At 47.9% G+C, this 71,521-nt stretch overlaps 3 protein-coding genes across 3 annotated transcripts; 2 read left to right on the plus strand and 1 right to left on the minus strand.

Moving 5' to 3' along the window:
- The first annotated feature begins 122 nt into the window (after nt 1-122).
- LOC127311607 (uncharacterized) lies at nt 123-3,470 on the plus strand. Its single transcript, XM_071823483.1, has 6 exons — nt 123-1,043; nt 1,137-1,372; nt 1,782-1,792; nt 2,069-2,106; nt 3,082-3,172; nt 3,271-3,470. Exons 1-6 carry the CDS (start codon nt 477-479, stop codon nt 3,468-3,470), a joined length of 1,143 nt encoding a protein of 380 aa, XP_071679584.1. The 5' UTR covers nt 123-476.
- Nucleotides 3,471-14,231: 10,761 nt separating this feature from the next.
- LOC139833257 (uncharacterized) lies at nt 14,232-33,344 on the plus strand. The gene is made up of 5 exons (XM_071823484.1): nt 14,232-14,459; nt 14,567-14,705; nt 14,799-15,095; nt 15,333-15,618; nt 33,329-33,344. Exons 1-5 carry the CDS (start codon nt 14,295-14,297, stop codon nt 33,342-33,344), a joined length of 903 nt encoding a protein of 300 aa, XP_071679585.1. The 5' UTR covers nt 14,232-14,294.
- Nucleotides 33,345-40,100: 6,756 nt separating this feature from the next.
- LOC139833260 (uncharacterized) lies at nt 40,101-41,156 on the minus strand. The gene has a single exon (XM_071823485.1). It carries the CDS (start codon nt 41,154-41,156, stop codon nt 40,101-40,103), a length of 1,056 nt encoding a protein of 351 aa, XP_071679586.1.
- Nucleotides 41,157-71,521: the final 30,365 nt, after the last annotated feature.

The raw sequence follows: 71,521 nt of genomic DNA on the forward strand, positions 1-71,521 counted from the left end.
CCTCTTGATGCTCTCTTTTTGCTTCAAATACTATTTCTTGCGAGTGCATCATTAAAACTGCTGAGCCCATCTTAATTACTTCTATAAATGTTCCTAGACTACCCTCTCAACCAGGGGTCTGAAAGGGGCAAAACGATCTCGTTCGTCCGTTTCACAGCACAGTAAAGTTCTGAAACCCGCTTTTCACCTCAGCCGTTGGATGTAGTAAGTTTTTCTGTACCGGCCGCTGCTTGTTCTAGGTGCATGACGGCTGGGCCCGTGCATGAGTGGGGCCGTTTGTTTGAGACAGCAAGCATCCGTGCTCGCGTGGCTCAGAAAAACAAAGAGGTGAAAACCCTAACCAATTCCGTGCGTCCCGTCCTCCCCCAATCCCCGCCTTCCTCTCACCTCCTCCTCCTCCTCCCCTAGAGACAGCGGCGGCTCGGCCTACCCTCTCACTCAGTGTGGCTGCGCTGCCTCCTCTCCTCTCTGCTCCCATGCTTGCTCGCGGCGACAGGGTGCTCCAGTGCCGGGTACGACACGGCCGGCGGCGGTGCGGCAGCAGCTTCGAGGAGCCGGGGTTGCGGCGGCCAGGACGCCCGCCCAAGCGACCCCCGCCGCCGGCCACACATGAGCTTGGTCGAGAAGGGCGTCCACACCCGCCGGTGCTCGAGATCTGGCGGATGGAGGGCTGCAGCGGCGGCGGGATCGATCTTGGTCGTCACTCCAACCTGCAGAGCTCCGTGATCGCGGAGAACCGATCCATGGGGGCGTCGGGGAAGTGGATCAAGACGCTGGTGGGGCTCAAGCCGGCGACCGCAGCGGAGAAGCACGGCAAGGGGCGCAAGTGGAGCCGGCTGTGGCGGAGCTCCTCCGGCGGGCAGGGCCAGCGGGGCGCCGCGTCGGCGGCGGCCTCCGAGGTCTCCGAGACCTCGTCCTCCGCCGCCGCCGACGCGCTCAGCTCCGTCGTCGCGGCCGTCGTGCGCGCCATGCCCAGGGACTTCCGCGTCATCCGCCACGAGTGGGCCGCGCTCCGCATCCAGACCGCCTTCCGAGGATTCCTGGTACGCACACGCCGATGCCTTCGCCGCGTCCCCCTCCCTCAAAATCCCAGCTTCTTCAGAGTTTAACCTTGTTCGATCTCTCTCTGCGCGCAGGCCAGGCGGGCGCTGAGGGCGCTGCGCGGGATAGTGCGGCTGCAGGCGCTCGTGCGCGGCCGCGTCGTGCGAAAGCAGCTCGCAGTCACAGTCAAGTGCATGCAGGCGCTCGTGAGGGTGCAGGCGCGGGCCAGGGACAGGCGCACGCGCCTCTCCGCGGACGGCCGAGACTCCTCACAGGGCGGCGACGCGCTCGACGAACGCGCCACACACGCGATCCGCCCAAGGACGCAGAGGTATGTACTACTACTCGTTCCAGGATACCGTTGCAGTTGCTTGGTTCATGATGAATGAGTTACCTTGCATGATAATGCTTGCTACGCGAATTATTATGTTCAAGTGCTTGTGCAAATAAACAAAGAATTATACTTCTCTTCCTCTCTCGCTGTTGGCCACGCCGGCCATGGCCCACGAATCCGACGCCTGCATCTACCGGACACATGTACCTCTCAATTCCGTATTGTTGATTATCATCTCTCTTTCTTAGATTTACTGGTTATCTAAATGCTTGAGCAAGGTTGATAGTATAGGTAGCATGTATGAGATTGGGTTATTGTCATTCTAATACAGTTTGTGTTATGCTTAGATATTTTGCATATATGTTTTTAAGATAAAACTCTAACAATTGTTTTTCCCTCTTTGCAGCCGCTATTCCAGTAAAGGATTTGATGTGCTAAAACAATAATGTGGAGATAAGTCATATGTCTGATGGAAAATATAGCTATAGCTATTTTTTGTTTGTTTTATCAGTATCATTTTAGGCTTCAGTTAGCTGAAAAAGATAATACAACGAGCAATTTTCTACCATGTGATTATAGCATTGATGTCATAATGAGCAGGATGTCTCTTGTGTACTATGAAGAATGCTACTTATATACTTGATTTCTTCGATTTTGTGGTGGTATGCTTATCATTTCTCCTTATCATTTCAGGCTTCGGCAACGACGAGCATGGCCAAGCTAGACACCAGGTGAGCTCCTCCCAGCCCTTCTCTCTCATTTTGTGTTCTCTCTGCCCTCAATCACATCTTCTAGCAAGCACCCAAAATATATTAATACATGACAAGGTCGTATCAGTACATTTAGTTCCGTAATAGTTTCATAGTGGTCAATTGTTTTTCTGTCCTGGACAATATGTTTTGTGTTTGAGCCACTGTTACAGCTCTTCTTCTCAAGCTATGGCTTCATAGACTGAAATTTTGGCTAATTAATTTGTTTGCTTGGTTCCTACATTTGATGTATTATTTAAAAGCGGGCATGTTTTAAGTTCTTCTACTTTTTTGTAGAAGAGTATTGCATACTCAGCTACTCCAATCGTTTGGGTCTTTGGGGATGGTGGACTCGATTGCTGAATCAATGGTGCCATGTCATGCCCCCTATATTACCTTTGCCCAAATCAAAGTGCATATATTTCCACGAGGTTTGTTGTAATACAATACAAGACTTTTGGGCTACGCTGCATTCCTAGAAGATGCTACTTTGATATATTTTGCAGCATTTAGATATTTTTTTCATTGAATAAAATCGTTCAAGATCTATATATCTTGTATGGTTTTTCTTTTTTGTGGTTATTATTAGTTTTTCTTATCGTGCCTTTTACTTACTGCAATTTGTTATATAGTTATAGGGGGCATGGCTGGGACGGTGATGGAGGAGCAGTGACGAGCCAAATGGCCATGGCGCCGCTCGCTGGAGCACATCAACATCTCGTCGCTCGTCAATATTACTTATCCATGTAAGCTCTTTATTCTCGTTCTTCCTCCTACTTTAATTCATTTTTCGCATGGCCATGATGGTGGATCTGCTTAGCCACGCATGGGTACAGAGAAAATTATAGCCATCTCTTCCGTTTATTGGCTTTTTTATTGTTGGAGGTGATGCTAATTCGGTTCACACCGGCGATTATTCTTGTGCTGCATTTGGTCGTTTGCTGCACTTGGATTCAGATAGAAGAGATCCAGTTGCATTGGGATCTTTTTGTGAGAATCAACTTGGTGAAAAAAGGCGTATCATTTGTTTGTTCACTCAATGGACCAGGTGATGACATGCCCTCGCTCGCTAATCTGGAGCTTCAACCATCTCATGGAGGACGCCGTCTGGTAGATGTCCTGCGAAGCCCGCTATGCCACCTCCAGCACTAGGAGATGAGGCGGCCCAGAGGTCCGGCCTCCTCATATCCCTCGTCACCATCTGCGCACTCGTGGCGGCGCACATCGCCCACCAGAAGGACTGCAGGCCCGTCGACTTTGTGCGTGGCGTCATCCTCGTCAAACACAATGCCCGCAACCTGCTACTGTCGCCGAGGTTTCTTCTTATGTTTCTTGGCAGCTTGTAGCCTTTGAGGTTTTCCTATGGATTTGAATATCTCAGTCATCGGGTGTTCATTTGGGCTTATTGGCTGTACTCATTTTGGTTGGTTCCCTTTTGTTTTTGCTGCAGAGAGTGTATGTTTCATAGTGGTGTGAAAGGGTTGAGCAACGAATGAGGTTTTTTTAGTCCTAGGTCAGGACTAAGATTCTAGAATTTTCTTTTCATAATACTGCATGATTTTAATACTTCAAGGACATATGAATAGTATGGTTTCTCTCTCTCCCAGATTTCTTACTACCGAGAATGCTTTTGATTGCATTGTCATTTGTTTTATTGAGCTCTAAATTAAAATAATATTGTATTAAACTATTCGTTGCATAGCATTAGCCCACCCTTTGTTCATACCTTGTATAAAGGTTGGTTCTGTGCTTTTTTGTGTTCATGCCAACATTTTGCACGCCTTACCACCTTGGACAAAGTAGTTATTGTCTGCTTACCTTTAGATTTTTTGTTTCATAGAGAATTAAGTGCAACCTGTTTTTGGACTTTACTCCACGGAAATTGCAGTCAATTATCTTGATAATATATCTCAATTCCTATGTCCTAACTATTCCTTCTGTAGGAATTTGAGAAGATTTGTCCAAATTGGTGATGAAATCCAAGCTGCTCGATTTCTTCTCGGACATGGATGAGCCCCTCAGGTATGACAGATCTCTCAGAGGATCTCTGCCAGCATGAAAAGTTCATGTTCCAGTGAGGAGGCTCACCATCACCTACGTCATGTTACTTAGGTATAAATTGTATGATGGAATTTCTGAGTAATAGGCACAATTATTATCTGAAAAGTAGATGCCATGCTTTGTTGAAGACAGCGTAGTCCAGTAATTATATGTCTATCCAGACATTTCATATTTATATGCATTTGGCCTGAAAAATAGGGTGGGAAGGCAACTACCACCGGCGGTTGTCCTGCTTGTGGGTGCATCCAGGTTGCCATTTTACAACATTAGAGATTAGAGAATGTACTGTTATGTCCACATCTCGTATTGTTAGTAATTTTGAATCGATCCTTTTTCATGCATTGACGGTCGTTTCCTTGTTTTAATCTATTTGAAACATGTTTCCTGGTGGCAGTGACGCATAGGTACCATGCGGTTTACTCGTCTTATTTGTCTCCTCTTTTATCATGTATATTTTGGTGAATGTTCAGCAGCTTATGTGCTATTTTTTCCCCTACTAAACAGAATTTTCTCTATGTAGGAATTATATACTGAGTTTGATTGTGTTTCAAGATATTGAGTGTCCGTAAGAATTTGAAACAGGCTACAGATCAATTTACTTTGGTAATCTATGTTCAGTTGCATTTCCAAATAAATGTTTCACTTATCCCGCAAAAAATCCTCTATAGTTCAGTTGCATGACTTTAAAAAATCCAGTTATAGGACTGAACAGTTAGGGATTTCTACATACATATTTGATGTTGTGATCTGTGGCACAACAAGAATTCTTATGTGTTACTAACTGTAGAATGGTGTTTATCATTGGTATTGGTTCTAGGCTAAAACTTATTGTGCTTACTTCAGCAAAGTTGACAACATATTTATCCTAAATCGTTCAGCTAGCTCCTAGATATTTTACTATTCCATTTATTCATAGTACACTAGCGCAGTATGCTGATTTTGTAATTACCTAGGTTTACTGTCATTTTTCAATTAATATGAATCGGAGGGACTACTGTCATTTTTCAATTCGCTAGGTGTCCCTTTTTTTTACTTTAATTTTCTTAGGGGTAGATTACCAACTACTAATTTAGTTTCTGAAAATGGAAATCGGAAGGCAACCTCTTTTTCAGAAAACCAAACAACTGTGGAATATAGAAGGGGAATATAGATTCATATGTATTTGATTCATGACTTCATTGCAAGTTCTCAGTCCTGAACCCACATTATTCTACCAGCAAACCCTGTATAAGCATGTAGGTTGCTTGATTTTAGTGAAGAAAGAAAACATATTTGAAACTCCATATTCCGGCCAATAAATATTTCACAATTTTCTATAGAGGCCACATTTTGCGGCTATGATTTCCTGAAATTGCACCATTTTCTACAGGCCTGTTCAAGGGAACACGTTTAGGATGTGGCAAGTAACTTAGTTTCTACACTTGTATGGCGACGAGAGGTCATGGTGATTTATTATTTTGCATTCTCATGAGTTTTTTACTATTTAGCATATATATATAGTATTTTCCAGTATTATGGTTATCTAACCAAGAAGGTTTACATTGCCTTTCAAGTAGTTGCATTGTCATGATAACTTGTTGTGAGTCAAGTCTCTGCTTTTCTTTTTCAGTAAAATCTCTTGCTCGGTAATGCATTTAAGAAGAAAATAGGAAATACCCCTCTACAATTACTCTCATAATAACTAATAGCCACTACCCTGTGAAACATGCATCAGCTCGGGCAATGAATTATCTTTTCGAGAATATAGGCAATGAATTATCATGCAGTCCCGTGCATCTTTCTTAATTCCCGTGCATCTTTCTTAATTCCAGTTTCAAAACATCTTTCTTAATTGTAGAGGGGAAATACCCCTCTACAATTACTCTCATAATAATTAATAGCCACTACCCTGTGAAACATGCATCAGCTCGGGCAATGAATTATCTTTTCGAGAATATAGGCAATGAATTATCATGCAGTCCCGTGCATCTTTATTAATTCCAGTTTCAAAACATTTTTCAGATTCATGTATGGTTTTTCTCATCAAATATCAAGCAGGGCAATCGCAAAGAGAACAGAAACCCATCTCCACGGCATGAAGACTGGTGTGTTGGGAAATGCTCCATGTTGAAATTGAAACTTTTCATTCCCGGTTCTGATACACCCACTTAGGAGCTGAGCTTGGAGTGATGCGATGTCTTTCATTGTTGATTATTTTCAAGGTGTTCATTTTGCCTCACAGCTGGCTGCGCAGTTTATATGCAAATACCTATGGGAGCCAACAGCTTGAGAGCGTTGTCGACTCAGCTATCGGGCATGTGGTTAATGGAATTGTAGTTGTTCTGTACAAAAATTCTGTAAAAAAGCGGGAAATTAACTATAACCAATATGTGATTTGTTTCATTCTTGAAGTTGTATTTGGGCTATGTATCATTTAGTGTTCAATGGTTTCATATCCAACTTGCGGTAATGTGTTAGTGCAGATGGTCACCACACATCTGGATGCTAACAAGGTGTTTGGTTTATGATTTTGTAACCTGATTATGGCTTTTGTTCGGTTAAACTTGCCTATAATTAGGTTCTGTGACCGACACCATAAAAGAAGCCTCCCCGTGCATCGGATATATTATACTATTACACATGGCTTGAATATTGCCTTTTGCCATTTGTGCCGGGGAGCAACAGGTCGAAGGGTCTCAAAGACCTAACATTAGCCGATTAAAACTTATGGTTATGTGCGATCTTGCTTTTGCCCATGAAGGACCATGCTACGGAGGAGATGAAAGCCGATAAGGCGAAGATGGCAGCTTTGAGTGATGCTTTGAAGGTAGTGGCCATCGAGATGGAAGAGTTGGAGTCGAGTGTGAAGAATAATACACAAGCTATGCATCATATAGTGAATGCACCACTATCAACAATATGTGCACGACTTCAGTAACATATTTTGTTTCTGTTTTGAGAACAACTTCGGGGACATTTTTCTTTTCGTTTGAGTAGAGATCGTGGGGGAAGGAAAGAAAATAAGCCGGACTAATTCAAAACAAATAAATGCGCACATAATAGATAACTCCTTTTGCATGTCCGGCTTCACCAGTGAGACCTTGCCGGACGCTTGGCCCGCCGTCTCGATGACGCTGCGCTGTGCGATGGTGGATGCTCCCGCATCGCCTTCGCCTCCTACTGTAGCCGAGTCAATTGCTGCTAGATCCGCCGATTCCTCGACGACCAAGCTGATGCCGGTTGACCCGATGACTGCTGGGCTGACGACGGAGGATCCACGCTGATGGACCTCAAAGCGCCTGCGCTCATGGTGGACTCTCCAACAACACCTTCGCCTCCAACGACCTCCTCCGCTTCAGCAACATCAGTGACATTGCGGTTCCTCTCATCTTCCACGCAACCTACTCTTCCCCCAACTTCCATCGCCGCCTATTCTACTGGAGCCGCGCGAGAAGAAACCTACACTAGCGGCGGAGTGAGCGAGATGGAGAGAATTTTGTTTGCGATTTTGGGAGTGGTGGCCGGGGAAGGGGGGAATGGATGCGGCCGTCGAGGGCATTTCCTCCAACGAAACACGCCGAATATTACTATAACTCACCATGGATGGCCATTTCACCTAATACTCCCCCTTTGCTACTGCGATGATGATGGCTGTCGAAAGAGCTACACTTCGCGCTCCCGAGCCTCCGGTATTGAAATAAACCAAGACTTATGGTGAGTAAACGCAGTAACCAGAGAAGAGCTCGAACACACCCCGTCGGATACTACTATAGCTCAAACTGGATGCCCATTTAACCCTAATACCCCCTTTACTCGGTGGAAGAGCTCCGCTACAACCTCCGGTCCTAAAATAAGCCAAACCTTATGGTTAGCCTCCGCCATTTGCGCGATAGCGCAACCGGTCATCTAGTGGCTATAAAGAAAGAACTTCTTGGGAGATAACCCATGTGTTTATTTGCTACAGTACTTTTATTTTATATTTGAGTCTTGGAAGTTGTTACTACTGTAGCAAACTCTCCTTATCTTAGTTTTGTTGCATTGTTGTGCCAAGTAAAGTCTTTGATAGTAAGGTTCATACTAGATTTGGATTACTGCGCAGAAACAGATTTCTTGCTGTCACGAATCTGGGCTGAATTCTCTGTAGGTAACACAGAAAATTCTGCCAATTTACGTGAGTGATCCTCAGATATGTACGCAACTTTCATTCAATTTGAGCATTTTCATTTGAGCAAGTCTGGTGCCTCTTAGAAATTCGTCTTTCGGACTGTTCTATTTTGACAGATTCTGCCTTTTATTTCGCATTGCTTCTTTTGCTATGTGGGATGGATTTCTTTGTTCCATTGACTTCCAGTAGCCTTGAGCAATGTCCAGAAGTGTTAAGAATGATTGTGTCACCTCTGAACATGTGAATTTTGATTATGCACTAACCCTCTAATGAGTTTGTTTCGAGTTTGGTGTGGAGAAAGTTTTCAAGGGTCAAGAGAGGAGGATGATACAATATGATCAAGAAGAGTGAAAGCTCTAAGCTTGGGGATGTCCCGGTGGTTCATCCGTGCATATTTCAAGAAGACTCAAGCATCTAAGCTTGGGGAGCCCAAGGCATCCCCTTCTTCATCAACAATTTATCAGGTTCCTCACTTGAAACTATATTTTTATTCGGTCACATCTTATGTACTTTACTTGGAGCGTTTGTATGTTTTTGTTTTTGTTTTTCTTTGAATAAATGCTTGTGTGGGAGAGAGACACGCTCCGCTGGTTCGAATGAACACATGTGTTCTTAGCTTTTAATGTTCATGGCGAAGGTTGAAACTGCTTCGTTAATTGTTATATGGTTGGAAACGGAAAATGCTACATATAGTAATTGGTAGAATGTCTTGGATAATTTGATACTTGGCAATTGTTGTGCTCATGTTTAAGCTCTTGCATCATATACTTTGCACCTATTAATGAAGAAATACATAGAGCTTGCTAAAATTTGGTTTGCATAATTGGTTTCTCTAAGGTCTAGATAATTTCTAGTATTGAGTTTGAACAACAAGGAAGACGGTGTAGAGTCTTATAATGTTTACAATATGTCTTTTATGTGAGTTTTGCTGCACCGGTTCATCCTTGTTTTTGTTTCAAATAACCTTGCTAGCCTAAACCTTGTATCGAGAGGGATTACTTCTCGTGCATCCAAAATCCTTGAGCCAACCACTATGCCATTTGTGTCCACCATACCTACCTACTACATGGTATTTCTCTGCCATTCCAAAGTAAATTGCTTGAGTGCTACCTTTAAACAATTCAAAATTTATCACCTCTGATTTGTGTCAATGTTTTATAGCTCATGAGGAAGTATGTGGTGTTTATCTTTCAATCTTGTTGGGCAACTTTCACCAATGGACTAGTGGCTTCATCCGCTTATCCAATAATTTTGCAAAAAGAGCTGGCAATGGGATTCCCAGTCCCAAATTAATTAACAAAAAAAGGCACTCCTCCATGGTATGTGATTGTTGGACGGCACCCGAAGGATTCGGTTAGCCATGGCTTGAGAAAGCAAAGGTGGGGAGGAGTGTCATCATAATAAAACTAAAATAAAAAGGCACTCCTTCATGGTATGAGATTGTTGGCAGGCACCCGAGGATTCGGTTAGCCATGGTTTGTGAAAGAAAGGTTGGAAGGTGTGCCACACAAAAATAAAATAAAATGGGAGCCACTCTTTGAAGGTTTGTCTGGCAAGGGGGTTAGAGTGCCCACTACCATTCGTTGACAACAACAAACACCTCTCAAAACTTTACTTTTAATGCTCTCTTTATGTTTTCAAAACCAAAGCTCTAGCACAAATATAGCAATCAATGCTTCCCTCTGCGAAGGGCCATTCTTTTACTTTTATGTTGAGTCAGTTCACCTATTTCTCTCCACCTCAAGAAGCAAACACTTGTGTGAACTGTGCATTGATTCCTACATACTTGCATATTGCACTTGTTATATTACTTTGCATTAACAACTATCCATGAGATATACATGTTATAAGTTGAAAGCAACCGCTGAAACTTCATCTTCCTTTATGTTGCTTCAATACCTTTACTTTGAATTATTGCTTTATGAGTTAACTCTTATGCAAGACTTATTGATGCTTGTCTTGAAGTACTATTCATGAAAAGTCTTTGCTATATGATTCATTTGTTTACTCATGTCATTTACATTGTTTGGATCGCTGCATTCATTACATATGCTTACAATAGTATGATCAAGGTTATGATGGCATGTCACTCCAGAAATTATCTTTGTTATCGTTTACCTGCTCGGGACGAGCAGAAACTAAGCTTGGGGATGCTGATATGTCGTGGTATCGTCACGGCATATGCCATAGGGTGGCTAATCGAAGTGGTTCCTGAGGGATCTCACGGCGGTATCCGGAAGCGGGTATGGGCACGAGCGACACGGCGACGTACCCAGGTTCGAGGCCCTCCGGTGGAGGTAAAACCTCTACTCCTGCTATGAGTGTATATGATGATCACACAGTACAGTGGTGCTCCTAGAGCTGTGTCCGGCTGGCCCTGAGAGGCTAAGGAAGACGATGGTCTCTCTCACAGGGCAGCTCTGTAGGTAGGTGAAAGCAATAAATGATCGATCCCCTGCACGAGAGGGGGTAGTGCGGCTTATATAGGCACCGGCACTTTACATATAAGACCCTATAGTTTACTGGCCGGCTGGGCCGGCTTCGGCTTCCGCTCCTTCCCGAGGCGGTGACGTCAGGAGTGGTTGAGGCATCGTGGCCTGTCCCATCCGGCTGCCACGGTCAGCGGTATGGAGGAGGAGGTGTCCACTGTCGCCGTCGGCCCAGCAGAGCCGGTACGGATCGTCGTAAGCCCTGACGGCCTGTCCATCGCGCGGCACTATTGCTCCACAGTGCCCCGCGTTTTACGGAAGATGGAGTCAGCGTGGACTTTAGGAACCCGGATCACCAACCCGGTTCCTTCCAGTGCAAGACTCGCCAGCCTCGAGTCGGTCTGAGGTACAAACCCCAGTCGGATATGGCTTGTAGAAGCCGGCCCAGCTACAGCATTGGTGGCCGTAGCCAGGCCGACTAGGACCTAGAGCCAGCCGGCTTCCGGACCAGCCGGCCACGGCGCCAGCCGGCTGCACCTCAGCCGGCCTTTGCCGCGAGCCGGCCAGTGGCCAGCCGGCTGCTCCGCGTCCATTGCCCTACCCGGGGTCTTCCCCCCGACATTAGCCCCCGAAGCTGGCAAGGTCCTGCGCCCAGAAGGACCTAGGCAGGTTTTCCTGGCTTCTCGAGTATATTAGACGGCACTTGGAGGGGCCGACTGAGAATTTCCATTCAGCCGGCTGCGCCCTCATCCGGCTCGTTCCTGCCGGCTGCTTCTAGCCGGCCGCTTTTTACACTTGTGCAGTTTTTTGCTTTCTCGCAAGATCTGATGGCGCCTCCGCCTTGCTGATGAATTTGGCTTGAGTGGAACTTTTGGTCCGGCTCCGGCTTGCGGCGCGCCGGAGTCTCCGCCGCCTCGGGTCCTGCGCCCGACTTGACGGGTCTGACGCCTGGCCCGGTGGTCGGTTCGTCTGGTCACATCAATGTTCCCCCGGATCCGGTGCGGTAGTGGGCGACGTGGTGTGGCCGTTTTCGGTAACCGTCGTGGACGTGGGAGGAGTTACGGCGCAGTTATGGCGCAGTAAATCCGGCGACGTGGGAGGAGTTACGGCCCACGACCGCCACTTGGAGGCCAACCGCCCGCGTCGGGTGGCTATAAATGCCGCGGGGGGGGCGCCCCGAGGCGGCCACTTGCCATTTCTTCTTCCTCGCACTCTTGCTCCCATCGCCATCCTCTGCGCGCTCGAGCTCACTGCTGCTCCGGCGAACATCTTCCGCTGGCGAACTCCGGCGGGCGAATCTCCACCGATCCGCCGCCGCCACCCCACCAATCCGGCGCCACGGGGCCGCGCGTCTCGACGGAGCGTCCTCAGCCGCCGCTGTCGCCGCCGCGATCGCAAGGTTCTTCCTCGCCGTTCAGCCTCTCCTGGTCATCTTCTTCCTCGACCTCGTCAATGGCGTCCCCCAGTGGATCGTGGAGGGGCTCCTACATGCGGGAGGACGACATCGAGCGCCTGGTGCGCCTCCGGCGAGTCCCGCAGTCGGTCATCACGCGGGTGCCCGGCGAGGAGGTGGAGCCTGAGCCGCGGCCCGGCGAGCGCGTCGTCTTCGGCGCGCACCTCGACCGCGGGCTGGGTCTGCCGGCTTCGCCGTTCTTCCGGCAATTCCTCGACCACTTCGGCCTTCAGCCGCACCACCTGCCGGCCAACGCGTGCGTCCTCCTGAGCTGCTTCGTAGCGTTCATGGAGAGCTTACGCCGGCTTGTGGCCCGACATCGACTTACGGAGCCGGCTCTTCTTCTTGAAGGCGCAGACCAACGACGGCCGCTGCGAGCTGCGGCGCCGCCTCGATCTACACCCGGCCTGGTACGCCTTTCCCCAAGATCCCCACCGTCGACTCGGTGAAGAAGCGGCAAATGTCATTCTTCTACGTGCGCAACGAGGGGGAGCTCGTCGACCGGATCAACCTGCCGGAGTTCAATCCGGCTCCTCCAGTCGGCCGGATCAACTGGAGCCACAACGCCCGCTCGACGGATCCGGACGCGGAGGTGAACCTGCTCTGGGATCTCCTGGCGACAGCCACCGCTGGCGGGCTGACTGCCGAAGATCTTCTCTGCACCATCGCCGAGCGCCGGGTGCTGCCGCTCCAGATGCGCACCCACAAGATTGGGCACATGTCCGGCCGGTTCGATCCGAACCGGACGTCCAAGGTGCCGCTCACCAAGGCCCAGGTGGCCAGCCGGGTGAACCACATCACCAAGGCGAACCTGGCGGAGGACTGGAGCTACGGGCTGGTGCCCTGCGACAGGAACCATCCACCGGCGCGGGTAAGCTTCGTGTCTTTGCCATTTTCCGGCTTGCGGCTGCGAGGCCGACTTCCTTTTTCTTCTGCCGACTTCCGGCTATGTTCATGTTTTTCTGTCTTTCTAGGTTTTTGAGCGCCAGAACGCCGAGGACGGCGACCTGGCGACGAAGAGGTGGATGCCGGATCTCGTCGATCCGGCTGACCAAGCCGGCGACCATGCCGGCGACGACGACCTGCCGCAGGCGCCTGATCCTAGGCGGCCGGGGGAGCACAATCCGCCCCTTCACCAGAGCACCAGGAGGAGGAGGAGCCGGCGACGTCCGGCACGGGGCCAATCCCCGCCGTGCCTCTGCGCACGAGGCCGCCAAGCGCCACGGCGACTTCGGCGCCCAAGGGCACGAAGAGAGCCGGCTCCACCGCCGCCGCGGAGTCGAGGGCGAAGAAACAGCGCCGGCATCAGCCGAAGAAGGTCCCGGAGCAAGCCGGGTGAGTTCTCTCTCTCTTTTTCTTGTTTGATTCCTTTTCTTTCCTTACTTTTATGCTTATTATCTTTCTGTTTATCCGGCTAGGGCCCCTATCAAGTTTGCCCAGGGCGGCGGCTCCCGGCAAGCTCCGCGCGTTGTGTCGCCGCTTCCGCGCCAGAGGAGGGAGCAGACGCCGCAGCCTTCCTCGCGCGCACCTACGCCGCCGCCGCCTGCGACAGGGGCTTCTTCCTTTGCCGTGCCGCTGGCCTCCGCGCCAGATCGCGGCACGCGGGTCGAGCCAACGCGGCAGCCGACGCTGGACGACATGTTCCCGCGCCGGACACCTCTTCTGGACCCAGCCGCTGGGGCCGGGCGGGGCATGCCGCCTTCAGCCGGGGCCGGAGCCGGCGGGGCTGCTCCTAGGACTGGCGCTGGCAGGGCCGCGCCGCCTGCGGCCGGAGCCGGCAGCAGGCCCACCGTGGTGGAGTTGGACGAGAGTCCGGAGGGCGCCCTGTGCGCCGGAGACAATCGGGCCGGCTGGGCCATCCGCTGCGCCCGGAGCGACGCCGCCGCCGCGCAGCCGACGAGGGACGAGCCGACCAGGCAGGAGCCGGCGAGGGACGAGCCGGCGCGCACGGAGGGCGCCGACTCGCGCGCTGGTGAGGACGGAGGGCGCAGCGGGCCCGTCTGAGGGCCTTCACGTGGCCAAGGGTGCCCGGCTGGTGGCTGTGCCGTCCGCCTCCGACTCCAGCTTCGGCTCGGCAGGAACCATGGAGAGGGCATGGCATCAGGCGAACTCCTGCGAGGTACTCAGCCGGGAGGGGCAGCCTGGCACGGCGCCCATGAAGATGCTTTTCTCCGGCTATCGGGCCAGCCTCAAGACCAAGGCCGCCGAGACCCTTGCCCAGCTGGCGACGCTGGAGGATGCTGAGAAGGTGTGTTTTCTTTTCTTTTGCAATTTTCTTGTCCTGGTAGCCCTCCGAGACGTGGGCCGGCTGCCTGAAGCCAGTCCAGGTTTCGTCTAAGCAACTGATTCTTTCAGACGGTTGAGGAGCGGCGCACCTTCTTGTACAACCAGGTGGTGACCAGCTACCACAAGGCTAAGATCGAGCGAGCCGGCTTGGCTCGCGAGCTGGAGGCTGTCAAGGGTAAGCTCTATGCTTCTTTCGACTTCCTGCCTTGTTTCTTTTTTAATCTTGGTTGGCTGACATTTCTTTCCGGCCGCCCCGCAGCTGAAGCCGCCAAAGTCCCGCAGCTGGAGTCGGATCTCCGAGCCGCTCGCGCGCAGTGCGCCGAGAGCGAGGAGGCGGGCCGATCCGCCACCGGCAAGCTCAAGCTGGCTGAGCAGGAGCTGACACGGCTGCGCCTGCTGGAGAAGAACCACATCACCGAGCTCAACTCCCTCAGGACGGCGGAGAAGGAGAAGGTGGATGATCTGAGCCGGCGGCTGTCGGAGGTGGAGAAGCAGCGGCTTGCGCTGCAGGAGGAGGTCACTGCCAAGTCCACGGAGCTGACGGCTACCGCCAAGCGTTGGACCGACGATTTCAGCGCGCTTGATCGCGGCTTGGCGGGTGAGTGCATCTTTATGTTCCTTCCCATTGCCGGCTTTCGGCTGTCGGCTGCCGATTTTCGTTGGTAGCCGGCAGCAGAAACTTCTTATTTCTTCGCTACCCTCATCTTCGGGCTGGCGGCAGTCGGTTCTTGCCGGCTGCCGCCAGGCTTTTCCTTTTGGTTTAGGACTTCGAAAATTTGCATTTTTCAGCTTATTTCGGCTTTGATGGTTTCTGACTTGCTTCTTCTTCTTGCAGCGGCCTTCCCGGAGACGCAGGAGGCGGCTTTGGCAGCCGTTGGCGTCGCGCGCGATTCCAGGAGGCGGGAAACCGGCGAGGGCAGCTCGGAGTACTTCTCCATGGAGGACCATCTGGCGTCCATGGCTGCCCGCATCGAGCCCGTCACCAAGCTCGGCTGGGAGCTGCGGAAGGCGGCCGAAGAGCTGGTGCCCATGCTGTGGCCTGGGGAGGCGGCGCCGCAAGATATCTCCGGCCTCATCTCCGCGATGGAGCGGGCGCCGGACCGCTTCCTCGACTGGAAGGAGTCGGCCACGCGCGCCGGTGCCGACATGGCGATGTCCTTCGTCCTCTCCTGGTACAACGAGGTGGACCTGGGGCAGCTTGAGTTCCGGCGAGCCGGCGTGGAGGACAAGCTCCCGGCTGAGCTCAAGGCCGCCCGCCTTGCTCGAGCCAGCACCATCGCCGGCTTCGTCGACAAGGCCCTCTTCGTCGCGGACCCGAACCCTCCTCCATCCGATGAAGAATACATGGATGATGAGGAGGCGGAAGACGTGCCTGAGGACGACCCGGCCGCCGGCTCCACTGATGCCCCTCCGGCTTAGATTTCCTGCTTTTCAGTTGTTCTTTTGCAAGACAGTTTATTAAATCCCCGGGATGCCGGGTGCAGATGTAAGACAATATTATCGCCTTTTAATTATGCCACACTTTAATGTGTTTGTTAACCAATTATGTGCCGAGTTGCTTTCTTTCGACTCGTTCGCTTTTTCCCATCCGCCCCACTCTTTGGCTGTGCCCTTGCCGGTCGTACGTCCGACTTGCGGTCCGTCGCCGGATCAAGAGCGGGCCGCTGGGTGAGGCCGATAGTATTTCAGTCGAACGGGCTGAATTCGGCAATCCGGCACTTATATGAAAAGTTGCAAGTCAACTCGCTTTTACTCTTTCCCTTAGTCGCTTTTCGCGTGCCGGCTCCCTAGGCCTTACTCCCGCCAGCCGGACAGCCGGGTTGCGGTCTGTAGCTGGTCGGAAGCCGGCTGTCGGAAACCGGATCACGTTACTGAGCCGACCGCGTGAGAGGGTTTAAGCCAATTGGCGAAACAAGGTAAAGTATGCGAAAAACTTGTCGGAAACGGCGCTCTTGGCGCAAGCTTTTTCATAACTCACAAAGGGGATACAAGGGATACATACATTCCTGCTCTCATGCGTAAAATGGGCGGAGTAACCTGACATTCCAGGGACGTTTAGTCTCCTCGTCAGCCTTGTCCGGCTTGTTTTTCTTAGCCTCTTGGGCATCTATGAGATAGTAGGAATCATTGCCTACTGCCTTGCTCACGATGAAGGGACCCTCCCATGGGGATGACAGTTTATGCTGTCCGGCTGTCCGCTGGATCAGCCGGAGCACTAGGTCTCCTTCTCGGAATGCTAAGGGCTGGACCTTCCGGCTGTGATAGCGTCGGAGGCTTTGCTGGTAGATGGTAGATCTAGACTCAGCCAGCAGCCGGGCCTCTTCGACCAGGTCGACTCCATCTTCGCGAGCTTCTTTGGCTTCGGCTTCTGTGTAGAGCTTGATCCTTGGTGCGTCGTGCTCGATATCAGTCGGCAGGACGGCTTCGGCCCCGTATACGAGGAAAAATGGTGTGAAGCCGACTGAGCGATTTGTCGTTGTGCGCAGGCTCCACAGCACATTGGGCAGTTCTTCAATCCAGCAGCCGGCTGTTCGCTCGAGCGGCTCCACCAGCCGGGGCCGGATGCCGGCTAGGACTAAGCCGTTAGCCTTTTCCACTTGTCCGTTGGACTCTGGGTGTGCCACAGAAGATAGGGCCATCCGGATTCCCATTTCCCCGCAATAGCGAGAGAAGATGCCTTGGGAGAAGTTGGTGCCGTTGTCGGTGATGATGGTGTGGGGGTAGCCGAATCTCACAATGATTTCCTTGAGGAATGTGACGGCTGTGGACCCGTCCAGTTTCTTGATTGGCTTGGCTTCGATCCACTTGGTGAATTTATCAATCATCACTAAGAGATGTGTCATGCCGCCTCGCGCTGTTCTGAATGGGCCCACCATATCCAAGCCCCATACGGCAAATGGCCATGTGATGGGGATGGTTTTCAAGGCGGAAGCCGGCTGGTGTCTTTGCTTTGCGAAGCGCTGACAGCCGTTGCACTTCTTCACCAAATCTTCTGCGTCTCTGAGCGCAGTCGGCCAGTAAAAGCCGTGCCGGAAGGCTTTGGCCACTATGGCTCTGGATGAGGCGTGATGTCCGCACTCTCCTTGATGGATTTCCCGTAGGAGTTCAATCCCTTCAGCCGGCTCGACGCACCGCTGGAACACCCCACTTACGCTGCGTTTGTACAGCTGGTGGTTGATGATGGTGTAGGCCTTGGCCCTTCTCTCAATCTGCCTGGCCTGGACTCTATCATCAGGCAGCACACCGTCGGTGAGGTAGGAGAGGAATTCTTGTGCCCATGAAGGTACGCATCTTATCTCGAATACGCTGATCAACAGGGCCTCCTGCGTGGGAGCTTCCGGATTCGACTGCATGGTCGCCGGGTCCGGCTTGCTAGCCGGCGGGTTCGGCTTGCTAGCCCCCGAGTTTGGCGATGAAGCCCCCGGGTTGGACTGAGAAGTCCCCGGGTTGGACTGAGAAGTCCCCGGGTTGGACTGAGAAGTCCCCGGGTTCGGCATGCTAGCCGGCGGGTTTGGCTTGTTAGCCCCCGACTTGGGCGATGAAGCCCCCGGGTTCGGCTGAGCAGCCCCCGGGTCAGCCGGCACGAATATTGAATCCGAGTCCGGTGACGGTATGATGGACGGCTTCTTGAGAACCGCCAAGGCGACACCCGGCGGGATGGCTTGCCGGGTTGAGCCAATCTTGGATAAGGCATCAGCCGCCTCGTTGTTTGCTCGTGGCACGTGGTGGAATTCGCAGCCGTCGAAGAAGCCGGATAGCTGCTGGACATGGAAACGGTACGAGGCCATATTGGCGTCCTTCGCGTCCCAGTCGCCAGATGCTTGCTGTATGACCAAGTCGGAGTCGCCGAAGCAAAGTATGCGACGCACGCCAATCTCCTTGGCCAGCTTCAGCCCATGAATGAGCGCTTCATATTCCGCCACATTGTTGGATGCGGCGAAGTGGATCTGCAGGACGTAGTCCAGCCGGTCTCCCTTGGGAGAGGTGATGACGATGCCGGCTCCCAAGCCGTTGCGCATCTTCGAGCCGTCGAAGTGCATCTTCCAATGTGTGGAATCTGGCACAGGCGGCAGGTACTGCATCTCAGCCCAGTCGATGAAGAAGTCCGCGAGGATCTGCGACTTGATGGCTGTGCGTGGCTCGTAGAGGATAGTGTGGGCGGCTAGCTCCAGGGCCCACTTGGCAACCCGGCCGTTGGCATCCTTGCTGCCGATGATTTCCGCCAAAGGCGCTGTGGCAACCACCCTGATGGGATGTTCTTGAAAGTAATGCTTGAGCTTCTTGGCCGCCATGTAGACGCCGTAGGTGACCTTCTGGTAGTGGGGGTAATTTTGCTTCGACTGGGAGAGCACTTCGCTAAGGTAATAGACTGGGCGCTGAACCAGCTGCTCCCTGTTGCCGGCTTCTCTGCGCTCCACCACCAGGACAACGCTAACCACCCGGTTGGTGGCTGCGATGTACAACAGCATCGGCTCCATTGGAGCCGGCGTTGCAAGGATTGGCGCGGTTGATAGCACGCGCTTCAAGTCACGGAAGGCCTCATCCGCCTGCGGTGACCAGACGAACTTGTCCGCCTTCTTCATTAGTTGATACAGGGGCAGTGCCTTCTCCCCCAGCCGGCTGACGAAGCGACTCAAGGAGGCCAGGCAGCCAGCAAACTTCTGGACGTCCTTGAGGCACTGCGGCAGTTCCATCTTCTCCAGGGCGCTGATCTTGTCCGGGTTGGCTTCGATCCCTCGCTGAGAGACGAGGTAGCCAAGGAGCTGGCCAGACGGCACGCCGAATGTGCACTTGGCCGGGTTGAGCTTCATCCGGAATCTTCTCAAATTGGTGAAGGTTTCTCTCAGGTCATCAAGGAGGGTAGTCGTCTCCTTGGTCTTGACAACGACGTCATCCACGTACGCGTGAACGTTTCTGCCGATTTGATCCTGCAAACACTTTTGCATGCACCTTTGGTAGGTGGCGCCTGCGTTTTTCAAGCCGAATGGCATAGTCGTGTAGCAGTAAGCCCCGTACGGGGTAATGAACGAAGTCTTTATTTGATCAGCCGGATTCAAAGGAATCTGGTGGTAGCCTGAATAGGCGTCTAAGAAAGACAACAGTTCACAGCCGGCAGTCGAGTCTATGACTTGATCTATGCGCGGCAGGGGGAAGGGGTCCTTCGGGCACGCCTTGTTCAGGCTGGTGTAGTCGATACACATGCGCCAGGAGCCGTTCTTCTTCAAAACCAGGACCGGGTTCGCCAACCAGTCCGGGTGCAGCACTTCCATGATGAAGCCGGCAGCTAGGAGCCGGGCGATTTCTTCACCGATGGCCTTCCTTCGTTCTTCGGCGAAGCGCCTGAGAGGCTGCTTCACCGGCTTGGCTTCAGGCCGGACGTGGAGGTGGTGCTCAGCCAACTCCCTCGGCACACCCGGCATGTCTCTTGGAGTCCATGCGAAGATGTCCCGATTCTCACGGAGGAAGCTGGTGAGCTCGCTTTCCTATTTCTTGTTCAAGCCGGCACCGATGGTGACGAACTTGTCCGGCTGCGCCGGGTCCAGGAGGATCTTCTTGGTGTGGTCGGCCGGCTGGAAGTGAGTCGTCCCAGCCGGGTTGCCTGCAGCCGGCATGTCTGTCTGCGCGGCTTTGGCGAGGGCAACGGCGTCGTGGATGAGCTGCTTCTCGGTGGCGATGACCAGCGTCTGGGCCATCTTGGAGCTCTGCGTGGCGCAGTCCATGGAGCGGCGATAGTCGCCGGCTACGGTGATGACCCCCTTGGGGCCAGGCAGCTTCATCTTCAGGTACCCATAGTGGGGCACCGCCATGAACTTGGTCAGGGCCGGCCTGCCCAGGAGCGCGTGGTAGGGACTCACGAGGTCCACCACCTCGAACTCGACTTTCTCGGTGCGGAAGTGGTCCGGCTTCCCGAACATCACCTCCAGCGTGATCCGACCGATCGGCTGGCAGCAATGGCCTGGCACGATGCCGTGGAAGACGGTGGGGGTGGGGCGCAACTCGGCCTCCTGGATGCCCAGCTTGCGGGCGGTGTCGCGGTAGAGGATGTTGATGCTGCTGCCGCCGTCGATGAGGACGCGCGAAAAACGCACGCTGCGCCGGGTTGTGCCGATGGTGGGGTCGAGGACCATGGCGTAGCTGCCCGGCTTCGGCAGGACAGCCGGTGTGTCACGGCGATCGAAAGTGATGGCCTGCTCTGACCAGTTTAGGTACTGGGGGACCGGCGGTATGACCGCGTTGACCTCGAGGGAACGGCGCTCTTGGCTCGTCCTGTCCTCGGGCTCGGAGGTGAAGATGATGTAGGTGGCGTCTTCGGCCAAATATCGGCCGGCATGGTGCACTTGGTTAGCCTCGTGGTGCTCGAGGTTGGCGTTCTCTGCGCCGGCTTGGCCACCCGGCCCGCCGGCTGGTGGAGGCGGGGGTGGAGGCGGTAGAGGTTCACCGCTTGTCAGCCGCTTCATGAAGTGGCAGTCGCGGGTGGTGTGGTTGGAGGGGTTCTTGCCGCTGTGGTACTTGCACGGCGAGTCGAGCATTTGTTCAAAGGTGTACTTCGGCTTCCACTGCCGGTCTTGCTTCTGGCGGCGGCTGCCGCCTGCCGCGTTGTCTGCCACGGCGGCTACGTGGGCGGAGCCGTACCGGCGGTCCGGCTGGTCGCTGTGACGCTTGCCGCGGTAGTTGTCCCGCCGGCTGCCATGCGAACCGCCCTCGGCCGGCTTGTGCTCAGCCGGCCTGTTGTTGTCCCGCCTTGCTGGAGCCGGTGAAATGTCAGCCGGCGCCTTGCCGGCTTCCTCTGCCAGCGCGTACTTGTCGGCGATGGCCATCAAGGCGGCCATCGACTTGGGGTCACTGCGGCGCAACTTGTGCCACAGCATGGTGTTGGGCCGACAGCCTCCCATGAAGAAGCTGATGGCCTGGATCTCGTGCACGCCCTCGCAGGAGTTGCGCATCTCGCACCAACGCGTCAGGTACGCGCGATCCGTCTCGTCGGGGCCCTGCTTGCACATCTCGAGCTGCTGGGGGCGACCCGGCCGGCGATAGGTGCCGGTGAAGTTGCTGATGAAGGCCGCTTCGAAGTCAAGCCAGCCGTTTATGCTGCCGGCTGGCAGGTTGTTGAGCCATGTGCGGGCGGAGCCGACCAGCATCAGGGGGGAGTAGCGCACGGCCCAGCGCTTGTTGCCTTTGGCGATGCCGACTGCGGTGGAGTAGTCCTGCAGCCAGTCCTCCGGCTTGGCGGTGCCGTCGTACTTGGGGGTGTCGCGGGGGAGCGTGAAGCCTTCGAGCGTGGGCTCGTTGGCGATGCGGGGCCCGAAGCACTTTGGGCCGGCTGGAGCTTCTTCTTCCGCAATGCGGGATTCGACCAGCCGGTCGAGGCGATCTCGGGCGTCGGCGGGCTCGATGCGCGGGCCCAGCCGGGAGTGTGCTGGCTGGCGCGCGCCGCTTGCTTCTGGAGCCGCTCGGTGATGACGGCGGGGCTCGGAGTCTTGCTCCTGGTTCCGGCTTGGAGGGGGCCGGCTGCGGCTGCTGCCGCTCGGCTGCTGGCTTGGCCGGCCCGAGCTGTGCGTGGCCCGGGAGTCATGGCGCCGGCTTGGTCCTGGGGAGGCGGACTCGGCCGTGTCCCTGGCGCCTTCCCTGTCGTTGCCTGCAGCTCCACGAGCGTGAGAAGCTCTGGGGGCATTGACATACCTGGGGTCGGCGATCTGCCTGTTGGCTGCGTTAAGCAGCTCAGTCACCCGCCTGGTCTGACGGCGTAACTCTTCGCCTTCAAGGCGGTTCAGCTCTTCTGCGGCGGCTTCTGCCGCGCGCATGTTCTTGTCGGGGGTGTTGTAGACGGGTAGCTCCGCGGACGGAGCCGGCGAAGGAGCGCCGTCGCGGGCGATCTCAGCGCCAAGGTCGCGGCCCCTGCGGCGGATGTGGCCAGCTCGGCTTGGCTCGTCGCCGCCTGGAGTGAGGCCGTGGGCGCGGTTGTACTCGCGCTGGGTGATCTCCATCTGGCGCTTAGCAGCAGCCAGTTCTTCGGTTTGCTTGAGGAGGAGCTGGCGGTGCGCCTCCAAGTCCGCCTCGACGGCGGTGGGATCTCCGCCAGGCGTGAGCGGGGTGCTCAGTTTTGCCCGGACTGCATCCAGCCGGGACGGTGGTGGTGGCGCTTTCGGGCCCGAGCCGGAGGCGTTGGGGTCGATGTTGCGCTCCAAGCCGGGGCCGCGGGTGCGCGGGTTCTTCTCGGGGAGCTCCTCGCCAGCCATCATGACTTGCACGACGGCGGGGCTGGCGGGAGCGCTGCTGCCGGCTCGCGGAGGAGGGCTAGCGCAGCGCAGCACCTGCCGCGGGTAGCGCGGCGGTGCGACGGTGGCGACGTAAACGTCGAAGCCGCCGAAGGAGATGACGCTGCCGCCGGCCGGGAAGGGCCGGTCAGCGAAGCAGCCAGCGTTGTCGCTGACGCAGTTGAGGGAGCCGAATCTCCAGATCAAGCCTGAAGCGACTCGCTCGCCGGTGGTGATGGTGAGGCCCGTCCGGATGAAGACACCGGCCGAGGATGCTGAAGGCCCCACGGTGGGCGCCAAATGTCGTGGTATCGTCACGGCATATGCCATAGGGTGGCTAATCGAAGTGGTTCCTGAGGGATCTCACGGCGGTATCCGGAAACGGGTATGGGCACGAGCGACACGGCGACGTACCCAGGTTCGAGGCCCTCCGGTGGAGGTAAAACCTCTACTCCTGCTATGAGTGTATATGATGATCACACAGTACAGTGGTGCTCCTAGAGCTGTGTCCGGCTGGCCCTGAGAGGCTAAGGAAGACGATGGTCTCTCTCACAGGGCAGCTCTGTAGGTAGGTGAAAGCAATAAATGATCGATCCCCTGCACGAGAGGGGGTAGTGCGGCTTATATAGGCACCGGCACTTTACATATAAGACCCTATAGTTTACTGGCCGGCTGGGCCGGGCCGGCTCCCGCTCCTTCCCGAGGCGGTGACGTCAGGAGTGGTTGAGGCATCGTGGCCTGTCCCATCCGGCTGCCACGGTCAGCGGTATGGAGGAGGTGTCCCTGTCGCCGTCAGCCACTGTAGCCGGTACGGATCGTCGTAAGCCCTGACGGCCTGTCCATCGCGCGGCACTATTGCTCCACAAAGGCCCCGCTTTACGGAAGATGGAGTCAGCGTGGACTTTAGGAACCCGGATCACCAACCCGGTTCCTTCCAGTGCAAGACTCGCCAGCCTCGAGTCGGTCTGAGGTACAAACCCCAGTCGGATATGGCTTGTAGAAGCCGGCCCAGCTACAGCATTGGTGGCCGTAGCCAGGCCGACTAGGACCTAGAGCCAGCCGGCTTCCGGACCAGCCGGCCACGGCGCCAGCCGGCTGCACCTCAGCCGGCCTTTGCCGCGAGCCGGCCAGTGGCCAGCCGGCTGCTCCGCGTCCATTGCCCTACCCGGGGTCTTCCCCCCGACATGATACGTCTCCGACGTATCGATAATTTCTTATGTTCCATGCCACATTTTTGATGATATCTACATGTTTTATGCATACTTTATGTCATATTTCTGCGTTTTCCGAAACTAACCTATTGACGAGATGCCGAAGGGCCAGTTGCTGTTTTCTGCTGTTTTTGGTTTCAGAAATCCTAGTAAGGAAATATTCTCGGAATCGGACGAAATCAACGCCCAGCATCTTAGGATCCCACGAAGCTTCCAGAACACCCGAGAGGAGCCAGAGGGGGCCCACAGGCCCACCAGACACTACCCTGGCGCGGCCAAGGGGGGGCCCGCGCCCCCCTAGTGTGTCATCGCCTCGTTGACCTTCCGACTCCGCCTCTTCGCCTATATAAAGGTCCCTGACCTAAATCTTCGATACGAAAAAGCCACGGTACGAGAAACCTTCCAGATCCGCCGCCATCGCGAAGCCAAGATCTGGGGGACAGGAGTCTCTGTTCTGGCACGCCGCCGGGACGGGGAAGTGCCCCCGGAAGGCTTCTCCATCTCCACCGCTGCCATCTCCACCGCCATCTTCATCACCGTTGCTGTCTCCCATGAGGAGGGAGTGGTTCTCCATCGAGGCTAAGGGGCTGTACCGGTAGCTATGTGGTTCATCTCTCTCCCTATGTACTTCAATACAATAATCTCATGAGCTGCCTTACATGATTGAGATTCATATGAGTTTTGTATCACAATTCATCTATGTGCTACTCTAGTGATGTTATTAAAGTACTCTATTCCTCCTGCACGGTGTAATGGTGACAGTGTGTGCATCGTGTAGTAGTTGGCGTAGGTTATGATTGTGATCTCTTGTAGATTATGAAGTTAACTATTGCTATGATAGTATTGATGTGATCTATTCCTCCTTTCGTAGCGTGAAGGTGACAGTGTGCATGCTATGTTAGTACTTGGTTTGGTTATGTTGATCTGTCATGCACTCTAAGGTTATTTAAATATGAACATCGAATATTGTGGGGCTTGTTAACTCCGGCATTGAGGGTTCGTGTAATCCTACACAGTTAGTGGTGTTCATCATCCAACAAGGGAGTGTAGAGTCTAGCATCTATTTATTTATTCTGTTATGTGATCAAAGTTGAGAGTGTCCACTAGTGAAAGTATGATCCCTAGGCCTTGTTCCTAAATACTGCTATCGCTGCTTGTTTACTATTCTACTGCATCTGTACTGTCTGCAATATTACCACCATCAACCACACGCCAGTCCTGGACAGCAAAGCACTTTTCTGGCGTCGTTACTACTGCTCATACTTATTCATACCACCTGTATTTCACTATCTCTTCGCCGAACTAGTGCACCTATTAGGTGTGTTGGGGACACAAGAGACTTCTTGCTTTGTGGTTGCAGGGTTGCATGAGAGGGATATCTTTGACCTCTTCCTCCCTGAGATCGATAAACCTTGGGTGATCCACTTAAGGGAAACTTGCTGCTGTTCTACAAACCTCTGCTCTTGGAGGCCCAACACTGTCTACAAGAATAGAAGCACCCGTAGACATCAAATGCAAAGTGCACCATTTGTGGAATATGAGAAGCTCCCCCAATATCTTTAGGAAACAAGCATGGTATGGACAAGTATATCAAGATATATAAACATAAAGCATGATTATCCTAATAGAGTGATTAAGCAAACATAGTCGTCCATACACGTCCATACACAAATTATTCAAAGTAGCAAGAAATCAAAGCAAATAAGCACAAGCCATATAAGATCCAATAAAGCAACTCCCATGGCTTGTGACAATCCAAGAACCCCGTGGTCCTAGACTCTACTCTCTTCTCCCCCTTTGGCATCGGAACACCAAAAAGGCGAAGAAAAGAGGAGAGATGCTATCGCACTCATCAAAAGAACTGATGCCCGACGGAGTAGGAGCTCTCGCCATCATCGCGCGCAGCCGCACCACCGTCATCCTCATCACCATCATCATCAGAAGGAGTAGGAGCACGAGCAGTCCGAGGAGGAGGGCCACCATGAGCATACATGGTCAGATCGAAGTTCTGGAGCATCTCATCAGTAATGGGAGGCATCTCCCAAGCAGGTGCAACCACAGGCTCCATCTCAGGGCCAGGAGGAGGAACAGGAGCATTCTGTGCAGCCATAAACTCACTCTGTCTCCTCCGTGTCTCCTGATTCAAGGCAAGACTCTGATGTGCAACATCATTGGTGTTCTTGCACATCTGACACATGCTGGAGAAGAAGCGAGCGGCACCACGCTGAGGGCGCCGGGAGTAGCTAGAGCTTGCTGCAGGATCATGCTGTTCCTTGGAACGGCGCTCAGTGGAGGGCATCATGGAAGGTACTTCTGGGCGACCATCCTGAGTAGGGAACCTGAATGGTTCCATGATGACCCTTTCATCAAGAGTGTTGAGAGGAGCAGGAACAATGTAGTTGATGAGCCACTGAACATACTGAGCATAGTTGGGAGTCATGCGGTCCATAACTGCACGCTTCAGTTCACAGTGATTAAGATCACAACCATCAATCTTCCTTATCTTGGCAGGGTTGCAATAGTACATCAGATTCAGGTGATAGTTCCTGACTTCACTAGTATCTCCTGACTTGCTGATGAGGCTCTCACGGAATAGCTTGGCAAGGACAAGGTATGAGTAGTACATCCCGGAGATGGTGGGAGGCCCGGCTGTGGGGTTAGTGGGATAGCAAAAGGAGATGTCACCTCTAGTCATCTTGGATCGAGTGTGAATTCTGTACCCTGGAGCACGGTCACCACCAAAACCCATGGCCGCACAGAACTGTGTGTAGGTGCAGGAGTACTTCTCCCTGCCAGTCATCCAAGTCATGGTGCGATCTGCATCATCATGGAAGAAGACGGTGCAATGGAACTGACGGATCAGGAGGGGACAATAGGTGGGCTCTTCTTGTGTATCATCGGGCTTTAGGCACACAAGGTCATATAGTCCCATACCCTTCAAGGTTTCAACCACAAAGCGGTACTTTGTGGCTTCATGCAAGGCAAGCTCTTCAGGATTGATGGCCTTGGGCATCACAACAGCTCCATTCTTCATACACTCTTGAGTATCATAGAAACCATGCCATAGGGCTGCTTGTGTCTTGGTCCAGAAGAACTTGTCCCCACCAGTGTAAGTGCGGTGCTCATAGCGGTACGGATTCACCGTTCTCACTTCCCGCCAATCACCACGGTGTGCATTCGCAAGATTAAAATCTGGCACTATTTCATCATCCTCTTGGGCGGCATGCTTTTCCTTTTTCTTACCACCAACTGACTTGGTTCTTCTCCTCTCTGAGCTGCCAGTGTCAGTTGTCTGATGAGCTGCAGGGGGTACGCGACAACTAGCTCGGCGAGGTGGATTCTCAGTAGTCCGTCCTCTCTTGGCAACAGTGCCACGTGGTTCACCACTCCAACTTCCCGAAGACATTGTCCTCCTTGATCAAGAGAGCAAGAAGAACACTAGGTAGGGCTTGAAAATCAAGAACTCCAAAATTTCCCAAACTAGTTTGAGAGGGACCAAATCCTTCGGTGGAGATGTTCCAAGGGGCCCGGTCTATGGTTTGGTGGAGTTTGAGGGGATTCTTGTGGTGGGAAGGTCCTAGATCGTGGTGGAGGTGATGAAGCCGGCGGCCATGGAGGTTTGGGAGTTGGGGGATAATGAGGAAGATGACCCCAAGGGGTATCCCCTCCCAACTCATATCAGGCCGCATGGCCGGTCGGGCGCCCGGTCGACCGGACCTGGCGCCGGCTGGTCCGGCCCAGAGACCGGTCCAACCGGGCCAGAGACCGGCCAGGGACGAAAAGCCCAGTTTTGGCTCGTTTTGCCTCGTTTTGCCCCTATTCTTTTTGTAAATGTGTGTGAATGCTCAGATGATTACATGTACATATAGATAGATAGATGATGATGAGATGAGCATAGACATGGGGTTGGAAACACAAAGTTCTCTAGGCATACCCATTGGAGAGAAAAACCAAACAAGATGTAAATAGCAACAATGGGCATGATTCGAAATGTATATCAAGAATCATAAGTCATTTGGAAATGATTTTTGCAATAAGATCATTTGGCCTTACATAATCAAATCAAGTTGTAATGAAGGCTCAATGAGGGGCGGGGGATTACTCCCCCTATGTGAAAGCACAAATGTCATGAGACCTCGAAGAGACATGCTTGGGTCCATATAATGACATTGGGTCTATTTATGTTGCACACATAGGTATGCATCATACCAAGACATGGTAGGATGACTATCCCCATATGTGCTATGCCTCTAAGCTAGATAGCTAGATAAATGCAAGAATATAGTGCAAGAAGTTAATCAATCCAAGTTTTTAGGATCAAGAATACCAAGTTCTCCTCTCAAGTTAACAAAGAGGGCTTCATCCAAAGGCTTAGTGAAAATATCCGCCAATTGGTAGGTTGTTCCCACATGAGTGAGAGCAATATCCTTATTGGCAACATGATCACGTAGGAAGTGATGGCGAATGTCAATATGTTTGGTGCGACAATGTTGAACCGGGTTGTTGGCGATCTTTATTGCACTTTCATTGTCACAAAGAAGAGGCACCGTACCAAGAGACACACCATAGTCTTTCAAGGTTTGCTTCATCCATAACAATTGAGTGCAACAAGATGCCGCGGATATGTATTCGGCTTCGGTGGTGGATAAAGCGGTGGAGTTTTGTTTCTTGGATGACCAACTCACCAATGACCGGCCAATAAATTGGCAAGCCCCGGAGGTAGACTTCCAGTCAACCTTATCACCGGCCCAATCGGAATCCAAATAGCCAATGAGTTCAAAGGTTGACCCCTTTGGATACCATAGCCCGAGAGTAGGAGTGAGAACAAGGTATCTTAGAATCCGTTTGACCGCCATTAAATGGCTCTCCTTAGGAGCGGATTGAAAACGAGCACACATCCCTACACTTAGCATGATATCCGGCCTAGAGGCACAAAGGTAGAGCAAGGATCCTATCATGGAGCGGTATCCCTTTATGTCCACATCCTTCTCACCGTCACATGAACCAAGTTGTCCCTTTACGGGCATGGGTGTCTTCATTGGGCTTGCATTGGTCATGTTGAATTTCTTGAGCATGTCCCTCACATACTTTTCTTGAGAGATGAAGGTGCCTTTTGCAAGTTTCCTCACTTGGAAGCCTAGGAAGAACTTCAACTCTCCCATCATGGACATCTAAAATTTCCTAGTCATCAATAGCTCAAAAGCTTTGTTATGATTGGGGTTAGTTCCACCAAAGATAATATCATCAACATATATTTGACATATAAATAGGCCACCCCCTTTAACCCGCTTGGTGAAAAGGGTGGAATCAACCGTACCCATGCAAAACCCATCATGTAGTAAGAAATCCCTAAGAAACTCATACCAAGCACGTGGAGCTTGCTTGAGACCGTAGAGTGCCTTATGGAGTAGATACACGTGGTTGGGTCGGCATGGGTCTTCGAAACCCGGGGGTTGAGCCACATATGCGGTTTCTTTTAGGGGACCATTCAAAAATGCACTTTTCACATCCATTTGATATAATTTGAAATTGTGGAAAGATGCAAATGCAAGCAAAAGACGAATAGCTTCAAGACGTTCTACCGGCGCAAAGGTATCCTCAAAATACATACCTTCTATTTGGGCAAACCCTTGCGCCACTAACCTTGCTTTGTTTCGTATGACAATGCCATTCTCATCTTGCTTGTTCTTGAATACCCATTTGGTCCCAATAACATTGATGCGATGATCCTTGGGTCTCTCAACTAGAGACCATACTTCATTATGAGTGAAACACTCCAATTCTTCTTGCATGGCAATTACCCAATCCAGATCAACCAAGGCTTCATGTACCTTGAGTGGTTCAAAACTAGACACAAAAGCATGATGTTGACAATAAGTGATAAGTAATGCATGGTGTCTACGAGTTACCACTCCTCTTGAGATGCTACCAAGGACTTGATCCACGTTCATGCCACTTGCCCTTGTAGCGGCCTTGATCTTCCGAATGGTTCCTTCATGATCAATGAATTCATCTCTTGCTAGTGCTTGATCATGAGGGATCACTTGAGCTTGATCATGAGTTGAGGATGTTTCTTGATCATCATCATGGTCTTGCTCCGTGGAATGAGGATTTTCTTCTTGTTCTTCGGAACGTGACTCATCTTGAGTAGAGGATGGTTCTTGAGTTGCACTTGATGGTTCGGCTTGAGTTGAGCTAGGCTCCACTTGAGCCGTGCTTGATACATCTACTCCATCATCTTGATCATCATTATGAACTTCCATGGGCCGGATGTGTCCAATGCCCATATGCTTGATGGCACTAGATGGATCATCATCATTACCTGCAACACATGGAACAACTTGCTCCACTTGGGAGCCTTTATCCTCCAAGAACACCACGTCACAAGATACTTCAATAGTCCCGGTGGACCGGTTGTAGTATCTATAGGCGTGAGAGTTCTCCGCATATCCAACAAATATACCCTCTATGGTTCTAGTTTCAAATTTACCGAGCTTTCCTTTGTTGTTCTTAACAAGGCATTTGCATCCAAAGACACGAATGTACATGACATTAGGCTTGTTACCGGTAAGAAGCTCGTATGGAGTTTTGTTGTGGAGGGGACGGAGGAAGAGCCGGTTGGAGTAGTGTACGGCCGTAGAGATGGCTTCTCCCCAAAAGCTCTGGGGTGAGTTGAATTCACTCAACATGGTTCTTGCCATCTCAATGATAGTCCGGTTCTTCCTTTCAACAACACCATTTTGTTGAGGGGTGTATGGCACCGAAAACTAATGCTTGATGCCCTCATCATCAACAAACTCTTGCATAGTGTAGTTCTTGAACTCGGTGCCATTGTCGGTCCTAATTGCCTTGATCTCGGATTCATACATACGTTGAGCTTTCTTGGCGAAGGTGATGAACTCTCTATGGGTCTCGTCCTTAGACTTAAGGAGAAAGACCCAAGAGTATCTTGAGTAATCATCAACAATGACAAGTCCATACTTGCTTCCACCAAGAGTATCATAATGTGATGGCCCAAAGAGATCCAAATGAAGGAGCTCCAAAGGCCTAGATGTGGTAACAATACTCTTGATAGGATGCTTCTTCTTGAGTTGCTTTCCGGCTACACATGCACTACAAACACGATCTTTCTCAAAAGAAATGCCGGTTAGTCCCACAATGTGCTCACCCTTTAGGAGTTGTTTAAGATTTCTCATGTTAACATGACCAAGGCGGTGATGCCACAACCAACCTTCGTCATGCTTGGCCGCCATTAGACATGTGGAGGGAGAGGGGCTCTCTTTCGAGAGGTCAACCACGTAAAGGTTGTTCTCCACATATCCAACAAGGACCAATTTGAGATTGTCACTCCTAAAGACTTTCACACAATATTTAGTGAAATATGAATTATAACCGGCATCGGCAAGATGATATATAGAAAGTAAGTTATAGCCAAGGGATTCAACAAGCATAACCATCTCAAGGCACAAGTCCTTAGAGATTGCTACCTTGCCATACCCAAGTACCTTTCCCTTTGAGTTGTCACCAAAGGTGATGCTTGACTTCTTGTTGATATCTTCAATGAATTGATCAAGCACACCTCTTCCTCCGGTCATATGATTGGTGCATCCACTATCAAACACCCATTTTGGACCACCGGAGGAATACCCCTACAAAATCAAGTAGAGGATTTAGGAACCCATCGATTAATGGGTTCCTTTGCAATGGTAACAATATCTTTTGGTACCAAAATTGAGTACTCTCTATAAGCATAGCCATTAAGAGGGCCAACATAGTTAGCATAGACATCACCATAATAATCAACAAATAATGCATAGTGATCGTTTGGCCCCGTGCGGTTACTACTAGTGGCTTTGCCCTTTGAGGCTTTGCCATTGTTAGTGACCTTCTTGTTCTTATCTTGAGCGGGTTTCTCCTTCTTGTAGTTGTTCTTCTCGTGAGACTTGGGAACATATCCAAGTCCAAACTTTTGATTGTTTGACCTTCGCTTACTCAAGAGGTCATCCAATCCCATCTTGTTCTTGGCGGTGGTGAACTTTGCAAGTTCCTTTGTTAACCTAACATTTTCCTCAAGAATATATGCTTGCTCACAAGAAGATTCATTAGGATGATAGTCAAGACCATATTTGGTCACCAAGGATTCAAGATATGCATTGGTCTCAACATGCAAAGAGAGTTCCTCTTGTAAACGAACATGTTCCTCAACAAGTTTAGCATGCTCACTAGTAAAGGAAGTGGAGGAACAAGCAAGCTTTTCAACATCAATGGGATCCTTCATTGATCCAAGAGCCTTTTTGTAGGTTTCTTGGAGTAGGTCATGTTTCTCTCCAAGTTTCTTGAGCTCATCCTTGACAAGCTTGTTAGCCTTTTCAAGGTGGTCAAGATCCCTAGTGAGAGAAGCATGAGCAACTTCAAGCTCCTCCTTTGAGGCATTGAGCTCTTGAGTCAATGATTGAGCCCTATCAATAGTTTCTAGGTCCTTAACTTTATCATGTTCATAAGTTTCAATTTGTTGCTTAAGGCCTTGAGATATGAACCTTTTGGTTTTTAGCTCTTGTCTTAGGAGATTGAATCTCCGTTCCTTCTCATTCAAATGATATTCTAATTCCTCAATTGACTCATCCTTTTCTTTGAGTGAGTCCATCAAGAAATCAAACTTGACAAGAGCTTCACCACGAAGGGTGCATCTAACATCATAGAGTTCCTTAAGCACAATTAATTCTTCTTGATTTTCGTTTTCATCATCAAGAACACTAGATAGGGAAGGTGGAGGTTCCATTACCTTGGTTTCCCTTGCCATAAGACAAGAGCCAACGATTGTAGATGAGGGAGAGTCATCGGAGTCATCATCTTGAGTTGTCCTTGCCATGAAGGAAGATCCAACATCATTCTCCGTGGAGTAGTCCTTGGAGTAGTCATATGTGAAGAGTGACCCGGGCTTAGAGAAAGCCAAACCGGCCACCCCGGCCTCCTTCTCTGTGGTGACCCGGCATACCACTGTATGGTGTAGTATGCAAGTCTGATATAACACCAATGAAACACCGTTCCACTCGTATTATATCGCTCAGAGTGGTACAACAGAAACATATGCGGTTCCAAGGCATGTCTATAGTATTACAACACAGACTCTTTACAAAAGATCCACACAGCCTTCTACTTTACAATGAGGTAAAACTGCAAATAAACTCCAGAAGAACGACTCGTGATCTAATCTTATCATGGACTCTAATTATAGAGTATTTGACGAGCTAAAGAGGCTATGACTAGATTCTAGCTAATAGGAGCTAGGTTTGGAAGCTAGTTCCCTTCTACTACTTAATCTAGGTTTTCTCCATGGTAGTTGTAGTGTTTGACTCTTTTGGCAGGTTCCTGTCCCCTTGAAGTATTTGTAGACTCCTCGGTCTTCGAGTTGCACGGTAGATCCTCCTTTGTGGCCTCCATATCTAAGCAGGGGATTTAAGAGTGGGATGAGTACGAGCGTACTCAACAAGTTCATTATAGGAAAGAGGTGTTTAATGCACTAGCTACAGCATTAGACCAGAAAGTCTAATACTAATGCAAGTTTTATAACCATTTCTTCAAAAGGTTGCTTTTATTCAGAAGAACTATGTCCGTCAGCCTTCACCGGTTTACTAGAACTTCATGGAGCTCCTTTCCGGCCGCGTTCGCAGTTCCATATCCCGGAACAGAGAGTGACAGGTCACGGTTCTTTACACTCTGCAGAGGTGTGTTGCTTTACCCATAAAAGATCTTAACTTTGGTGCCAACCGGGCGTACACCCCGTCCACACTTCCTTTGGTGTGAGGCCCGGTATAAGGTCATAGCCAATCATATTCCTCTGCTACCTCATACACCCACCCTTTGCTGCAAACTCCGACCCTGGGTCCTCGCCGGTGCTCTTATTCCAATTAAGGACGGCCCCCGACCACGACAACAGTTCAGGTCTCTACCATGAACTCCTTCGCCGGCAGCTGCAACCCATCATAGACCGCAATAACCGTGGGGACTTCATCGGGACCCCCACCCTACCACTTGTCCTCTCTTGGATCAAGGGTACCACTTGTCCTCTCTTGGATCAAGGGTCTACGGTAAAGCGCATCCGTTGATGTACAAGAGGTGGAAATACAATTGACTATTCCGTCCCACTCCAGATCTTATGGTTAACACGGGTATTACGGCACAAGAATCACTGGACGACATTTGTTGTTTAATCCTAGATGGATATAAACCCTTGCAATGGAACCTCCACCATATCAACACAATCCATGGTTCCATTGCCCACCATATAGTCATATTCATAGTTATGAAAATATTGGTTTTGGTTTTTATGCAATAGTGATAATCATAGTACTTTACAAGTAATTTGATAAAGATACTCAAATGACATGAGCAAGCGATGAACTTGCCTTTCTTGACTGCAAGATTATGTAGGCAAAAGCTTCGATACGTGATAACTCCAAATTCTGAAATACCATCATCGTCCGGTAAGGGCAATGTTTAAAGAACTGGCAAAGATGCTATAATGCATAGTATGAGATGCAATCGTCCCGAGCGTAACCTAACCTCGATGATTTAGGATGTATAAGTTGTAAAGATTTCTTTAGGGTGTGTTGCACTTTTAGAATGGTTCTCAAACAAGGTTCTTATTAGGGTTTGGTTATATTAGCATCATAACCAAGTGATATAAGACATCATAACAATCATACACATACAGAATAGTGATGGAATAATATGTAAAGAACATTTGTTAATTTTAAGTTCTACAGATCATGGTTGATGATTACTTATACTATACTTCAAAAGAATAACTTTTGAAGAACATGTTAATTAAGAACTAGTAAGTATTTCAAATAAGAACTATGGCTTCTATGGTTTGATTAACATTTGTACTTCAAAAGAATAACTTTTGAAGAACAGGTTAAATAAGAATATGAACTACTATACATAGGAGCTATGGCTTTCTAGGGTTTACTATTAGATTCATTTAGTTCACTAATAGGAACTAGTTGGGTTGTTAAATAGAATTGGTCTATACATAGCAAGTATTAGCAAATTTATTACTATGGTTGATTATGGGTATCATATCAAAGAATGATGGTCAAAGTGTTGTTATAAGTTAGGGTTTACTATGGCTTCACAATTGTTTCACTAAGTAATGCTTAATGGCTTCTAAACTAGATGGTTTATCAATTCCCGAATAGGGTTCTGTGGAATAGGAGCATGTGATGTGTATTACTACACAAGATATTGGTACTAGGATTGATTTCCATGGTTCTTCTAGGGTTTGATGGTTTAGGAGGATTCCAATGGTGTGGTATATAGGAATGGTGATCAATAGTGCTAACATGTGGTATCAAACTAGGGTTTATATCAAGGTGGCACTAGTGGATCATATAGGTGTTAACCAAAAATAAAGACATGAAATGATGGTCTCATGTGAATTGTACCTAGTTTTATTTTAGTGGATCATGAGTATGCACTCATTGGTTGTTTATTAAGGTTTTACATGTAAAGGTGAAGTGGCTATGATCACATGGGCTAAACCCCTAGGGTTTTAGGATTGGAACTATTTTAGGATGATCACATAAAATGATGGAACCAAGATTCTTGTTTATATTAGAATTAGGGTTTCTAAATTTTGATTTCATTATTAACATGATAATTGGTAGAGATTATTACTAAATTGAAGATAGAAGTAATAATGGATTTAACACTATATTATTTTCAAAAGACTTAAATATGATAAATACTATTAGGGTTTAGGGTTTTAATTGAAGTAACGGTCAATTAGGATTCTCATGTGTTTAAACATAACCATTAAGAAACAATTGTTGTTTTGTATGGCATTTTAATATTTTATTTATGTGAAGAATTGAAACAAGAAATTATCTCCTTAGTTTTTAGGTTTTAATAGTTTAAGATTTAAAATTTGGTCTTCTAAAATTTTAGAGGGAATTCATATTGTTGTTCTTTTAAACTTTAAGTATTTGTTTTCTATTTTATTTATAGAGGTCATTTTATGATACTCAATTCTATTTATAGTTTGTCTTTTTATCTTCTTAAATGTTTAAAAAGGTTTTTCTTTTCTAAAATAAAATAAAATAGCCCAAATGGTTTATTGGGTTGGCCCAATGGCCTAGCCCAATGGCCTAGCCCAAAGGCCCAAGTCGGTTGGGTCTAACCCAACCCGACCCCCACTCTCTCGCTCACCTCTCTCTCACACACGCACGCACACGGTCACCGCCTACCTCTTCTCCTTCGCGACCACCACGCCCCCGCGGCGGCGCCGCTCGCCCCCGGCCGCTCCTGGCCAACCCCGGCACCGGCGTGATGGGGCTTTTGCTCTCCTCGACGAACTCTACCACCTTCCCTAGGTTGATTTGGCCGCTGTGGTCTCTAGCGGTCGCCTCGACCCCGAAACCCTAGCCGGTCATCAGCGGCTAGTCTGGCCGCCACCGGCCCCTTCAGGCTCCGGCGAGCTGTTGCTGCCCTAGCGCCACCTTGTGGTCCTTCTTCCCCAACCCCATCGCCTCCTTGCTGCATCCCCGTCGCTGGCCTCGAGCCCCAGCTCGACTGCCCCGACGCCACTGACCTCCTCCTGGTTCCCCGCGTCGATCTCCTCTGTGTGACGATGGTGGGGTGGTGATGTGATGCGGCTGCTGCCTCTCAGCCTCCCAGTATGGTCGTGATGTGCACCCCTTCCCCTGCTTTGTTACTGCTATGCGACAAACTGGTGGTGGCTACTGGTGGATGACTCGACGCCGGCAGGACGGCGTCGCCGACGCAACCCCGGCGTCAATAAACTGGTGGTGCTGTCGCTGTTCTTACTTCATCCTCGACCTCGACGCCGGTGGAACGGTGCCGCAGACGCAACCCCGGCGTCGACGGCTGCGACTATGCCTCTACTACACTGTGAGCTATCCTTCTTTCCTTCTGTGCATATATCCGTGAATTGGTGGTTAAGTGCTGCATGGTAATCTAGTGTCCCTGGTTTGAGGCTATACAATTGTCTAGTTTATCCACTTGCTTCCCTGATGTGTATACTAGGCTTAATATGGTACCTTGGTTTGGATGATTCTTCATCCAGACACCAAATGATGTATTGCTTACATTAGACAAACCTTATTCCTCCAAAATAAATGATGGGTACTATTGATAACGCCTCAATTTGGATGATTTATTCATCCCCGACATGTGCAATCTGTAGCTGTTGTGATACTGACGAAACTGAATATTTACTACACTGTCAACTGAAAGTTTCAGTTATGGATTTGTTTATAATTTTAGTTATGCCATATAAAATTAGTGTGGCCTGCGGATTGGTGATGTACTTGATGGTTGGCTTGGATGCATATTTATGATAGCTTTGTTGGATATTCGAGATGATCCATTGATTGTCTGTGATTCATTATGTGTGGAGCAAAGTTAATTATGTAGTCATCCCATGATGGGTTAACTACTGCTGCTACTTGGTTGGCCTGGAACTTATTTTCTGGACCCCAAGTAATTCCTGGAGATTGTGGATTTGTTAATGAAAGCTGTGTTGTGTAAAGATTTATAAGAACAAATGCTGTTGCTTCATTCTTTGGCCCTGCCTGTGATGCAAAGGCTGAGGCATGATTTATGATATGAACAGATACTATTGGTGCCTTTTTATTTCTCAGTGATGAGACTGGCATAGCACTTCTATGCCATCCTGAGAGAAATCCATCTCTCTATCCTCCTAGGTGAAAACCTAGTAGAAGGGTAGTGAGATGGTTTATTTTAGATACTCCCCTTATTCCCCTGGTGTGACTATGCAAATTAAGAAAAGATGACATGCTTAACTTGTTGCCTAATACCTGCTGTTGGAGAGTAGCTTTATCTTGCTTGATGTTGATCTGGCTTTGTTGCTGATCTTGGCGTCCACCTCCCCCATGGATTGTGCCTGCTCCTCCTGGGCTCATATTGTCACCATGGTTCTCCTTGCAACTTCAGTTATGATCTTGATATTGATTTCCTAGATGGTTGCCTGGGAAGGATTTGTGGTTTTGGCTGTTGAACAGAAATTGATGTTCTTGGATGGATTATCTTGTGCTAGCTAAGCAGTTGTGTGCTGCAAGAGACACCACTTTTATATGGTGCCCAAGAGCTGTGCTTGGCCGACAGCTATGTGCATGCATGTGTGTGAGCTGCTTGCATGTGGGACCCTCCTGGTTCAAGTTTCCCTGTGAAGATCTTTGTAGCTGTGGATCAGCTCAACTGAGTCGGTCTTATCTTGAGTTGGGATTTATTCTTGATATTGCCAAGTGTTTAATTGACCCTGCCCATGATGCATGAGCCTGAGGCCAAAATTGAAGATTAGAACAAATACTACAAATCTGGCCCCCAAACTATCTACTCAATGATGAGTTTAGCATAGCAATTCTATGCCAAAACCTGAGAGTAATCACTAACCAAAAATTGTCTCTCTTCTACTTGTTTTGTTTCTCTTATTGCAGGAAAAGAAAAATATTGGAAGATTGGGAAGATCAAGATTTAGTATAGGAATTCTTTTTATTCTTTTGTAATCTGTCTATATTCCTTATTTTATGTGACTTGTAAATAGTTGGGTAATGATATTTGTAATTAAGTTTAAATCATTTATTCATTTGGATTATCAAATGTGTGTACTTTTACCTATAATATTTATATACTTGTTTAAATCTCAAATTCCAATTCAAATTCTTATTTGAATTTCTATTTTCCATATTTGAATTTGAATTCAAATTGTTTCCCCCAAAACACATGAGTTCAGAAAGGTCATGTCGAAATTTATCGCACCCACATCGAAGACTAACTCAATTCCACCGATGTAAGAGAAATCTCGATCCCTTTCACAGTTTTAAACAAAAGCGCGAAAATTCCCCGGATTTTCTATGTATGAATGCAATGCACACATCTGTTTCCTCTATTTTTTTGTAACCCCCGATCATGGGATATTACAGTCTCTCCCCCTTAAACTAAACTTCGTCCTCGAAGTTTGAACTCTCTCATGTTTCCGCAGTGTGGGTCCGACTTGTATAGTCTACAACTTTTCTCGAACTCCGTGGTGATCTCTTTGGATATAATTGAATATATCCCTTGTCTAGATTCTTCCTGGAATCCATTAGTGTCTGTCTCTGAGCAGTGGCCTCTTACTTCAATTCCATGATTTCTTTCAATATTATAATCTTGTTTCCTTTCTCATTGAAGATTCAATGATTGGGACTTCTTCTGGTGCTCCTAGTCTTAACTGAAGATTAATTTAATAACATAATCCTATTTGGTAAATAGGTCTTTGTTTTCCCTTACTACCAGAACTGCAATAATGGTACTTTGTAAGGTACTTACCATAGATATGGTCTTGAAAGTTTATTTCCCTAAAAATGGTTTAGACTCACTTAGTCTATCCAATCATGGATTATGATTTGGTACCTAAAACTATTTTGGGTTCTTTAGGTTCCATGAAAGGAATCTTTCAAATGGACTTTAGTTTTGGTATAGTCAATATCCTTCGGTCTTTGGCCTTCTCGAGCTGTATTTGGTCTACGGTATTTCTTCTTCCAACTTCATTAGCATTAGCTGACTTGAGTTTAAGTACTTCTGAGTAAATATTACTCACTTTCTCAAGTTACAGTCCACTTCTTACTTTCTCGAGGTATAAACCTCGGCTTCTGGTCTGACATCCTTCTGAAAGTAGTGTTCGATAATCTTATAAAAATAAGATCGAACTTTCTCTCAGTTCAGACCTTCATTAACTATCTTGCTCAAAGTATTGATTCATATTGGATCCAACTGATCCCTCGCTCTCCCCCTTAGGGATGTCCTAATGGTTGCTAAGTTTATCTTCCCCAACCAACTAGCTCCTTGGTTAGGCTATATGTCTTTTTCTTGGCTTTCTATTGTACTTTTCTAGGGTATCCTATTTGGATTGATTGTGTACCCACATGGCTGTGAATACCAGTACGATACGTTAGTTGGTTATGCAACTATGGTTATTCCAACTTTACACAGGACAAGTGTGTTGCCCATGAAAGCTTGAGCAATTTAAAGATATTATTCTAAAACTAATATTGTGCTAAATGAAGAAGCTGTGTTCAACATACTGATTGGGTCAGAACAAGTATGGTCAAAGTCCTATGCATCCGTCCTTGTGCTCCATCCACTTCCTTGTTCGAACTTCTTAGATGATGAGCTCCCCCGGTGGTTTGAAAATTGGTTCATTGCTTCATTTGATCTTCGTACCAGATATGGATCCGGGCATTCTGATTTCATATGACCTAGCTGTCCACATCCAAACCAGGTAATATCCTGTTGCGTGCAATCCTTGGCATAGTGACCTTTTCTTGCACAGTTATGGCATCGAACTTGACTATAAAACGGTGTGATTGTCTCATCTCTAGTTTGGAAATTCATCTCTGACTGAGTTTGTTGTATCTGAATTGGTTGTGCTTCCAACCTGGCCTTCCGTTTTCTTTCATTCTTCACTTCTTCATAATCATTCTCCAAAGTAATTGCAGTATCCACTAGCTCGTGGAACCTTGTGCATTTGGTTAGATTCAACTGCATTTTCAGGAATGGATTCATCCCTTTTAAGAACCTTTTTATCCTTTTCTCCTCTGTGTTCACATCCTCTGCTGCATAACGTGATAAACGATCAAACTCTACTAGATATTTCCATACCGACAAGTCATTCTGCTTCAAGGTCTCGAACTCTCTTCTCTTTAGTTCCATGATACTTTCAGGAACCTGGGCTTCTCGGAACTTCTTCTCAAACTCGTCCCACGTGAAAACATGTTCCGAAGGTTGAATTAGAATCACGTTATCCCACCATGACGCTGCTAGTCCTGATAGTAGATAGGTGGAATATCTAACCTTCTCTTCATCATTACACCGAACTGTCTTTAATTTCCGCTCAGTGTCCCTCAACCAATCATCCGCATCCATAGGTTCTGGTGCGGTAGCAAAAGTCAGTGGATTGGTTTGTAGGAATTCCGTAAGACTCACTCCTTTTGGCCCTCCATTTCTAATACCTCCATTATTCTCACGTATCAAACGACTGAAAAACTCATTTTGTTGTGCTAAGTTTGCTGCTCTATCCTCAGCCATCCTTTCCATGTGCTCAAAGAATTCTTGCCCAAGCAGGACAGGGGTTGATGTTGACGATCTAGTGGGGGAGAATGCCTCTTCCATCCGCTTAGCTTCTCTTTCCTGACCTTCTTTTGCCTCCCTCTCTTCATGAGTCGTTACTATTTCCTCAGTTGGTTGGTAACTCGTCTCTCCCTCACGCGATCCCATTTACCCTCTAGACCTGTAACATCAAGAAAGAACTCAATGATGCAACATGCATTTGCACACCAAGGTTAAACTTCATGCATAGATCTAGTCAATCAATGAAAATCCAATAAAATCCAAGAAGATTCAGCTTTGTGTTCATAATACACATCATTATATGCCTGAATGTAGTAGTTGGGTAAGACATCCCTAAACATCAAGATCAGATGTGTAGTATATAACACCACATAATATAGGTTTACATCGTGGTACTTAGCACGTATATATGGGATTCTACTATTTGTCTCAACCTTTACCTTAATTGCACATTTGCAATGAGATAAACTTGAAACAAAGTAGTCTAGGATAATTAAAGTTATCCTAATTTCCTTTGGAAGTATTAACTTAACTTCTATTCTGTTGAGGACTACCTCACATGATGTATTTTGGTTCTAACCTAGCTACTCTAAACACATAGCTATTGGAATATAGCTCCTGTACTTTCAAGTGTTTCTACCATAAACCTATGGTCATGATGTGCTTGGCACACTTCCCATGGTTTTGGAACACAAATCTTGCTCTGTTGTTGAAGACCTGACTTATTATTGTACTCCTCCTAAGTATTTATGATGTTTTAGTCCATCACATAACGATTTTCAGGTGAATCATATATGATTAACAACTCTACCATGTAAGTAAACATATTTTATCCATATCTCTCTTCCTTACCTCCCATGATTGACTCATCATGGTCTATACTACTTTATCTAACTTATATTTACCACTTACTAGCAATTGTTTCACAAGTCTGGATAATTTTCTTTAATTATAACATGTGTTGGTACACAACTTCCAATAGGATATCCCCCTTATGGTTGTATCCTCTCTTTGGACTACCAAGTATTGTATACCAACTTTGATCTACTCATCTATTGTTTAGGAACTTAATTGTGCACTACATGTTTGGGATTAGCTGACTAACTTTACTTTATCTTGGTAAGTTAGGTAAGAAATGTTGACTCAAGTGTGTGATGACCCACAAGTATAGGGGATCGCAGCAGTCTTCGCGGGTAGTATAACCCAATTTATTGATTCGACACAAGGGGAGACAAAGGATACTTGAAAGCCTTAACAGCGGAGTTGTCAATTCAGCTGCACCTGGAAACAGACTTGCTCGCAAGAGTTTATCAGTAGTAACAGTTTTATAGCAGTAGCAGTAGTGAAATAATAGCAGCAGAGTAACAGAGACAACAGTAGTGATTATAGTAAACAGCAGGATTAAAATACTGTAGGCACGGGGACGGATGACGGGCGTTGCATGGATGAGAGAAACTCATGTAACAATCATAGCAGGGCATTTGCAGATAATAATAAAACGGTGTCCAAGTACAAAGCAATCAATAGGCATGTGTTCCAATTATAGTCGTACGTGCTCGCAATGAGAAACTTGCACAACATCTTTTGTCCTACCAGCCGGTGGCAGCCGGGCCTCAAGGGAATCTACTAAATATTAAGGTACTCCTTTTAATAGAGTACCGGAGCAAAGCATTAACACTCCGTGAACACATGTGATCCTCACATCACTACCATCCCCTCCGGTTGTCCCGATTTCTGTCACTTCGGGGCCATCGGTTCCGGACAGCGACATGTGTATACAACTTGCAGGTAAGACCATAAACAATGAATATCATGATGAAATAATAACATGTTCAGATCTGAGATCATGGCACTCGGGCCCTAGTGACAAGCATTAAGCATAACAAGTTGCAACAATATCATCAAAGTACCAATTACGGACACTAGGCACTATGCCCTAACAATCTTATGCTATTACATGACCAATCTCATCCAATCCCTACCATCCCCTTTGGCCTACAGCGGGGGAATTACTCACACATGGATGGGGGAAACATGGCTGGTTGATGGAGAGGCGTCGGTGGTGATGATGGCGATGATCTCCTCCAATTCCCCGTCCCGGCGGAGTGCCAGAACGGAGACTTCTGGCTCCCGAGACGGAGTTTCGCGATGTGGCGGCGTTCTGGAGGCTTTCTGGCGACTTCGACTTCCTCCCATGCGTTTTTAGGTCGAAGGCAATAAATAGTCCGAAGGAGGGCGTCGGAGGCTGACCGAGGCCGCCACACCATAGGGCCACGCGGGCCCCTCCTGGGCCGCGCCGGCCTATGGTGTGGGGCCCTCGGGCCTCCACCTGGCTTGCCCTTCTGGCTCCGCCAATATTCTAGGAAAATAGGACCTTCTGCATAAATTCCGAGGATTTTCCTGAAAGTTGGATTTCTGCACAAAAACGAGACACCAGAGCAATTCTGCTGAAAACAGCGTTAGTCCGTGTTAGTTGCATCCAAAATACACAAATTAGAGGCAAAACAATAGCAAAAGTGTTCGGGAAAGTAGATACGTTTTGGACGTATCAACTCCCCCCAAGCTTAGCTTATTGCTTGTCCTCAAGCAATTCAGTTAACAACTGAGCGATAAAAGAACTTTCACGAACACATTTGCTCATATGATGTATATATTCTCATGCTATGGCTAACACTTAGGCAGTTCATAATGAGATGCATACAAATAAGATCATCTAACAGCTATGTCAATCATGGAGAGGTACCAACAATTAATAATAAGCATCATGAATCATGTATATAAGCAGGATTGCAATGTTCATAAGAGAGTATGATAAAGTGGTATCTTGCTTGCCCATGTTTGATCAGCAAAACATAAATGCTCAGGCACCGCTGAAGTTCATAGAAAGACTAGAAGTAGTGATTGTCAAAGATAAAAGCATCAAAGTTATACCACAATCAATCATATTTTGAGACAAGCATATTATACTAAGAATGACAGTTGTGCTCTCAAGATAGTGCTCAAAGAAAGGATGGAGACACAACATAAAAGTAAAAAGACTGACCCTTCGCAGAGGGAAGCAGGGATTAACATGCGCAAGAGCTTTTCATTTCTAAAACAGGAGTAAAATTATTTTGAGAGGTGTTTGTTGTTGTCAACGAATGGTAATGGGTACACCAACTACCTCGCCAACCGGACTTCCAAGAGCGGCTCCCATGAATTATTTTTATGTTTATGTGGCACTCCTTCCAACCTTTCTTTCACAAACCATGGCTAACCGAATCCTCGGGTGCCTGCCAACAATCTCATACCATGAAGGAGTGCCTTTTTATTTTAGTTTTATTATGATGACACTCCCCCAACCTTTGCTTACACAAGCCATGGCTAACCGAATCCTTCGGGTGCCGTCCAACAATCACATACCATGGAGGAGTGTCTATTTAGGTTAATTAATTTGGGACTGGGAATCCCATTGCCAGCTCTTTTTGCAAAATTATCGGATAAGCGGATGTGCCACTAGTCCATAATGAAAGTCCGTCAAGAGTAAATGACAAGGTTGAAAGTTAAACACCACATACTTCCTCATGAGCTATGAAACATTAACACAAATTGAGAAGCATTTTGAAGGTTTTAAAGGTAGCGCATGAGAATTTACTTGGAATGGTTTGAAATGCCATGCATAGGTATTTATGGTGGACACTTTGGAACAACTTGGTTTTCAGGTGTTTGGAAGCACGAGCAGCGTTCCCGCTCAGTACAAGTGAAGGCTAGCAATAGGCGGGAGCGACAAATCAAGAGAGCAAGAATCGTCATAATCATGCTTGCGGCAAAATAAATTAACGGAGGCATAAAAGTGATACAAGAACTCTGAAGCAATATAAATCATCAAGGCTTAATTGACTTTTTTCAGTCATATGCATGCGTGAGCATGTGCCAAGTCGATATAAATGAATTATTCAGAGGAGGATACCACAATACCATACCTACTTATGAATAAAACAATGCAAGCAAACATCCATGACATGCTACTCATATTAATAAATTGGAGCTAAACATGAGAGATCATGAACTACTAGACTTTCTCAAATGACATATACCTCACATGAACCAACTAAGCATGCTCACATGGATGAGTATATGTACAAAAATGAAAACAAATAGAGTTCATACCAGCCTCTCACCACAATCCAATTGTCGTAGATCGTCATTATTGCCTTTCACTTGTGTAGCTTGGATAATATGAAATGAAAACCACGCTCCAGCCACCGAAGACCATTGAACTCATGATGAACTTTACAAACCAAAGAAGAACAGCAAATATTTTTGGTGTTTTCGAGTTGGAAACAAGAACAAAAGGAAACAAGCAAACAAAGCAAAATCTTTTTGGGTTTTCTTGTAGAAAAACAACGATAGCAAATAAAGCGAAACAAATGCAAGAAACCAAAGCAAACAAATGATGAAGAGAAACAACAGAAATATTTTTGGTCTTTTTGTGTTTTGGGAAAGAAACAAAGCAAAAACAAGAAATAGCAAACTAGAAGAGTCACATAAACACAAAGCAACAGAAATTCGTCAAACTTGACAGTAGTACAGTACTCGATTTTTAAGAAATTCTTCCACTGCTCAAATAGAAAATTGTTCAACTAATGAAAGTTAGATAACAACCTGGGGAACATGCACAAAAATTGGCTTCGCAAAATATCGTTCTGGCTATTTTTGAGAATTTTTTCGGTAACAGTCCAGAATCTGTTTTCAGGCAGCACTTTCCAAAATATCATCTTCCTCTCATTAGAAAACCACTCAAACAAACTAAACAAGTATATACAAGTATCCAGCAATCATAATATGCAAAGAATGAGTGATGCCGGTATACCTCCCCCCAAGCTTAGGCTTTTGGCCTAAGTGGAGTTCAATCCCATCGAGGCCATGAAGTAGCATCTCCGTAGTACGACGAAGATGGATCATATTCCGGGTATGTGCTGGAAGAAGCACCCGGATACGTGACGGTGTAGTCGTAGGAGGGCTCGGTGTCCTCGGAGTCATGCTGCTGGTGGAAGTCTTGTATCTTCATCTTTTCCTCCACCTCCTCTTTAGTGCGCGACCATGGTTCCCTGTCAGTGCTGAACAAATCTTGCTGGGGAAGAGGGATTTCCTTCTCATCCCCGTCAGCAAACAACATTCTATAGACCATATTATCTAAAGTGGAATCAGCGGTAACAAAATGATGGCTTTTCATAGCAGTAATATCAAGCCTCCTAGGAGTTAATGGCACATCATTAGAATCAAGAGGAAGTCTTAAATGTGTTAAAATGCGCAATGCAATAGTTCCTCCAAAAATAGGCCCCCTGTTAGACAGGCAGCGAGCAATAAGAGAACCAAGATGATATGGTGTCTGTCCAGTAAGTGCAGCGTTCAAGAAAGCAAGATGGTAGCTAGAAATATTGCTAGTGTTCTCCCTACCAAGAATGCTAGTAGCAATGTAATAGGCAAAATACTTAATGGCGGGGAGTTGGATGTTTCTTATCTTGCCACGCTGAATGGTGCGACAATCATCATCGGTGATCCCTCGATAGAGCTCCAACAGATCCCGGGGGTTGTCATCAATCCTCCTTGCTGTACCTACAGGGGCAATATCCAATGCAACACAAAATTCTTCCAATTCCATAGTAATAGGATTACCATAGATCTTGAATGCAACTATCGGCCCATATTGCTTGTTGTGGAACTTGAAGCTCTCGACGAAGATTTTGGTGAGCATGTAGTATTGCTCCCTTTCATCTCCCACGTAGGTGGCTAAGCCCGCCCTGTTGACAAGGGTGAAGAAATCATCCAATATCCCTGCATTTCTCAGAAAATCATAACATGGGAAGGACGAAGCATTAGGAGCCCCATTGTCTTCTTCGGGCGCGAAGCTTGGTGCGATGATATCTTCATTGTAGGATCGCCTGAGTCGGGTGGCGGTCCTTGAGGGCCTTCCGGTGCTGGTTGTTCCTCTCTTGAACAATTCTCCAAAGTTGAAGTTCTTCATCCTCCTTTTCTGAAACTTTACAACAAACAATATAAAATTTGATTTGGTGACATATAATCGAAGGGAACTACTATAGGAACTTGCTAGAGTACTAATCATGCATCAAAACTAGTTTATACAACTTAGAACAAGCATGCAAGCTCACTAAACATGTTACCTACAGTAGCAAAATATTCAAGATATACTCAACCAAACAAAATTCTACTTGGATAATCGGAGGAGTCACATACCGGAGAGCAAATGTGCCAAATTTCAGACAGAAATCTGGGCTGAGCAAAGAGATCGAAAAATCCCGAGCTCTTGAGCAAAAACGCGAGTGAGAGAAAGCTGGTGTCGATTTTTTCGGGAGAGAGAAGAGTCTGGGAGGAAGAGATGCTGAAGTGGGGTAAAGGGGGGCCCACACGACAGGGTGGCGCGCCCCCCTTGCTGGCCACGCCAGCCTGTGGGGTGCCACCCTGGGGTGCCCCACAGGTCATCTCCAGGTGCTCCCAGGTGCATTTTCGAAAAATAGGACCAACGGTATAATTTTTGTGAATTTTTGAAAACTCTGAAAAATGCACATTTCTGGGTATTAAGTTTATTATTACTGGCCAGGAAATTTTTTGAAATCTCTAATTAACTAAGGAACTTTGCAAATCAAAAGTGCTACAGCAAATAAAACAAGTGGAGGAAGAAAGAGATGTTGTTTACCGCCTCTATGCATATAAAAAGTATTTGTTAGCAAGGTTGATCAAGTCTTGCCACCAAATAAATTTTACATAGCATATGAAGAAATAAACCTCAAATCAATCATGTTACCTTGAATTGTATTGATATGGATCCAATCATAAGATTTTGATATCCTTCTTTAGGCTCATATATAGGACAATCAATAGTTCTAATTTTGATAGTTCTCACATTAGAAATAGTATTGACTCCACATACTTTATCAATCCTCTTGGGGAAATAAACGGTATGCTCCTTATCATCAACATTGAAAGTAACCTTTCCTTTATTGCAATCAATAACAGCCCCTGCGGTGTTAAGAAAAGGTCTCCCAAGAATAATAGACATATTATCATCTTCAGGCATTTCCAACACAACAAAATCAGTTAATATCAAGCAGTTATTAGTAACTTGAACAGGAACATCCTCACATATACCAACAGGAATAGCAGTAGATTTATCAGCCATTTGCAAAGATATATCAGTAGGTATCAACTTATCTAAATAAAGTCTCTAATAAAGAGAAAAAGGCATAACACTAACACCGGCTCCCAAGTCACATAGAGCAGTTTTAACATAATTATTCTTAATAGAACAAGGAATAGTAGGTATACCTGGGTCGCCCAACTTCTTTGGCACTTTGCCATTGAAAGAGTAATTAGCAAGCATAGTGGAAATCTCCTCATTGGGGATTTTCCTTTTGTTAGTAACAATATCTTTCATATACTTTGAATAAGGAGGCAATTTAATAGCATCAGTCAAAGGGATTTGCAAGAATAAAGGTTTCATCCAATCGCAGAATTTATTATAGTGTTCTTCTTCCTTTGATTTTAGTTTCTTACCAGGAAAAGGCATTTGCTTTTGTACCCAAGGTTCCCTTTCATTACCATGTTTCTTAGCAATAAAATCTTCTTTAGTATACTTTTTATTTTTAGCATGCTTTTCAGGTTCATCTTCAACTTCTTCTTTATCAGAAGCATCATTCTTATCATTATCATTATCATTATCATGTTCATTACCACTTTCAGTTTCAGCATCGGAAATAGAAATACTATTAGGATCATTAACAGGTTCAGAGGATTCTACAACATTTTTATGTTTCTTCTTCTTTTTCTTCTTAGAAGGAGCACTAGGTTCAATGCGTTGAGAATCTTGTTCAATTCTTTTGGGATGCCCTTCAGGATATAGAGGATCCTGGGTAGAGACACCACCTCTAGTTGTTACTTCATAAGCATGTTTCTCTTTAGAATTATTATTTAGCAAGTCATTTTGCACTTTAGTGAGTTGATCAATTTGAGTTTGAATCATTTGAAAATGTTTAACAAGCATCTTAACATCATTGGAGGTTCTCTCCACAATATCATGCAAATTGCTAATAGCTTGAGAATTTTCCATTAGATGATTCTGTACTCTCATATTAAAATTTTCTTGCTTAACAATATAATTATCAAACTCATCTAAGCATTGAGCAGGAGGTTTTGAATACGGAATATCTTCCCTAGTAAAGCGTTGAAGGGAGTTTACCTCGATCATGGATGAAGGGGGAATTATCTCACATATATCTTCTATGGGAGGTAGATTCTTCACATCTTCGGATTTAATACCTTTCTCCCTGAGAGACTTCTTGGCTTCCCTCATATCTTCATCATTCAATTCAATTAAACCCCTCTTCTTCAATATTGGCGTTGGAGTTGGTTCAGGTGTATTCCAATCATCATGATTCCGGCTTATTCTAGCCAATAATTCTTCAGCTTCGTCTAGAGTTCTTTTCCTGAAAACACAACCAGCACAACTATCCAAATATGCTCTAGATTCTATGGTTAGTCCACTATAAAATATATCAAGTAGATCATTCTTCTCTAAATCATGTCCAGGTCGAGCTCTGATAAGAGAACAAAATCTTGCCCACGCCTCAGGCAATTTCTCTTCATCTCCCTGGTCAAACCTGTCAACACCCGGATTTTTAAGTCCGAATGCCTATTATGTCATACATCGCAATCCCAGGAATATTATTGTTGCGAGGCATAATAGTTAAGTATCACAGTCATCATTCATTACAAACCATAAGTCTTACAAATTTGGAATCACATGATCCATATTACACGAATAGTTGATCTATTGATCAACGAACAAACACAAGTTCATAGTTCAACATAGCGGAAGCGTAAGATACAAGGACTCTCTAGTCCACAGGCCAACGCTTGATGTCGGAAGGCGCTTAGTTGTCGTAGGCGTCCTGCTGGTCATCTCCTTGATCATCTTCATACTCTGGCCATTTGAATAGCCAGGGACAAAGCCGTGAGTACGTTGAGTACTCGCAAACTAATACTAATGTAAGTGCTAGACATTCTAGTATGGTTTGCTAAGCTCTAGTTTATTTGCATAAAGCTAGTTTTAGTTCACAAAGTTTGAGAAAAGCTTATTCAAGTGCTAACTAACCCAAGTGGGAACATTAGTGTCATTCCCACCATTCAAGTGGTGATTTCAATTCAATTCACCACAAGTCATTTCACCATCACCCTTTTCAACATCATTTTCAAAGATATGACATCGGAAACTGTATGGCCTTTCCAACCGTCCGTAACCATGGACGCGGCTATTCGAATAGGTTTACACTCTGCAGAGGTTGCACACTTGTGCCACAACATTTGATTTCATCCGTCGGGATTACCCCGAATCATCATAACACAGTACGCGGATCATCAACCATAACCTTTCACTTACGAATCCTAGTATGAGCACCTCTCCCCATGAGCTTGGCCTCCCAGTGAAGACCAACTGTCAACCTGGGAACTACACAGGGCTTGGGCCGGACATTCACCTCATTTCGCATCATATCATATCATTTCTTTTGTTGTAGAGGCAGCTTTCGGCATAACCCCGATGACGCTTGTTTAGAGGGAACCCATACTAAGACGCATAAACTTCCAGTTAAGCCCTACCCATAATCAGGTATTGTGGGGGTACTTAATAATTGGAAAGGTATCGCATTCAACCCAACATCATTGTTTATCAAAAATCACCATCTTCTCTTGTTCACAATCACCTTCAAAAATCATTCAATGGAATGCATCTCCATTCCAAGGTTTCAAAATCACTTCCAATTCACATTGTTCCCATCTAGAGTAGTCAAGTTTTAATTCATTAGCACTAGCTCTAATTCATGAGGGGTGCTATCTTGCTTTGCTTGGAGAGACTAACTCACTACTCTAGAAATCAACTTGTACTTTGACCAAAGTTAACTATAAAAGTACTCATTTAGAAAACAAGTAAAAACTTGTAAAGTAAAAACTTGGGATGGGTTCATATAAGAAAAGATAAGAAACATGGTGCCTTGCCCCAAGGGGCTTTGCACTTTGCAAGAATGTTAGCTTGCCTTGGTAGTTCTCAAACTGTTCCTCCTCCTCCTCTTGGTAGCAACCTTCTTCTTCGGCGTACTCTCCGGTGCTACCGTCTAAATTTGAATACGAGTATAATTACTCACTAATTCAATGGCTATTCCATACATCACATATAACACACAAACTACTCTATGCACGCAAATAAATTAACTAGGGTGCATGGGTGGTGGGATTTAAATAGAATTCACTTCTTTGTATTTTATATGTAAATGATAGTTTCCATAGGGTTCTTGAGAAATAATTTCCTCTCATTGAAATCTTCTTAAGATTTAATTTCTCAAACAATCATGTATGAACTCATATTGACCTAAGTCAAATGTTCATCATCATCATTTGTGAAAATGATTTAAATGAGGTAGATCACCTCATACTATTTAAATAACACTACATTTGATTTAAATCTCAAGTAATTCATATAAGAGAGTTTAGGACCAGGGGTCCAAACATCCCATGAATTCATGTGAGACAAGTTTAAATGAAGTGTAAGACTCCATATAATTTACTTTAATAGTTTTGGACAATATCAACTAGTTAAACTAGTCAAATGATCCTTTAATTAAACTAGGGCATGATCATGCAAAGTGACCACACCATTTTATTGCATAAACAATTAGTGTAAGTCAAATGTGAGCTATTAGAGTTGGAATTAACTTAATATCTATTTTGGTTGATTTTTAAGAATTATTTGAATAGGGAAAAGTCCCTGTCTTGTTATTTTTATCACATTTATTCTACAAATAATCTGGCCATAAGGCTAGTGGCATTGGCTAGATAATTTCAGTAGCTTTCCAACCATATAAAGTTCACTAAATTTGGTTTAGCCAATTTGAATCTATTGAATTTCAAAGTAGGGGCAGTATTGAAATTCATTTGATATTATTTAAACGGGATTTGAATTAACAGGCCGGCGGGAAAACTAAACGGGCTGCCAGATTTAAAAACGGCCCAAACCAACCCAGTCCAGCCCAGCCACGGTCCACAGACGCGCGGGCTGCCTGACAGGGTGGGGTCCGCCTGTCAGCGACTATTATAACCCGAATCGGTATGTTTTAAAGGGGAGCGTCGGATTAGAATCCAATCGAACGGCCGTGGTTCATCGTCATCGCCGACGAGAACCCGACGATGCGGCGGCGGCAGTAGGGGGTCGGCGGGCTTACGGCGGCTCCAGCAAGGTATGGCAGTATGCTCGGGGAAGGTGTAGTCGACGGCGAAGCTCCTTGTACCAGCGGCGGCTCCTGGAACGGCTCCAATCGACGGCGAGCTTCCGCGGCGTCTGGCGGCAGTGAGGTAGAAATTGGGCGGTGGCGATGACTAATCGAGGTAGTGGAGGAGCTCAGGCGGTTGAGTGAGAAGAGGTGAGGCGGCTGGTGTGAAGAAATCGACGAGGCGAGGCCTCCTTTTATAGGCGAGCGAGTGCCCGAGGCTCTGCGGCGAACTTGACAAGGGCGCGGCATCTCCGGCGGTCTAGCGAGCTAGGCGAGGGCACGGTGGTGTTCCTGGCGTCACGGTGGTCCTCTGGATGGCGACAGGTAGGGTAGGGGGTGGCTGGTTTGGTCACCTCGCTTCCGCGTCTGTCGCGCCCGCGGCGGGGTTTCCTCTTCGTCTCCGGCGGCGGCGGGCACGGGTCGTGGTCGAGGGCGTGTCCCATGGTGTTGCGGTGTCACGGCGAGGCTCAAGGCGTTGCGAGCGGGGCCAGGGCGTGAGCGAGGTGGCTACGCGGCGCGTGGCCAGTGCGTGTCCGCGGCGCGCACACGTGCGACGCGAGCGGCATGCTGGCCGCCATGGGCGCGCGCTGGTCTGGCCGATGCAGTGCTCCTCCTCGACAATGGCCGGTGCTAGGCGACGTAGAGGAGCGAGGTGGCGAGCTACGGCATGGTGGCCAGGTTGGGGAAGGAAGGATGAGAGGGGGAGGTCGACGAGCTCGGGGACATGGCCGGCATGGCCATGCCCTAGCTTGCTCCTCCTCTCCCTAGGTTTGCTATGCAGCACTAAGGGTTTAAGGGGACCAGGGGACAATGTAGAATAGCTTTGGGTTAGATTAGGTGAGGTAGATCACTATTTGCAATAGTTGCAAATAGTGCCCGAATTTGGAAATTTCAAAATTGTCCAAATTTGAAATAATTCAAATGGTGAATGTGTTTGAAAAGTGAGTGTTGATATTAGTTGTAAATGACCAGAGGTGATTTGAGGTGGTGGTGGAATTGTTAGAATTCAAAAATTTGCAAAATTGGCTAAGTGGAGAATGTTCCATATGTTAAAAAGTTGGGACTTTGGATGAGCCTTGCTCTTGATCAAAGATGATTTTGGCATGATGATCTTCACCCAAGTTGTTCACCTTGATGTTGACTTTGAAATGGTGCAAAGAGTTAGCAAGAATTGGTTTGGGAAAAATGAATGGCCAGGGCTCAAAGTGGTGATCAGACTATAAATTTCAGTTTTGACCATTATCATATGTGAGTGGGATTTGTGTTTGAAATCCATTTGAATTGTGAAACTTTGATTCCAAAAGTTGTAATAAGTGTTTAATAACATTATTCAACTAATGGTGAAGACCCAATAGGTCTAGGGTCAAAATTTATAAAAATGCCATAGGGCATATGTGAGGGTTTTTAGGGTTTTGCATTTTATGGAATTTCTTCCTCTTTGATTTATTTGGGTTGGTGATCTTCATATGATCACATTAGGGTTTTAGAGCATATCAAATACAAGTAAAAGCAATCATCATGGCATATCACTCAAATGCACAAGTCCTATGCATGGTACTATATGCAAATAGAAAAGTTTTTGTTGGTTTGAAATTTTGCTTTCTGGATTTCTCTAACTTTCTTTTTATTGAAATTTGGGGTGTTACAAACCCTTCCCCCTTACAAAAGATCTCGTCCTGAGATCGAAAAGAAATTTAGGTACTAAAGAGATCTGGGTACTCCTTCTTCATGAAGTCTTCGCATTCCCATGTGGCTTCATCCTCGGTATGATTGCTCCATTGGATCTTCAGAAACTTGATGCTTCGGGTGCGGGTGGTTCGGTAAGCTTCTTCCAGGATGCGAATCGGCACTTCGCGGTAAGTCAGATCCTTGTTGATATCCACCGATCGGTGATCGATGTTCTTGAACACTTCGGTCTTCTCCGGGACTTCAAGGCATTTCCGGAGAAGTGAGATGTGAAACACGTCGTGCACCGCTGACATTTCTTCAGGCAACTCCAGTTGATAAGATACTTCACCTCGGCGGCTGAGGACTTTGAAAGGTCCGACATAGCGGGGTGCAAGTTTTCCTTTCAGTTGGAACCTTTGCATTCCTTTCAAAGGGGATACCTTGAGATAGACGAAGTCTCCGATCTCAAAGGTCATCTCCCGACGTCTCTTGTCGGCGTAGCTCTTCTGTCTGGATTGCGCCGTTTTGAGGTACTCACGGATCTTGTGGACTTTCTCTTCGGCTTCACGAAGAACGTCTGGGCCGAAAACTTGGCTCTCTCCGACTTCTGACCAGTTCAGGGGGGTACGGCACTTCCTTCCGTACAAGGCTTCAAAGGGGGCCATCTGTAGGCAGGCTTGGTAACTATTGTTGTAAGAGAATTCTGCGTAAGGTAGGCAGTCTTCCCACTTGGATCCGTATTCCAGTACGCATGCTCTAAGCATGTCTTCCAGTATCTGGTTTACTCTCTCAGTCTGTCCGTCGGTCTGAGGGTGATAGGCGGTGCTGAAATTTAGGCGGGTGCCTAGTCCTTCATGCACTTTCTGCCAGAACCTTGAGGTGAACTATGATCCTCTATCTGACACTATCGATTTGGGGGTTCCGTGCAGAGCGACTATTCTGGAGATGTAAAGTTCAGCTAACTTTGGGCCTTGATAGGTGGTTTTTACGGCGATGAAATGGGCGACTTTGGTCAATCTATCGACCACTACCCATATTGAATCATTGCCTTTGCTGGATTTGGGCAGTCCGGTGATAAAGTCCATTCCTACGGAGTCCCATTTCCATTCCGGAATCTGGAGGGGTTGTAACAGTCCGGCGGGTCGTTGATGTTCTGCCTTGACTCTCTGACAGATGTCACACTTAGCGATATAGCTACCGATCTCTCTCTTCATTCCGTGCCACCAAAATTGTTCTTTCAGGTCCTGGTACACCTTGGTACCTCCGGGGTGGATTGAGTAAAGAGTGTCATGGGCTTCTTGCAGATTGACTTGTTTCAAGTCAGAGTCCGATGGTACGCAGAGACGTTCTTTGTACCAAAGAACTCCGGCTTCGTCTACGGTGAATCCGGGGGCTTTTCCTGTGGCTATCTGTTTCTTGATTCCTGTTGCTGCCAAAACCCACCGGCGGGCAGCGACGGGCAACACAGTAGAGCCGGGAACAACCTAGGGCTGCGGCTGGCCGAGGTCCCTCCGAGCGACGGCCCGCAAAGCCTTCTGGTACACACGTCCGATGCTGATGCAAGGGCGTGCCACCTGACCTATACCTGGTCAGGAAGGTGATGGAGATGCCTCGCTTAGTTTCCTGCATGGCATACACGTAAACATTAAATACGAGCCTCGATCGGCTCTCAGGTTATCCTGTGAATCGGCTCAAGGAGCCGATCCACCCATGATTCGTACGAGGTGCACGAATATATGGTGGTCCTGCTTGATCAAGATAAAGCTAATGAGATCTACGACGATTTAGGGTTTTCACCACATAATCGGATCATCCTACTCAGGATTGGGCCTCGCGGCCACGCACGGTGATCATAAGCCGATCCTAGACAAGGCCTAAAAACCAACACGAGGTTGATCCTCGGAACATCCTGTCTAGGACTAGCGAACGACACCCTGCGTGCCGCTGGATCCTCCAGCCCTTTGTAAGGCCTAACTATTGCAGATATTAAACTAATCTTTGATGAACAAGGAGCAACCGTAACGGATCAGATCTACTAAATAATGATCAAGCGGGGTGCCGCCCCCACACCTAAGATAGGTGTGAGGGCGGCTAGACATGCAAGGGTTGCACTACGATAGCATGTTACGCGAAGAACTATGCTAACCCTAACACATCTATGATAACTACGTTGCTCGCCATCAACAAGGCTTCAGTACGAGCAACGCATGAACAACGTGGAGCTTGTGCTGCCTAGATCGCAAGATGCGATCTAGGCAGCATGTTGCTTACCGGTAGAAACCCTCGAGACGAAGGAGTTGGCGATGCGCTGAGATTGATTTGTTGGTTGAACGTTGGTTGTTGTTTATTTCATAAACCCTAGATACATATTTATAGTCCAGGGGACTTTCTAACGTGGGAATAATCCCAACCGTGCACGAGGCCAACTCTAACTAAAACGACACGTAATCTACTATGTTACAGATACACGGGCCAACTAGCCCATATTTTGCATATAAAGGCCGATCCATATATTTCTTCCGTGTATATTCTCCAAATCCATCTTGATCGCAGCCCACCTCTGACTCGGTCAAATTCTGGTGATAACACATGCCCCCCTGGTTTTGGAATTGGTAATTCCAAAATCACTCTGCTTTCCTTTCGTTGGGTCATGTCGTGGCAGAACCGTTGCAGTATCCGTCATCATGATGCCTTGCCTTCTCAACTTCTCCGCGTGACCTGGCAGTTTTTTTTTCTTAGGCACCACTTCCTCAGAAACTGCTGTGGCATTAAATTTCCACTATATCCCCTTTTATTTAACCGCTCCGCACAGTTTATTTTCGCATCTTCTTCGCATTAGCACTCCAAAAGCCCTCCGGCGCCACCATGTCTTCTTCCTCCTCTGCTCCGTCGGATCTTTCCAGCCAGTCCTCCCCTTCCCGTGAGCCGACGCCGGAGCCGACCCAGGAGGAAGTCCACGCGGCGAACACCCGCCGCGCCATCGAAGCTGGGGAGGAGTCCAGCCATGACTTCTCCGTCTAGTCTAAGGACGATAAGTCCTTGACCGACGGGGAAAGCGACCTCCGCTTCCTCGCCGACGGGGAAACGGAGGAGGAGAGCGATGACGATCGCTTCTCCTGCGACTTCACCTCTTCCGAGGAGGAGGAGGAGGAGGAGCAGGAAGAGGAGGAGGATGACACCTCCTCCGACGAGCCGCCGGCCAAGCGGTTCTGCCCCTGGCCGGGCAACCTCAGCGACTTCGACAGCGACGATGACGCTGATGAAGAGGACGAGGACAATGAGGGCCCGGTCGGCGGCCATTGGAGCGACGACGAGCCCGCCGGAAGCAGCGCCGACAGCGGCGACGACGGCGACGACGAGGGCAGTGACGGCCCGTAGATAGGACCTCTAGTATAGGGCCAGTAGCAGTAGATGGGGCAATGTATCCCCTAGTACTTCCTTTTGAGAGCAATCAGCTCTTTATGTAAGAAATCTCGCCTATCAATGAAGAACTTTTCCCAATTTGCCGATTTCCTTTGAGCTTAATTTAGCCAATTTCCTCTCATACTGACCTTGCCGATTTGTCCCCTTTGCCAATGCGTAATGAGCCGATAGCAACGCATCGGTCCTTTAAAATTCACCCTTCCCTTCTTCAACTGATGATTTTGAAATCTGGTGGATAATGTAGAATCTTCAGGGAAGCCTTTGAATTCTTCCAACCAAACCTAATGGTCTTCTTTAACACTCATCATCTGTGAAGAAGGTTGAGACGAAAAATCAGCCGATGGTACCCCAATCGGCTCCTGAACAGAGCATCCACCAGTCCTGCTGCCCCCCGAGCCTTACCCGAGGCGAGAATGTCAGAGAGGATGCGCCAAAGCCGATCACCTTTCTTCCTTAGAAAGCCGAAACCCTCGACAAGAAGGTTCAGGAACCCGGATCGGCTCGAAGCAGCTGAAGAAGTTCTCATTGTTCCACTCCCGCGAAGAAGCAGAAGTCCCCACAGCTGAACTGGATTTGGTGGAGATCCGGCAAACCTCATATAATTGTACTAGAGTCGATGGCTGTGCATCGGCTTTGTCTCTTAGTTCTAAAGTCGATGCCCTTGCATCGGCTGTAAAAATTTTTTTTTTACTGGCCGATTTTCTCCTATCGGCCCCAATATTTCACTGCACACATGTTCTCCTGCACCTGTTCCATGTTCATCGTGTTTAGGTGCCCCCCGAGCCGAATCTGCCAGATGACTGCAGATATCGGCGTTTGTCGTTAGCCAGGGCACTGCACTTGCACGTCGGCTCCGCGAGGATTCGTGCTGACTTTCATCCGCCGACGTGGCCGCTGCCCAGTAGCTGGATGCTGAACACAAGCAGAACATGTGGTGAAGATAAGTTTGGCCGATTGCTGGAATCGGCCTCCATATCGATTGAAGCGCTGACTGAAGGTTCTGTAATGCTCCTTCATAATTTTTTGGGGCCGATCACAAGGATCAGCCTCGCCACGTTTGCTCATTGGTTTGTTCTTGCTACTCGGTCAGGCTGGACAGAACCAACCCAACCTCTGACTTTATCATGTTGATGCGCTTGCTGTCGTCCACCTTGAGTGCATCGTATAATCGTGGAGCACTAAGCTCCGTCGGAAGGACGAGCACCATGTTTGTACCAGCCGATGTTTCATCATCGGCTTTCCTTTGCTTGGGACGCCACTCCATCTTCCGTGGACGACCCTCTTCGTCCAGGGTTCGCTGAACTTTCGCAGCCAGATCAGGTCGTGCCTTCCTTAGCGTATGCAAGTATACCCTTTCGGCTTCCTCCAGACCGCGCAAACGCTGAACCCTGCGCTTTTGTGAATGGCTGAGTCCATCAGGGCACCACCTTGGCCGGTGGTACCTGTCTTCTTCTTCTCGTCCCTCGTCTTCTGAATCCTCGAGATCTGCCCACCGAGGGGACTCAGCGCGTTTGCTTTGTGGCGGGAGAGGCCCTAAGCGCTTGAACACGGACACATTGGCTGCCTCCTTCTTCTTCTGGTTGCATTCTGGGCAATTGCCGATTGTGGGCAATCGGCTCATTCCTGAATCCCAGCAGTGTCTGAAGAAGGGGCAGTCCCAGTGCCTGTCGTTGTCGTCTTGCTCCCTTGATTTTTCTGTGGCACGGCGCTCGTGCTCCTCCTCATCGTGATCGTGCCGACGATGTCTTCTGGCTTCTCTAGCCAGACGATCTCTTTCATCATCATCGCTAGATCGTCGGCGTCGGTCATACTGACTCACATACTTGTTGAGGAGGTGATCAGAGAGGGGTCGCTGATATCTTATGTTCCTCACTTCTCCCTCTGTGACGTAGCGCTTGCCATCATGACGGAGTCGATCGCGTGGAGCGGCCTCCTCTGTGTCCTTGCTACGAGAGCAGCTGCCCTCGTCTCGATCTTTGCCAGAGTGGTGCCCAGGTCCTACCATGTTGATGCTGAACGAGGATCCTGGCTGGCAACCTTCAGGGTAAGTGCATTCCACCATGTTAACGGCGGGGAAGGGCTGGGTGTCGACCTTCATGGCGTACTGGTTGAAAATCAGACGCCCCTTTTCTATCGCCGCTTGGATGTGCTGACGCTATACCCTGCAGTCATTGGTGGCATGGGAGAGCGAGTTATGCCATTTGCAGTATGGCTTTCCGTTCAGCTCTTGCACCGTGGGGAATTTGAGACCTTCGGGAATCGTCAACTGCTTCTCCTTGAGCAGGAGGTCGAAGATTTGCTCAGTTTTGGTCACGTCAAAATCAAACCCCCGGGGCGGGCCTGGTGGCTTTACCCATTTGCAGGACACGGGGGTTCCTCCCCGAGTCCATTCAGCCACTGCTACCTCTTGATCTCCCGCAGAAACTTCGTCTTCCTCTGCATCGACCAGGACTCGCACGCTTGAATTTGTCCTGGTACAGTCCGGTGGCGCTGTTCATATCTTCGACAGTTTTGAACCATGTGCGCCCGGTGAGGGATAGTCCGCCCAGGAGGCCATGTCCTTGAGCGGTGTTGCGAGGCCCGCTACTGCCAACTCGACTGCTTCCTTTTCAGTTATACGAACCGAATAACATCGGTTCCTAAGATTCCTGAAGCGCTGGATGTATCCTGTCACAGTTTCTCCACGCTTCTGACGTAATTGTGCTAGATCGGCAATGCCGGACTCGGAAGCCTCTGAATGGTACTGCATATGGAACTGTTCTTCCAACTGCTTCCAAGTCCGGATGGAGTCTGGTGGCAACGAGGTGTACCACCCGAAAGCCGATCCCGTGAGGGACTGTGAGAAGAGCCTCACGCGTAGTTGATCCGACACTGAGGCCGGTCCTAGTTGTGCCAAATATCGGCCTACGTGCTCGATGGAGCTGGAACCATCTGATCCACTGAATTTGGAGAAATCAGGGAGCCGATATTTAGGTGGTAGCGGGATCATCTCGTAGTCGTCGGGGTACGGCTTGGAATAGCCGATTGCCCTCCTTTTCGGCACCATGCCGAACTGATCTCTCAGTATGGTACTGATCTGATCCGTTGTGCTGGCTGCAGGAGTTGAACTCTGAAGATTCGCCGGGGTGGCGTACTTAGCCAGCCATGTTTGCTTTTCCAGCTCTGAGCCAACTGCAGGAGCTGAGCTCTGGAGGTTCGTCGGGGTGGCGTACTTAGTTAGCCACGTCTGCTTCTCAAGATATGTTGCTGACGTCCCTCCTGTTTTCCCAGAAGTCCCTGATGTTGTGGCCTGGTTTGTGAGCGCCCAGTTACCGCAATCTGGCACATACGTGCACGTGTACCCGTGAGGGATCTCCTTAGGCGCCTCAGGCAAGAACTGGTAGTCACTAGGGTCACCACCGATCTTGTAGACGACGAATGCCGGTGAAGCCGGCACTTCTGGTGCTGCCAACGCAAATGGCAGCGGTGGACGGGACTGGAGTGGCAACTCTCCTTGATGCGTCCCGAGAGCTGGTCCTGACGGCGAGTACTGGTGCCTCATGATCTCCTGGATCACGCGAAGAGCGACACGCTCCAACGTGTTGACCAGGTTCTCAGAGTGGCGGTGTAGCGAGTGAGCCACCAAGTAGTTGATCTCCTGCCGCAGGGACCTGGTGCGTTCTTCCGACGGGGCAGAGAGGTCTATCCCATCTAGTGCACCATTAGGCGAGAACCCCTTCCACCTGATGCCATGTGAACGGGTTCTGTGGAAAGAGCCGATGAGGTCGGCCTCGAGGATGACTTTGATCTCGTCATACTTCTTCTTGAGCTCATCGGTCAGATCCTCGTACGTGACTGGAGTGCCGTCCGCCATCTCAGATGTAGATGGCGAGGTGGTTGATGTCGAAGCTTGTCCCACCGGGCGTGCCAGAATGTGTTGCTGCCAAAACCCACCGGCGGGCAGCGACGGGCAACACAGTAGAGCCGGGAACAACCTAGGGCTGCGGCTGGCCGAGGTCCCTCCGAGTGACGGCCCGCAAAGCCTTCTGGTACACACGTCCGATGCTGATGCAAGGGCGTGCCACCTGACCTATACCTGGTCAGGAAGGTGATGGAGATGCCTCGCTTAGTTTCCTGCATGGCATACACGTAAACATTAAATACGAGCCTCGATCGGCTCTCAGGTTATCCTGTGAATCGGCTCAAGGAGCCGATCCACCCATGATTCGTACGAGGTGCACGAATATATGGTGGTCCTGCCTGATCAAGATAAAGCTAATGAGATCTACGACGATTTAGGGTTTTCACCACATAATCGGATCATCCTACTCAGGATTGGGCCTCGCGGCCACGCACGGTGATCATAAGCCGATCCTAGACAAGGCCTAAAAACCAACACGAGGTTGATCCTCGGAACATCCTGTCTAGGACTAGCGAACGACACCCTGCGTGCCGCTGGATCCTCCAGCCCTTTGTAAGGCCTAACTATTGCAGATATTAAACTAATCCTTGATGAACAAGGAGCAACCGTAACGGATCAGATCTACTAAATAATGATCAAGCGGGGTGCCGCCCCCACACCTAAGATAGGTGTGAGGGCGGCTAGACATGCAAGGGTTGCACTACGATAGCATGTTACGCGAAGAACTATGCTAACCCTAACACATCTATGATAACTACGTTGCTCGCCATCAACAAGGCTTCAGTACGAGCAACGCATGAACAACGTGGAGCTTGTGCTGCCTAGATCGCAAGATGCGATCTAGGCAGCATGTTGCTTACCGGTAGAAACCCTCGAGACGAAGGAGTTGGCGATGCGCCGAGATTGATTTGTTGGTTGAACGTTGGTTGTTGTTTATTTCATAAACCCTAGATACATATTTATAGTCCAGGGGACTTTCTAACATGGGAATAATCCCAACCGTGCACGAGGCCAACTCTAACTAAAACGACACGTAATCTACTATGTTACAGATACACGGGCCAACTAGCCCATATTTTGCATATAAAGGCCGATCCATATATTTCTTCCGTGTATATTCTCCAAATCCATCTTGATCGCAGCCCACCTCTGACTCGGTCAAATTCTGGTGATAACAATTCCGTCAATGCTAGCGTTGTCTTTCTGGGCTTCCTTGATCTGACCAACCAAGGTGGGTTGCAGTTCTATGCTGGCTAGGAATCCTTCACTAACAAGTTCAAGTCTGAACTGTTCAAACTCTTGATGCAAGCTGGGCTGTTCGGTTGCGAGCATGGAGTTCAACTGACACGGCAGTCGACTCAAAGCATCCGCTACCACATTGGCCTTGCCGGGGTGGTAGTGGATCTCCATGTCGTAATCCTTGATCAATTCGATCCATCGGCGTTGTCTCATGTTCAGCTCTTTCTGGGTGAATATGTATTTGAGGCTTTTGTGGTCGGAGTAGATCTCGCATCGATTACCCATGAGGTAATGACGCCAAACTTTCAGGGCTAAGACCACGGCTGCAAGCTCGAGGTCATGGGTTGGGTAGTTCTGTTCATGTTGCTTGAGTTGTCTTGAAAGGTAGGATACAACCTTGCCTTCTTGCATAAGCACGCATCCAAGTCCAGTCTTGGAGGCGTCGCAATATACATCAAAGGGCTTTGCGATATCCGGCATGATCAGGATTGGGGCTGTTGTCAATCTACTCTTGAGCTGTTGAAAGCTCTCTTCGCATTTGTCGGTCCACCCAAACTTTCTGTCCTTTTTCAGCAGTTGGGTCATTGGTCGAGCGATGCTTGAAAAACCTTCTACAAATCTGCGGTAGTATCCGGCTAATCCAAGAAAAGCGCGGACCTCGGTCTGTGTGGTTGGGGCTTGCCATTCCATAACAGTTTTGATTTTGGCGGGATCTACGGCAATTCCTCCTGCAGACAAGATGTGTCCCAGGAATCCAACTTCTTCCAGCCAAAACTCACACTTGCTAAACTTGGCATATAACTTGTGCTATCTAAGGGTTTCTAGAACAATCTCCAAATGATGTTCATGCTGTAAGCTCTCTGGGCGATGGGTCCAGTTCCGGGGATTAACTCTATGATAAACTCGATATCCCGATCCGGGGGCATACCAGGTAGATCATCCGGAAACACATCAGGGTAGCGACAAACGACCCTGATTTGATCCAGAGTTGGCTTGGATACACTTTGGTTGCAGGTAAATTTTCTGGGTAGTTTTTCAGAGACGTGCTCAACTACGATACCGGTGCTGCTAGTCATGGTTATGGCTTTCTTGGCGCAGTCTATCAATCCATTGTGCTTGGACATCCAGTCCATTCCTAGGACAACTTCCAAACCCTTGGTTCCAAGTATGATTAGATTTGCAAAGAAATCTACATCATGGATTTTGATTGGCACATTTTTGCAAAATTTTCTGGCTTTGGTGGTTGATCCGGGGATTTGGACTATCATAACATGTTTTAAACTGAGAGGTTGAATTTTACTTGTTGATGCAAAGTCTTCGGTGACAAAAGAATGAGATGCTCCGGAATCAAACAACACTCTGGCAGGGATGTGGTTGACAGAAAACATACCCAGTACAACATCTGGTGCTTCCTGGGCTTCTTCGGCGTTCATGTGGTAGAGGCGGCCGTTGCGGTTGTTGGGGTTGTTGGGGGCAAACTTCTTGCCGGTGGAGACACGGCGTTGCTGCTGAGCAGGTGCAGCGGTGTTGCCGGCGAGCTTGGCAAGACGTTTGGGACGCTCGTTGGAGTAGTGCCCCACTACACCACACTCATAACAAGTGATAGTGGTCTTGTCCTGCTTGTTCGCAACGGGAACGGCATTGCTTCCGGTTCTGGGGGCGGTGTTGGTGTTGGTGTTGTTGTTGTTAGGGGCTCGGGGTGGAGCGCGGTTGTAGTTGTTGTTGTTGCCTCCTGGCTTGGAGTTTCCTCCACTCCAGTTCTGATAACCGGGGCGAGAGTTCTGCATCTGGGGTTTGTTGTTTCTCGGAGTGAAACCTCCGCTTGAGCTAGGGCGAAACTTCTGGGGGTGGCTTGATCCACTCTGATTCGCCATGCGGTGCTTGCGGTTCTCATTGGCTTGGTTCAACTTGCCCTCCATCTGGATGGCGGAGTCGACAAGGGCTTCAAGGTCGGCGAAGGGGATGTTGACGAGGACAGTCTGCATCTCATCATGCAGTCCGTTCAGGAATCTCTCCTTCCTCTTTTCAACGGTGTCGGTCTCATCAGGGGCATACCTTGACAAGGTGAGAAACTTGTCGCGGTATTCAACCACCGTCATGCGACCTTGTTTCAGCTCACGGAATTCATCCCTCATCTTCTTGATAAGACCCGGGGGTACATGGTACTTGCTGAACTTGAGTTTGAAATCCTCCCAAGTCATGAATTGACCTCCGTTCATGGCACGGGTGCTTGTCCACCAAGCGCGGGCTGGTCCAGCGAGATAGTGAGTGGCAAACAAGACCTTCTCGTTGGCTTCCACTCCGGCTACCTCCAGATTGTTCTCCATAGTCTGGAGCCAATCGTCGGCGTCGAGGGGCTCCTCGGTCTTGCTAAACACCAGAGGGTTGGTGTTTTGGAAGTTCTTGAGCTTGGATCCGGGGTGGTCATGATTTCCATGGCCTTGGTTGGCGATGTTCTGCAAGGCGATGAGGTTGGCTTGGCGTTCGGCTCTTTTGGTTTCCCGGTCTGCAAGCATGGTTTGCAGCGATTCTGGCAGCATCGCGTCGTTGGTGCGATTCGGAGGGGCCATCTGAAGATGTAGAAGATTATGAGATAAGAGGGAACATTCTATGGTTCATTTTGGTTAAGTTTGAACAACATTTGAAAACTTGTAATCTTTTCATGACAAACATAACATTCATTCATTCATGCAACACATAGTACAAACTACACACATACTCCAATGGTTTTAAGAACCATTCTCATGCTACGATACAAGGGACGGGATACAACTCACACCTACTATAAGTGAACTAGTGCAACTACTCCTCATCATCGACATCGATCGGGACGTAGTCGTCGGGTCCTGCCTCCAGGAACTCGTAATCCTCCTCCTCGGTGTTCTCGTCCTCCTCAAAGTCGTTGTCGTCGCTCAGGAAGGCGTCTCCTCCCTGAATGTCGATGCCTCCATCGTCATCTCCAGCTGACGAATCTGATCCTCCTGGGCCTTGACAGTGGCCTCAAGTGACGCGATCCGGGCGCGAAGGCGACGAATCGTAGCGTCCTTCTTGGCACGCTGCTGGCGAAGGCTCTTGCGGTCGTTGTTGAGTAGCTTGATCGCCTCACCCTGCTCGGTGATGTGAGCGTGGGTCTGGTTCGCGTAAGCGCGAGTGGCGTCGAGGTCCCTCTGAGTCTGGTAGAGCATGAAGTCCAGGTGCTCAGCATGGTGCCTCAACTCCGGGTGCGGCTGCAGCTCCATGGGCACTCCCGCGGCATCACGCCTCACAAGGTGGGCGTAGCGAGAGGCGAGGATGCTCACCACGTTCTATCCACAGAGGCGCGCAAGTGCCTCCTGAAGACCACGTGCGAGTCCGTCGAGCCAGTTGCTCTCGCGGAAGGAGAAGAGGATCCTCTCCGAAGTGGGAGGCTCCATCTTGCCCCTCAAGTCGGCAGTGATCACCCACTGCAACTCTCCTCCGGGCGTGTCGTCCAGCTGAACCCCGTGAAACTCGGGGTGTGGGCGCCCAAGGAAGTCAGAGAGGGCGTTGAGGTCGTGCTCGAAGATCAAGCTTCCTCCGTTCCCAAGCTGGTAAAACTTGGTGTTGATGGGTTCATTCAGCGCCATCTGAAAGAGAATTGGATGAGTAAGTTAGAGAGTGCAAAGTGTGGCAAAGTTTTAAGTTGATTCAAATAAGATAGACATGATTCATCAAATTTTGGCAAAGTCTCAAGGACAAGAGTGTAGTAAATTTTCACAAATAGTTTCTTTCATTTGATTTCAAAGCTAAGGTTTTCAGAACGCCCATTCTAACTAAGGTCTTCTAAGGTCAAACAATGGCTCTGATACCAACTTGTCAACACCCGGATTTTTAAGTCCGAATGCCTATTATGTCATACATCGCAATCCCAGGAATATTGTTGTTGCGAGGCATAATAGTTAAGTATCACAGTCATCATTCATTACAAACCATAAGTTTACAAATTTGGAATCACATGATCCATATTACACGAATAGTTGATCTATTGATCAACGAACAAACACAAGTTCATAGTTCAACATAGCGGAAGCGTAAGATACAAGGACTCTCTAGTCCACAGGCCAACGCTTGATGTCGGAAGGCGCTTAGTTGTCGTAGGCGTCCTGCTGGTCATCTCCTTGATCATCTTCATACTCTGGCCATTTGAATAGCCAGGGACAAAGCCGTGAGTACGTTGAGTACTCGCAAACTAATACTAATGTAAGTGCTAGACATTCTAGTATGGTTTGCTAAGCTCTAGTTTATTTGCATAAAGCTAGTTTTAGTTCACAAAGTTTGAGAAAAGCTTATTCAAGTGCTAACTAACCCAAGTGGGAACATTAGTGTCATTCCCACCATTCAAGTGGTGATTTCAATTCAATTCACCACAAGTCATTTCACCATCACCCTTTTCAACATCATTTTCAAAGATATGACATCGGAAACTGTATGGCCTTTCCAACCGTCCGTAACCGTGGACGCGGCTATTCGAATAGGTTTACACTCTGCAGAGGTTGCACACTTGTGCCACAACATTTGATTTCATCCGTCGGGATTACCCCGAATCATCGTAACACGACGCGGATCATCAACCATAACCTTTCACTTACGAATCCTAGTATGAGCACCTCTCCCCATGAGCTTGGCCTCCCAGTGAAGACCAACTGTCAACCTGGGAACTGCACAGGGCTTGGGCCGGACATTCACCTCATTTTGCATCATATCATATCATTTCTTTTGTTGTAGAGGCAGCTTTCGGCATAACCCCGATGACGCTTGTTTAGAGGGAACCCATACTAAGACGCATAAACTTCCAGTTAAGCCCTACCCATAATCAGGTATTGTGGGGGTACTTAATAATTGGAAAGGTATCGCATTCAACCCAACATCATTGTTTATCAAAAATCACCATCTTCTCTTGTTCACAATCACCTTCAAAAATCATTCAATGGAATGCATCTCCATTCCAAGGTTTCAAAATCACTTCCAATTCACATTGTTCCCATCTAGAGTAGTCAAGTTTTAATTCATTAGCACTAGCTCTAATTCATGAGGGGTGCTATCTTGCTTTGCTTGGAGAGACTAACTCACTACTCTAGAAATCAACTTGTACTTTGACCAAAGTTAACTATAAAAGTACTCATTTAGAAAACAAGTAAAAACTTGTAAAGTAAAAACTTGGGATGGGTTCATATAAGAAAAGATAAGAAACATGGTGCCTTGCCCCAAGGGGCTTTGCACTTTGCAAGAATGTTAGCTTGCCTTGGTAGTTCTCAAACTGTTCCTCCTCCTCCTCTTGGTAGCAACCTTCTTCTTCGGCGTACTCTCCGGTGCTACCGTCTAAATTTGAATACGAGTATAATTACTCACTAATTCAATGGCTATTCCATACATCACATATAACACACAAACTACTCTATGCACACAAATAAATTAACTAGGGTGCATGGGTGGTGGGATTTAAATAGAATTCACTTCTTTGTATTTTATATGTAAATGATAGTTTCCATAGGGTTCTTGAGAAATAATTTCCTCTCATTGAAATCTTCTTAAGATTTAATTTCTCAAACAATCATGTATGAACTCATATTGACCTAAGTCAAATGTTCATCATCATCATTTGTGAAAATGATTTAAATGAGGTAGATCACCTCATACTATTTAAATAACACTACATTTGATTTAAATCTCAAGTAATTCATATAAGAGAGTTTAGGACCAGGGGTCCAAACATCCCATGAATTCATGTGAGACAAGTTTGAATGAAGTGTAAGACTCCATATAATTTACTTTAATAGTTTTGGACAATATCAACTAGTTAAACTAGTCAAATGATCCTTTAATTAAACTAGGGCATGATCATGCAAAGTGACCACACCATTTTATTGCATAAACAATTAGTGTAAGTCAAATGTGAGCTATTAGAGTTGGAATTAACTTAATATCTATTTTGGTTGATTTTTAAGAATTATTTGAATAGGGAAAAGTCCCTGTCTTGTTATTTTTATCACATTTATTCTACAAAGAATCTGGCCATGAGGCCAGTGGCATTGGCTAGATAATTTCAGTAGCTTTCCAACCATATAAAGTTCACTAAATTTGGTTTAGCCAATTTGAATCTATTGAATTTCAAAGTAGGGGCAGTATTGAAATTCATTTGATATTATTTAAACGGGATTTGAATTAACAGGCCGGCGGGAAAACTAAACGGGCTGCCAGATTTAAAAAAGGCCTAAACCAACCCAGTCCAGCCCAGCCACGGTCCACAGACGCGCGGGCTGCCTGACAGGGTGGGGTCCGCCTGTCAGCGACTATTATAACCCGAATCGGTATGTTTTAAAGGGGAGCGTCGGATTAGAATCCAATCGAACGGCCATGGTTCATCGTCGTCGCCGACGAGAACCCGACGATGCGGCGGCGGCAGTAGGGGGTCGGCGGGCTTACGGCGGCTCCAGCAAGGTATGGCAGTATGCTCGGGGAAGGTGTAGTCGACGGCGAAGCTCCTTGTACCAGCGGCGGCTCCTGGAACGGCTCCAATCGACGGCGAGCTTCCGCGGCGTCTGGCGGCAGTGAGGTAGAAATTGGGCGGTGGCGATGGCTAATCGAGGTAGTGGAGGAGCTCAGGCGGTTGAGTGAGAAGAGGTGAGGCGGCTGGTGTGAAGAAATCGACGAGGCGAGGCCTCCTTTTATAGGCGAGCGAGTGCCCGAGGCTCTGCGGCGAACTCGACAAGGGCGCGGCGTCTCCGGTGGTCTAGCGAGCTAGGCGAGGGCGCGGTGGTGTTCCTGGCGTCACGGTGGTCCTCTGGATGGCGACAGGTAGGGTAGGGGGTGGCTGGTTTGGTCGCCTCGCTTCCGCGTCTGTCGCGCCCGCGGCGGGGTTTCCTCTTCGTCTCCGGCGGCGGCGGGCACGGGTCGTGGTCGAGGGCGTGTCCCATGGTGTTGCGGTGTCACGGCGAGGCTCAAGGCGTTGCGAGCGGGGCCAGGGCGTGAGCGAGGTGGCTGCGCGGCGCGTGGCCAGTGCGTGTCCGCGGCGCGCACACGTGCGACGCGAGCGGCATGCTGGCCGCCATGGGCGCGCGCTGGTCTGGCCGATGCAGTGCTCCTCCTCGACAATGGCCGGTGCTAGGCGACGTAGAGGAGCGAGGTGGCGAGCTACGGCATGGTGGCCAGGTTGGGGAAGGAAGGATGAGAGGGGGAGGTCGACGAGCTCGGGGACATGGCCGGCATGGCCATGCCCTAGCTTGCTCCTCCTCTCCCTAGGTTTGCTATGCAGCACTAAGGGTTTAAGGGGACCAGGGGACAATGTAGAATAGCTTTGGGTTAGATTAGGTGAGGTAGATCACTATTTGCAATAGTTGCAAATAGTGCCCGAATTTGGAAATTACAAAATTGTCCAAATTTGAAATAATTCAAATGGTGAATGTGTTTGAAAAGTGAGTGTTGATATTAGTTGTAAATGACCAGAGGTGATTTGAGGTGGTGGTGGAATTGTTAGAATTCAAAAATTTGCAAAATTGGCTAAGTGGAGAATGTTCCATATGTTAAAAAGTTGGGACTTTGGATGAGCCTTGCTCTTGATCAAAGATGATTTTGGCATGATGATCTTCACCCAAGTTGTTCACCTTGATGTTGACTTTGAAATGGTGCAAAGAGTTAGCAAGAATTGGTTTGGGAAAAATGAATGGCCAGGGCTCAAAGTGGTGATCAGACTATAAATTTCAGTTTTGACCATTATCATATGTGAGTGGGATTTGTGTTTGAAATCCATTTGAATTGTGAAACTTTGATTCCAAAAGTTGTAATAAGTGTTTAATAACATTATTCAACTAATGGTGAAGACCCAATAGGTCTAGGGTCAAAATTTATAAAAATGCCATAGGGCATATGTGAGGGTTTTTAGGGTTTTGCATTTTATGGAATTTCTTCCTCTTTGATTTATTTGGGTTGGTGATCTTCATATGATCACATTAGGGTTTTAGAGCATATCAAATACAAGTAAAAGCAATCATCATGGCATATCACTCAAATGCACAAGTCCTATGCATGGTACTATATGCAAATAGAAAAGTTTTTGTTGGTTTGAAATTTTGCTTTCTGGATTTCTCTAACTTTTTTTTATTGAAATTTGGGGTGTTACAAAACCTATAAATTTTCTGAAGAGCAATATGTTGAGCACTAGCAGGAAAGTACTTCCGAAAGAAAAACATCACGCAAATCAGTTGGACTTTTAATAGAACCAGGAGGTAAATTATTATACCAAGTTTTAGCATCATCCTTTAATGAGAAAGGAAATTTTTTAATGACAAAGTAAGTACGCATCTTGTCATCATCAGAAAACAAGCTACTCATAGAAGAAAGTTCAATCATGTGCTCTACAGCACTTTCTTTTTCAGTACCACAAAAGGGTGCTTTCTCTACAATAGCTATATGAGATAGATCAAGAGAAAAATCATAATCTTTATCCTTAATGCATATAGGAGATGTGGCAAATTTAGGATCAGGTGATAGCTTATGTCTAACAGTATATTGTGTGAGAAACTTTTTAATGTTTCTTGCATCAGCAGTAGCATTGCATCTATTAATAAAATCATCATTAAGCTCCACATAATCTTCATCAGGATCATCACTAGAATAATCAAATTCAGGTGAATTAACAGGTGTAGTGACATTTTCATTAGGAGTTTCAGCATTTTCAATTTGTCTAGACCTAGCAATTGTAGCATCTAGAAAGGATCCCAATGAACCACTATCATCAAGCACAGCAGAAACATTATCAATATTATGAGAGTTTTCAAATTCAGCAGAAGTACCACCAAGAGAAGCTTGTGGCGGTGAAACAAGTTGACTTATCACAGATGGTG

This window comes from Lolium perenne, chromosome 1 (genome assembly GCF_019359855.2).
Source record: "Lolium perenne isolate Kyuss_39 chromosome 1, Kyuss_2.0, whole genome shotgun sequence".
Lineage (NCBI taxonomy): Eukaryota > Viridiplantae > Streptophyta > Magnoliopsida > Poales > Poaceae > Lolium > Lolium perenne.

Bases quoted from the DNA above. Each gene is read 5' to 3' on its own strand.
- LOC127311607 (XM_071823483.1), top strand. From the start codon at position 477: ATGCTTGCTCGCGGCGACAGGGTGCTCCAGTGCCGGGTACGACACGGC. The intron at 1,044-1,136 runs GTACGCACACGC...CTCTGCGCGCAG, and splicing joins CCGCCTTCCGAGGATTCCTG to GCCAGGCGGGCGCTGAGGGC. The intron at 2,107-3,081 runs GTGAGCTCCTCC...ACTTGGATTCAG, and splicing joins ATGGCCAAGCTAGACACCAG to ATAGAAGAGATCCAGTTGCA.
- LOC139833257 (XM_071823484.1), top strand. From the start codon at position 14,295: ATGGAGAGGGCATGGCATCAGGCGAACTCCTGCGAGGTACTCAGCCGG. The intron at 14,460-14,566 runs GTGTGTTTTCTT...TGATTCTTTCAG, and splicing joins CGCTGGAGGATGCTGAGAAG to ACGGTTGAGGAGCGGCGCAC. The intron at 15,096-15,332 runs GTGAGTGCATCT...TTCTTCTTGCAG, and splicing joins GCTTGATCGCGGCTTGGCGG to CGGCCTTCCCGGAGACGCAG.
- LOC139833260 (XM_071823485.1), bottom strand. From the start codon at position 41,156: ATGGAAGAGGCATTCTCCCCCACTAGATCGTCAACATCAACCCCTGTC.